General features: G+C 47.4%; 3 protein-coding genes and 3 pseudogenes across 5 annotated transcripts; 4 read left to right on the top strand and 2 right to left on the bottom strand.

Annotated features, from left to right (window-relative positions):
- Positions 1-8,208: 8,208 nt before the first annotated feature.
- LOC100278192 (uncharacterized) lies at positions 8,209-9,047 on the bottom strand. The gene has a single exon (NM_001367309.1). The coding sequence runs from the start codon at positions 8,858-8,860 to the stop codon at positions 8,516-8,518; it is 345 nt and encodes a 114-aa protein (NP_001354238.1). The 5' UTR covers positions 8,861-9,047; the 3' UTR covers positions 8,209-8,515.
- A 31,578-nt stretch (positions 9,048-40,625) lies between these two features.
- On the top strand, positions 40,626-41,744 carry LOC100272575 (uncharacterized). Its single transcript, NM_001147040.1, has 3 exons — positions 40,626-40,741; positions 40,826-41,055; positions 41,130-41,744. The coding sequence occupies exons 1-3, from the start codon at positions 40,672-40,674 to the stop codon at positions 41,667-41,669; spliced, it is 840 nt and encodes a 279-aa protein (NP_001140512.1). The 5' UTR covers positions 40,626-40,671; the 3' UTR covers positions 41,670-41,744.
- A 12,713-nt stretch (positions 41,745-54,457) lies between these two features.
- Positions 54,458-55,351, bottom strand: LOC100278201 (uncharacterized). Its single transcript, NM_001151555.2, has one exon. The coding sequence runs from the start codon at positions 55,317-55,319 to the stop codon at positions 54,603-54,605; it is 717 nt and encodes a 238-aa protein (NP_001145027.2). The 5' UTR covers positions 55,320-55,351; the 3' UTR covers positions 54,458-54,602.
- Positions 55,352-56,518: 1,167 nt separating this feature from the next.
- Positions 56,519-56,783, top strand: LOC114574125 (4-alpha-glucanotransferase pseudogene; annotated as a pseudogene). Its single transcript, NR_161360.1, has 2 exons — positions 56,519-56,602; positions 56,714-56,783. The product of NR_161360.1 is annotated as a 4-alpha-glucanotransferase pseudogene (transcript).
- A 97-nt stretch (positions 56,784-56,880) lies between these two features.
- LOC103647078 (4-alpha-glucanotransferase pseudogene) lies at positions 56,881-57,270 on the top strand (annotated as a pseudogene). The gene is made up of 3 exons (NR_161358.1): positions 56,881-56,943; positions 57,041-57,160; positions 57,256-57,270. The product of NR_161358.1 is annotated as a 4-alpha-glucanotransferase pseudogene (transcript).
- A 52-nt stretch (positions 57,271-57,322) lies between these two features.
- LOC103647079 (4-alpha-glucanotransferase pseudogene) lies at positions 57,323-57,680 on the top strand (annotated as a pseudogene).
- Positions 57,681-71,761: the final 14,081 nt, after the last annotated feature.

The raw sequence follows: 71,761 nt of genomic DNA, 5'->3' as shown, positions 1-71,761 counted from the left end.
GGCCGGATGGTCGCCTAAGACGTTTTTTCCAGCATATGCCTCCTCCACCTGCGCCTCCTATGCTATCTGAGGTGCCTGCTGCTCTACCTCATGTTCCACAACAGCAAAATGCTAGCCCGGTGCGTAACGCCCAACAACAAGCCAACACCACCACCTCCCAGACGTCCTCTGCATTTTCAACTGCTCAGCTCCTATGCCTCTCCGCTGTGCTTGCCCAGCTTACTGGCCCACGCACAACAGAAACACAATCACAACTGCCTCCTCAACAAAACACCACTCCTCAAAGCCATTGCTCCAGCAAACGGCAGCCGACATCACCCACTACTTTCAACGCTACCAGGCACAAAAGAGCTGGTCGCCCACCTCGAAACAATGTTCCCAAGCCGATCCAGCGCAAGAGCAGTCGGCTGGCGGCAAAAGCTAACAGAAATTTCGTGGATATGACTAATAAGGCGGTCAGGTTGAAGGAACTGAGGGATACCCTACAAGGCTGCTCTACAGCGGTGAAGGGGGAAGTCCAGAAAAAAGGTTTGCTGTCGTTCAATGGCGCCGATCTCGATACCAGCTCTTCGCAGGCTTGTTCACGCGGCAGGATTGGGGTGCTCAGCTGCGAATGCTGTTGGGGTGGTGCCGCTCGCCAAGGAATGATAGTCTGCACCTTTGTTGCTCATGGTGCAGTGGGCACGTCGGTCTGCACCTCTCTGTGTGTCCCGTGGGGGTCTGTGTTCGGTTCTTTTGTTTTCAGCCTGCTCTGTGCGTTCATCGGGCTTTGCTTCTTAGTTGTCCCAGTGTCTGTGTGCTTTAGCATGATGGTGTCTATGTGTCCTAAAAATGAGTAGCGTCAAGAGTCTGTCTGTGTTGTCGTGGAATGTTCGTGGTCTTGGCGACTCGGAAAAATGTGAACTTGTTCGTGCAGCTATTGCCTCTTTGTCTCCCACTGTGGCGTGCCTACAGGAAACCAAAGCCCAAGAAATTTCTAAGTTCAAAGCTCGATCCTTTCTTCCACCAAAACTTGTTGTTACATTCCTAGACATCCCTTCTACTGGAACTAGGGGAGGCTTAATCACGGCTTGGGACACTGACGTCCTGGAGCTCAGTTCTTTTGTCACTCGCCAATATGCTTTAACCTATCACTTTCTTTTAGCCAACACAAACTCTGAAATTACCATAACAAATGTGTATGCGCCGTCTGACCATAGGGATACAGCAACTTTTCTTGACATCCTGGGGGAAATCCACTCAAACATTGTGGGACCTTGGTTTATCATTGGAGACTTCAATCTTATCAGGGATGCCTCAGAAAAAAATAGGGGCAGAACCAATCGACATCTCTGTAACCTGTTTAATGATACTATCCATGACCTTGGGCTTATCGAGCTGCCTCTGCTAGACTGCCTCTTCACCTGGACAAACAAACGCCGCACCCCAACCCTGGCACGCCTGGATCGTGCCTTCACAAATGAGAACTTCACCACTTGCTATCCATCGGCCTCTCTTAGCTCTTCAGTCAGAACTACGTCCGACCATAAACCAATTATAGCAAAAATAGCTACTACAATTCCAAAATCTACAACCTTTAGATTTGAAAAAGCTTGGCTAAAAAACCCGAATTTCCTACCGGCCATTCTAAACGCCTGGCAGCCTATCACCCATTCGACTGATGCTGCTGCTTGCCTCGCGAGCTGCCTCAAGAACACCAGAGCTGCAGCGAAGGTTTGGTCTAGGCGTAATAGGGCGCCCCCTTTCTTTGTACAAAACTGCAAATTCATTATTATGATGTTGGACTTCCTGGAAGAGTACAGGACGCTATCTGAAGCTGAAATGCAGGTCAGGGAATTATGCCAAACTCGTCTCCAACAACACATCAGAGCAACGGCTGCATATTGGAAACAGCGAGGGAAATAGAAGGCGATCAGGGAAGGGGATGCAAACACCGCGTTCCACCATGCTCAGGCAACTCAAAGATTGAGGCGGAATCATATTGGCAAGATCACGCACAGGGAGCAGGAACTGTTCAGTCATGAATCAAAGATAGCAGCAGTCACAGACTATTTCTCTGGGATTATGGGGGAAGCAGGAAACTCCACATGGAAATTCAACATAGATGAACTCTACAATTGAAGACAGCTTGCGTCTGAAAGTCTAACAGCCCCCTTTACAGACAGAGAAGCACTACAAGCAATCCGATCAATGAATAAGCTGAGTGCACCAGGGCCAGATGGTTTTGGACCCATCTTCTACTCGTGTGCATGGACGACTGTCAAGACACAAGTTATGGATCTGCTCAATGCCTTTCAGCAGAGGGAAGCTGAACTGGAAAGAATCAATCGAGCATACATGGTTTTACTGCCAAAGAAGCCGGGATGTACAACAGTGGACTCCTTCCGCCCCATCAACCTCCAAAACTGCAGCGTCAAGATTATTACCAAGATTATGACTACAAGATTGCAACAGGACATCTGCTCACTCATAGACTTGGATCAAACTGGTTTCATCCAAGGCCGCTCGATCACTGAAAACTTTGTCTATGCAATGGAGTTAATACAATGTTGCCACAAGAGAAAGACTCCGGCCCTAGTAATCAAGCTAGACTTTGCAAAGGCTTTTGATACCGTTAATTGGGACGGGTTGCTCACAGTCCTGAGAGCAAGGGGTTTCAATCAGAAATGGCAGAGATGGATATTGCAGCTGCTAGCATCTTCCAAAACCTCTGTATTGCTTAATGGAGTACCTGGACCATGGTTCACGTGCAAGAGAGGTCTGAGACAGGGAGATCCGCTGTCACCATACCTCTTCTTACTTGTGGCAGATGTCCTACAGAGCTTGATCAAGCACAGCAGGGGTGTTCGACATCCGCTAATTGATGACCGACCATGCCCAGTGCTACAATACGCGGATGACACCCTAATATTATTGCGTGCAGACCTAGAAGATGTCAAAACACTTAAGAAAAATTTAGATGACTTCTCGGATGCGACTGGGCTGAAGATCAACTTCTCAAAAAGCACCGCAGTTCCGATGAACATTGATGAACAACACCTCCCTCTCATGATTGCCACCCTTGGTTGCAGGCTGGAGGGTTTCCCTCAGACATACCTGGGACTACCACTGTCCCCACACAAGCTTCGTCTATCGTCTTTTGCCCCACATATTGCCAAGGCAGATAAGTACCTAGCAGGATGGCAAGCTGCACTGTTAAACCCGATGGGTCGAGCGGTTCTGATAAATTCGGTTTTGGACAGCCAACTCATATACATCATGTTGGCTGTTTTGGTTCCAAATGGAGTTGTGGCACATATTGATCGCAGGCGTAGATCCTTCTTATGGAATGGAAACGACGAATGCTTAGGGGCAAGCTGCTTAGTGGCGTGGGACACAGTGTGCACGCTAAAGGAGGATGGGGGGCTGGGGATCAAAGACTTGAAGCTGCACAACATCTGTCTTTTGATCAAGTTGATACATAGGTTGCACTCTGCTACAGACTCGTCATGGGCAGTTTGGGTAAAAGAACACATGAACATGGCCACAATGGAGGGGGATCTAGGAGGACCACACTGGGATAGCTTGCGGACACTTCTTCCGATCTATCAAGCGGTCAGTACCTCAACTGTGGGAGATGGATGCAGCACGAACTTCTGGCATGACGCATGGCATGGAGAGGATGATCTAGCTACCAAACTGCCGGCCCTGTTTTCACATTGTGTGAAGCAGCAGGCTAGTGTGGTGGATGTCATGGCCAATGGACTTCATCTTGTGACACGGTTGTCATCACAAGCACAGTTAGAGTTACATCAAGCTCAGAACATCATCAGTGGTACTCAACTTTCTCAGCAACCTGATGAAAGAAAATGCATGTTAACCAGTACACACGGGAAATTCCAGACGTCCGCTTTGTATGAGCTTTTGAAGCGACCGGTCAGGTCAGAGAATGTATTGGCAGCGTTCGTATGGAATAACAAAACACCACCTAGGGTGAAGTTCTTTGCATGGCTAATGACTCAAGGGAGAATACAGAGCAAGAGAAATTTGCTGCGCAAGCGGATTGTGGACGAAGATGTATGTGAAGAATGCAATCAGGAAAGTGAATCGGCGGGCCACATAGTCTTACATTGCCCCTTTGCAAAACGATTCTGGCAGGCAATAGGCTTTCAAGTACCTGCTGATTTGGATGTCCACGAACTGCATCTTATTGTGAGGCCAACGAACATACCGAAAACTGAATTCTCTTCTTTTGTGGTTCTATGTTGTTGGCAACTGTGGAAGCGTAGGAATGCCTTGGTATTCAGGCAGGAAGCAATCCCCTTAAGCCGGATCCTTCGACAATGCAGTGAGGAGGCTAAGAACTGGAGTTACAGACATGGTTCCAAAGAAGCAGGTGTGCAAGCCGCCTGGGTACTGGTGTTCTCAACTGCTAGCATGTAATATGTAATACCTTAGAAAATTCTTCCCCCCCCTCACCCCGGCAAGCCGGGTCTATAAACTTATGTAAAGCCTTTAGGGGCGACAAGAACATATCAATGAAAAATTAGGTGGGGAGCCTCCCCCCCCCCCCCCCCCCCCCCGTTGACAGTCAAAAAAAATCATTGTGTCTCATTGTCCACTTACTTGCATTGTGATTTTGTTCTTCCGAGCTCTCCACTTCACTTTGATATTGCTCTAGTTTCAATACACATATTGTGAGAGCAATTAAGTGAAGAGTTCCTCCTTCTATTCTTAATTGAGACTTGGTTTTTGATTTCACTAACCCCATTTAAATTAGCTAGCGACCTATTTGGCTTCATCCAAAACAGAAGAACATCATCAAATCTGCTGGCCATGAACTGCTATCCAAAAAATCCAAATGCAAATAAAGGAAGAGAAGTGGAGCCAAAGAAGAGAAACCGGAATTATTGAGAGTTATGTGGCAACAAAGGGCTAGCCGATAGCTTGGAGCCTTGGAGAGTTGGAGGACGGGCAGTCAGACAGTCTTGAGTCTTGAGTAGCTGTTTCTATTCTGAGTTGCTCTTGCCCACACGCTGAAACTAGCTCTTCTTGTTTGATGTGACAGTGTAGTAGATTCAGTGTATTCTAGAATGCTCATTTCAATCGCCCAATTATACGTGCAGCAAGAAACTGAAGTAATGACCAGACCAACTGGACAGGCGGCAACACCAGTATAGCATTTTGGTTCCTAATCTTAATTTGGTCTCTCACTACTGTCCCCTGTTAATGAGTCAACATCCATGGCTTGTCATACATAACCTAATCCTACACGAATCCGATAGTATCCCTATCCAAATCGCTTGAGCTAGCATATTATTAAAATCTTGAGTCCTTTAAGTCTATTCACTGATGTGTTGGTTAAATAACCTGTGTATGGTCCAACATCTTCACACGCATAAATAATTAAACAGCAATTGAAAGCAACGTTTATGTCTTAATTGGGTGATTCTTCAAAAGTGCAAATCAGAAACTTTATAGTGGGTTCCTAAAAGTCTTCTCTGAACCTGTGTTCCAGAAAAATGGAAGTTAACCCTAGGTCATATTACTTTCTTTTTGAAAAGCACTAATAAACTGGTGTATACTTACATCAACGAAAACATACAACAACTCTATACTATGCTGTGCGATTCCACACATCACATGTGCAAAAAGGATCGGAGGAGATAAAATTTATCCTGTAAGTGTTATCCTACAATGATCCTCTTTCAGTGGTCACCAATTCTGCAATTCACCACGAAACCACCAGACGTATAGAACATTTTTTTCGATTAGGAAAGAGGGAAGCAGAAAACATGTCCCTTTCATTTTTTTTATTTAAACAAGAGAAAGTACTTCACTAATTAATGGATATTGTTCCAACCAGACCTTTTTATTTCCTTTCCTCAGTCCCCATCCACTATTTTTCTTCCAATGATTAGCATGAAATGACATTGAACAAGAGAGTATAAAGGGGTGTTTGGTTGCTCCTGCTAAAGTTTAGCTCGGGTCACATCAAGCGTTTGATTTTTAAATAGAAGTATGAAATATAGACCCAACCAACTGGACTAGATTCGTCTCGTCTTTTAATCTTCGGCTGACAAATTAGTTTTATAATCCGACTACATTTAATACCCGGAACGGAGGTTCAAACATTCGATGGGATAGGAGCTAAATTTTAGCGGGGTGTAACCAAACACCCCCTAAGTACGTAATTGTCCCCACAAAAGGGGAATTAATGTATATGATTGGATTGGGTTGGTGCATGAACTGAGCAGCCACAGATGGAAGAAAATTATGCCTTCGCATTTTCTATCTATCATGCCTAAAAGAATAAGGAAAGATTTGGATGCATGTACATGTGCATTATTTGTGCCATGTTTGGTTTCAATTAGTCTTAGGACTAAATTTTAGTTCTACAACTAAACTTTAGTCCCTAATTGTTTGGTTCTAGGGACTAAATAGACTCAAATGCACTTGGAATACACTCATGTAGGCTTTTAGTCTCTTTTAGCACATATGTGAAGGACTAAAGACTAAATCATTTTAGTCTATATTTTAGTCCTAGTGTTTGGTAAAAAAGGAGCTAAATGGCACTAAAAACTATAGACTAATCTTTAGTCCCTAGAACCAAACACCCCCTTGGTGCAGCAGTTGTTGAAACCTCGTTATTGCCTGATTTGTAGTAGCTATATAAATCTCGGACCCGTTTCTTTGCGTACAACAAAAATCTTGGGATCTGTTTTACTGCTTGCGCCCTCGCGGTAGTTAAGCACGAACGAGAGATCATGTGGAAAAATATGTTGTTTTCCCACATAATCGTAAAAACATAACATTCAATGTCGTGATTTTATAGAGAATCAAACAAAATGTATAAGATATATCTATGTGTGTCGTAAAATAGTCTTAATTAGATCATAATTTCAAGAAACGAGTATATGATACCGAGTTAATTATAGCATAAAAAATTTGTATATGTTAGCATAAATACCTACTCTGAATAGCGTAAAATCCTCAGTTTTGACTGTAAAAATCCTCAAGTTTGAGCATCAAAAGTGTTAGATATAACATAAATGTTGACTCACTTCCTACCAATAGCCCCCCACGTCCATACTGCCACCATAAAATCAAGAATTTGATTAGGTGAGTTGATTAGGAAAATTGATTTTTTTGAGTCACGAGCACCATAAATCAATGTATTCTCTTTTCACTATGCACTTAAAAAAATGGCATGCAGTAGACTGGTGGATATACTTCAGGTTCGAGCGTAAAAATCTTCAGTTTTAAACGTAAAAATCCTTATCTTGAATGTAAATAACGAGCTAACGTGAGAGACGTTACTAACTCTGATGTGTTGTATTAATGATCGTAAAAATTTTCAAGATTGAGCACAAATATTGTTAGATATAGTGTAAATGTTGATTCACTCCCAACCAAGTGCCTCCACGTCTGATACGGCCACCATAAATCAAGGGATTCTATTTTTATTTGGACACGCTGGAAATATGGCATGTAGGACACTAATGGGTGCACCATTAAATGATGTATTATTTTAATTTTAGGTTACTATTTGGAGTCACGTCTTTGGAGATTGAGGGCGTAGAGGCGTCCTGGGCTCATGGCGGTGGAGGCTGCCTAGGTGATCGTTGGGCTTGGGTGGGCTAGATGGGTTGGTATGGACAATCGCCACATGAGACTAGGAGACTGAGAGTGGCTACGTATGCGGGCCTAAACTAGCCTTTAGGGCCCAGTATGAGCGCGTGTGGCACCTATGGCGACGGTGATACTTGGTCGTAAAATTACGACAGGGCCTCGTCAGCTCTAGCTGTGTGCTCATCCCGGCCCAACTTCCCATCGATCAGTATTTGAACTGAAAATTGCTGCCGTTTTTGTCATTGCATTGATTTCCAGCTAGGCTAGAGGCGCGCACCACCAACCACTGCGGAGTCTCTTTCAGTGATGCGATCGAGTGGACGTGGTTGTGGTGATCATGGCAAGCACAGACCTTGGTGGCGAACCAAGTATCTTCAGTATTGAAAGCCATGAACTAATATACGGTTCTCGGGTCCGATTTTCTTATGAATTCAATCATTCTTTTCTAAAATACAATAAAACTCTCGCCGTCTTAAAGATAGGACTGAGAATTAGTAAACACCAAATATATAAGAAGCAGCTTATATATATATATGGATCCCTTGGGATTGTAACTGTGATGACTGAATCACTGATTAGGACACATAGTATATAGTATACATGCATAAAGGACTTGCTTGATTTCCAGGATCATCTTTACCTCTTCTTTACAAGCACACGTAGGCAGCAAGAAAAGATGAAGAGAATCCCTATCTCAAAACTCCTACCAATACTATCTTTCTCTCTATATATATGTGTATATAATGTTATACCCAGCACACACATGTTTTGCTTACGCTTATTCCCAAAAAGTATCTTGTGTACTCCAGTGTAGTGTAGGCACGACCGTCACTGATCCAGTGACTTCCACAAGCTAGAGCTAGACATCTGAACGACCGATGCCAGGCGCTGTCGTACGTGCATGCTAGAGATCGCTGCCTTCCGGTATGCTCTCGAGCGCCGGCCGCCACCCTCCGCAGCAGACCTCCTCCAGTTCTCGATTGCGCAGCACGAGAGACGACACCACGTCGTCCAGCGACACGCCCTCCCTGTCGAGCATCTTCTTCAGCTCCTGCTTGCTGATCACCAGCTTCACCCTGACGACGGCAGCGGCGCCAGCTGCAGCAGCGTCGGCGTCGACGATGACATCGTCGGCCGCCTTACTCAAGCTGCCCGGCGGGGATGGCATCTTGAGGACCTCGCCGCCGCCGCCGCCCATGCTCATGATCTTGATCTCCTTCCTGTCTTGAATCACCAGGCAGTTTCCCATGATGATGGCAGGCAAGCTAGCTGGTCAAAGAGGTAGCTGCAAAGGAGCTACACACACGCAAGACCTATAGAGAATTGTGGCAAGAGTTCTGAAGCTCTCTCTAGCTGTTCTTGTAAGTTGGAAAGAACAAGATCACAAGTGTTTTTTTCTTTCTTTCACAATTGTGTGTGCACGCTAGTGGTGTAGGGGGTTGCACTTGCACGCAGTGGTGGATTGTTATATAGTATACGCACTAGTATATTTTTTAGTTTAAATGGAATATAATGCTCTATGAAAATCTGACACAAAGGTCCAAGTGCATATTGCATGAATGCCACCGGCCGGCCGACCAGTGGATGTTGCTTCGTGTATGGTAAAGCTAGCTATGATGGCTAGCCCACTCTCTCGAGAACTTTTGTTCCTCGCTGTGTTCTTGACTTGGTGTTGACACGCTTTGTGTCAGGTCGATCGATCAATAAAATGCTGTGTGGCGCGTGTGCCCGGTGCATTCACACACATAAATTGTCTATTTTTTTTATAAAACCTCGCAGAAATTATGTAATTCTTTACAAGAATAGAGGACAGACACGTACGTACCAGGCAAAGTGGCAGAAACACAAGACTGGAATATATATTGATCTTCTCCTTTACTGGCAAAGCTTGGAATGAAGTCAATAGGGCCATAGATAACACATCGATATATATGGGTTTGGTTAAATTCAGTAGTTGCCTATTTTCAAAGTCTAAACCACTACTGATATAATGTAACCCGTTAACCTTTGTATACACTCCTAATCACGCCTTTGCGATGATGAAAATAGTCTAAAATAACCTAGGAACGTACTGTATCTAAAACATACATAACTACTATTTACGAGGAAAAAAATAAAAAGATGTAGTTAATACCTAACCGGCGCCTAGATTTCCTACATTTACCGTTATAAAAATACCCTTAGGTACTCCTGGAATGCTTATCAGGCCCTTCTCAATGAAAGATTTCATATTTATGTTTCCTAAGTGCCACATCATCATGGAACGAATGCAACCATGCATGTATGAGACTTTTCATTGTCAGTGGACAGTTTCATTTGGTGTGGTTTCATCGGCAATATGCAAGACACAACATGTCTAGCTAGGTAACCGTGTATGCCTAGTTTCATTCCCATGAAACTCATTTTATCTCTCTCATAATAAATAGGCTACCATGTCACCAGATTTGATGATGTGTCACTGTATTTAACGAGAATGAAAATGATAATGGCCTAAATTGCCCACATTTATTGTCTGCTAATATAGGAGAAAGTAATTGATGTACGTTTTATATTCATGATATGTCACAGTATAAACTATGTATAATATATTTATTAAGAAGAGATGAGTTCCAGTTTCAACTAACACATCAGTGCTCTTTGGAAAATGCCAACATGGCTACCCCCCACTAAATGTGCTATCTAGAATTTGGAAGGACAGACGTCGGCACTATCAAGAACATGCTAAGGTAAGGGTGATGTCACAAAACATTAGGATGCAGGCGGGCCCCCATCCATGTTTGGTGTCTCTGCTAGCTTTTGGCAAGTGGCGGAGGTAAAGCGTCACTCGCCTCTCGCCAAATCTGTATCTGAAAACGAAATGAAATGCTGGTATGCGTGTGTGCGGGGGACAGACCGAAAACGATTTCAAGGACTAGTTGGATAACCTTATTTGTAAGGATTTTTATTTTTTTAGGAAAATTAGTTTATTTTTTTTTAAAAAAAATAGAAATTACTTAGAAAAATAGAGTTACCAAGCTAGTCTTAAACATGACGTATACAGTACGGTCATTTTCACCGGTGAAATGTTTTTTTAGTTGTCTTTGCTTTCAAAAAATAGTTTTAGCGATAGAGCTAAATGTATTGTTATAAACTTTCGGTAAAACCGCTTTTATGGAAAGATAGTAAAAAGAAAACTGAGAAAAGCTACTGTTTTTAACTTCACCTTGGTTTGTACTATAAAAGAGGTGAGAGCAATTTTTAAAGATGTATTGAAAGAATCTATTAAGTAAAAAAAGGACGAAATCTTTGATATATAGTGGCAACAGCCCACTATGATCGAATCGCACGGAATTGGTGGCTTTAATTTTGCAGTCCCCTGCAAGACCGGGCAGATATAGTTCCCTGCAAGACCGGACATGTTACACGTGACCGGGCAATTATAATTTTTGTGTTACACGTGTTACAAGTTTTTAAGTTTCAATTAATCTCATTAGTAGGGATAAAAGCGAAAATGAATAGGTCCTTTCGGGAACTCGTTATCAAGGTTTTATAACGTCTTTTAGGTAAAAATGGAAATAGAAATGGAAGCGGGGAACATGTCAAATATAAACCAGCTACTTAGAGCATCTTCAACAATGCCTCAAACTAGTGCCTTAAATTAAAATATAGGGCTCTACACAGGAAAAACTACTCCAACAGTGCCTCATTTCATAAAATTTTGTCCAAAAACTATAGGGCACCCTCTCAAGTGACTCAAATATACTACACCGTAGTGGGCTGCCCTATAATCTAGATTTGAGGCTTTACTGTTGGAGCGGGGTGTTTTGTTGGTGCCCTAAATTCTATAAAATATACTCATTTTCAAATTATAGGGCATTTTTATAGGTCACGTTGTTGGAGATGCTCTTAGATTTTGGGGTAAAAATAGGCGGATACGGATGGATAGTAGGTCATTCCGTATCTTAATATATTTTCATCGGATTCCAAATCAGATATGGTCATACCGATACGATTTATTCACACGGATAAGTGACGGATACAAATATTATTTAGTTAGATACTTGATACATGTGAATAATGAAGAAATTGCTTATCCTTAACTCTAATTTAGTTCACGAATAGAACAATCACTACCGGACTCGCCTTCTTTGTCGAGTGTCCCAGACACTCGGCAAACAAACATTTTATCGGCAAGGGTTTTTTTAGTACTTTTTCGGACACTCGGCAAAGACTTTGCTGAGTATCAAAAAGCACTCGACAAAGAAAGAATCGCAAAAAAACCAAAAAAACAGCAAAACATTTTTTAAATTATGGGAACAACTCTTCAACCACTACCTATTACCATACCGATGTCTTATCATTTTTCATCCTTATTTTGAATCAAATTTACATGTTTTGTGAATGAGATTCGAACTTGCAATCTCTCTCTCACATATACCCTACTCTACAACTGCACTACTACATCAATTGTGTCTATATTACGTTTTCATTTCTCATGTACTATAACAAACGAGAGTAATTTGATTATTTGAGGCACTAAATGAATTTATTTGAAAATATGACCAACTATAAATTTGCATAACTTTTCAAGATCTACAAGTTCTATTTTGATAGTTTCTTCATCCGATGCCGTTTACAAAATTTGAATTTCAAATTTAAAAACTTCACACGAATTTTTCTATGATAAAATGATTCGAATCAAAACATTGTCAATTACAAAGTTTCATTACATTTCAAGTCCTACAACTTTTATTTTGGTGGTTTTCCCATCTAAGGTAGTTTGAAAATTTCAAATTTTAAAATTCAAACATAATTTTGCATGACAATATGATTTCAAACGAAAACATTGTCAACTACAAAGTTTCATTGCTTTTCAAGACCTACAACTTTTCTGTTGGTGGGTTTTCCATTCGAGGTCGTTTTTAAAATTCAAAATTTATTTTTTAAAAAAAAATCATATGTAGTTTTCGTTGACAAGATGACTTCAAATGAAAACGTTGCCAACTACAAAATTCTATAACTTCTCAAGATCTACAAAGTTTATTTTAGTTGTTTGGTCATTTATTCATCTCACATGATGGTTCTAACATTATCCACAAATCTTATTCATCTCTCTTGTAGTTTCATAAACTACGAGAGATATAAATTTTATGAACAAATTTACTTTTATTTTTCATACAAAGAAATGATCAAAATATAAATTGTACATCTTGATGAGTTATACAAATTTATAGTTGAAATTTTTTTCATTTGAATTGATTTACTGCTTTAAAATGTGATTTTTAAATTTTCTTTGGCTAGTGTTGAAAAAAAACACTTGGCAAAGAAGCTCCTTGCTGAGTGTCAGCACTCAACAAAGAGTTTTTTTGCCGAGGGTTTTTTTATCGAGGGTTTTTTGCTTGGCATTTGGCAAAGAGCTTCTTTGCCGAGTGCTCGAAAAAACACCCAACAAATCATTTGACACTTGTCAAAGTGCCGAATTCCGATAGTGAATTACACACAAGCATATATATCAAAATAAAAATATAGCAATAAATTTAGATCATATAATAGTCCAACATGATATTTCAAACATATAGACTAGATTCAAATGACACAATAGTCTAATACCAAAAGATAGTTTTCAAATGACATAGGGCTTGTTTGGTTCAGCTTTTTTTTACTAGCTTTTCCGAGAATCTAGTTGTGGGGAGAATCTGGCTGTGTAGAGAATCTGAGTATCATTAGGATTACATGCGGAGAAAAATAAAGTTGTCCATGGGGCTCAGGATCTATAAAGTGACGGATTATTACTATTGTGATGACTCAACCGATTATATGTTTATGTTGATTTTGAATTATTTTTACCTAAACGAATTTTATAGAAGCTGGCTGAAAAGCTGAGTGTTTGGCCGTCTGCAACAGCTTTTGATGGCCAGAAGCTGCGAAAAACCGAAACAAACAGACACATAAGATAGTGTAATAGAGCACAAGATAGTTTATATGTGTTACCATCATAATTAGCATGCACACACATAAACATACATAATAGATTAAGAAAATTATTAGAGGTGCCAATACCTTGTCTTTAGAAAATAAGCAAATTATAATGTTAATAAACAATGAAGTATTGGAGGTATACATGGGATATATAGTTACTTGGTATAAATTTAGATACTATTTCAAGGATTTCGATGTGAATATGTGTTCAAACAAAAATGTGATGTACTACAAAGTTATAAATCTCTTCGAGCTTTACGACCTTCATATAAACTGTATCTTCATCCGAGTTTATATGTAAAAGTTATGAATTTATAACAATATTACGCATAAAAGAAAAATAGGTAACTAAACCCCGGGTAATATGTCCTTAAAATGTTTGAGGGTTTTTGAGCTGAATGCATGCATGTCCTTCCGCTGGCGCGAAGTAAGGGATGCAAAAGCGCGTCATGCATGGTCCATATCTATCTAAGGATGAAAAGTGAACTTTCGGATGATATTTGGTAAGCCCCACTACGATCCCTCCTCCCTTTTGCCATTTCTTTCCATCATTTCTCTCTTTTTATACGCTCTCTAGCTAGTGCGCGCAGTATCGCAAGCACTTGAAATTGTGCAGCAGCGGCAGCGGCAACATAGTATAATATTAATATAGGATGGACTATGTTGTCAGGATGGATAATAAGGTGGGACACACTGAACCTCGTCGCCAGTCGAATTATTATCTACCAGGCGTGTGTTTGGTTTGATGAATGAAGTGATTCATCTTTTTCTCACTCTTCACTTTTTATTTGGTTTATAGAATAGAATGAGTTGATCTATCACCACTTCATTCCTCATAAGCTAATAATTAGTATATACATGATGAGTGGGTTGATTCCAACAAAATTGATGGAATGAACTTGTCGGGTACCGTAATTAGGGTACCCCCAATACTCCTAAACGCGGCTGGAAAACATCTTCAGAACAAACCATAAACAGCTGATAAAGCGCGGTTCAAGTCAGGGCCTCGTCTACCAAGGGACGCAACCTCATCCGAGCCCAGCCTCGGCCTCGGGCGGGAACAGTAGTCCCGGGCGGATTCACGCCTTGCCCGAGTGCCTCCTCAGGCAGTGAGCGCACCCTCGGCTCGCCTGAAGCCCAGCTTGGGCGAACTTTGTCGTGCAGCGACCTCGGCCGGATCGCCCTACCAACCGACCGTATTGCATGCGTATTTAATGCGGAGATCGCCTGACACCTTATCCTGACACGCGTGCCTCAGTCAGCAAGGTCGAAGTGAACGCAGTCACTTCGCCTCTTTACTGACCGATCTGACAGGAAAACAGCATTGTACGCCTCGCTCCGGCTACTGTGCCAACCACCGGGGTAAAACTAACGACAGCAGGTCTCGACCTCCCCCAAGTTCAGCCTCGGGCGCAACAGGGAGCTCCGCCTCGCCCGACCCCTGGCCTCGGGGAAGATCTCTGCCTCGCCCAACCTCGGGCCTCGGCCTCGGCCTTGGGAGGAGTCACATCCTCGCCCGACCTCAACCTCGGCCTCAGGAGAAGTCTCCGCCTCGCCCGACCTCGGCCTCGGACCGACTACGCTACAGGGGATACATCATTACCCTACCCCTAGCTAGATGCCTCAGGCTATGAAGGAACAAGACATGTGTCCCATCTAAGGTTACTCCGGTAACAGGTAATGATGGTTCCCCGCGTGCGCCTATGACGTCAGTTGCTCTCAACCCCCTACGGAAGCAAGGAAACGTCAGCAGGATCCATGCCGCACCGCCAGCTATGCTTCTATAGGGCTCAAGGTACTTCACTGACGGCCACGTTAGCTCGTGTACAGGGCTCAAGGTGCTTCTCCGCCAGCCATGTTAGCACATAGCTACACCCCCATTGTACAGCTGGGCATCTCCTTGTATCTATAAAAGGGGATGTCCAGGGCCTTCCTAAGGCACGTTGACAGACGGGGACGCACGTTGACGACGTTGACACACCCACAGAGACGTTGACATAGAGGGAGGCGGGGCAGACGAGACAGGCAGAGACGGACGCACGCAAGGACTCTCTCTCTCTCTCGCTCTCGCCCTTGCTCTCTCGCGACGCTTGTAACCCCTACTACGAGAACCCCGGTGCAAGATAATATAAGACTCATTCCCCCGCTTGTGTTCCATCTTGCATCAACCCATCTGGGCAGGGGCACGCAGCAACAAATTCACTGGTCGGTTGACGGACCTCACGGGTCCGAAACGCCGACAGTTGGCGTGCCAGGTAGGGGCTCGCTGCGTGTTAACAAATACTTTCCCGTTGAGTTCCAGATGGGTAGCCTTCAGCAGCCTCTTCAGCCGGGGACGGTGCTCCGCTTCGGGAGTCTCGAGTTCATGTTCCGCGACGGCAGCTACGACATGGTACTCCTCCCCTCGCAGCACGACAGCAACAACGATCGTCGGCTCGCCCGGCGGCAGCGAACTCAACAACGACTTCCCCCTTGGTGGAAGAGGAACACCCGGGTTTGCCCCGCCACCCTCCTCGCCGGAGGAGGAGACGGGGCAACCGTGGCCATGCAGGAGGCAGCACCTCGTCGACTGTCGGACCAGAGCGAGTCGACGACGCCGGCACCCCTGCGGGGAACATGTCGGGTGTTTTCCTCACACCTGAGACAACGACGGGTGTCGCTTCCCCGCAACGTGCCAACCCCAAGCGGACTGATGACGCCAGCACCCTCGCGAAGGACTTGCTGGGCGTTAGCCTCGTTCCTGAGATAACGGTGCAGTCCGTCCCTGACGCGACTTCACCACCGTCCATCGACCAAAAGGTACCATCCGTTTTCCACCCTGTTCCCTTTAGATTCAGCTTCGATCCACCAAGCGACCCCGCTTCGGTGAGCGCTTTCGCAAGGGCGTATCCTGACCTTCAAGGGTATCATATGTGGTCATCTTGGGACCGACTGACGGCCGTCTCAACCTCCGGACCCACGGGTTCCGAGGAAGACGATGACCCCGACTTCGGTTGGGATTTCTCCGGACTTTGTGATCCCAGTGCCATGCGAGACTTCATGTTCGCATGTGACTACTGCCTCTCCGGCTGCTCTGACGATGACCACAGCTTTGACAACGAGGGTTACGACCCAAGTTGCGAGTGTTTCCACATCGATCAGGGGGATCACGACGAAGACAACCACCTCGGCATGCCGGAAGATCACAACGCCCCTGTGCCTGCTTCTCGCGTTGAGATCCCGCGGGAGCTAGCTGTGGTCCCAGTCCCTATGGGGGTCAGGACACACAGCTTGAGCAACTCCGCGAGATGCAGGCCAAGCTCGACGAAGAAGCAGGGCGGCTTGTCCAGCTCCGACAAAACATCGAGCAGAAATGGGCAGGCCGAGCACTCGCCGGAGGAGCGCGTCGTCGGGCCTGAGACGTCCAGCGCCGCATCGTCGACGACGCTAGGGCAGGGCTACCCCAGGCCTTCAGCGGGGCCGGCCAGAATCTAGCTGCAGCGGTGATGCTACTCCGAACAATGCCGGAGCCATCCACCACCGAGGGACGGCGTATCCAGGGCGAACTCAAGGATCTCCTAGAAGATGTCGCAGTCCGACGAGCCGAGAGCTCTGCCTCCCGAAGGCAAGGGTGCCCCTCGGAGCATCACGCAATGCCCCCCCCCCCCGACGCATACGGGAGGCCTCGGTCCGCACCGAGCGCACACGGGACGGGGCGCCCGTGGCCCCGAATCGCCTCGGTGACGAGCAGCACCGCCGCGACTGTCGAGCCCGCCTCGAAGAGAGGGTGCGCTGAGGCTACCACCCCAGGCGCGGAGGACGCTACGACAGTGAGGAGGACCGGAGCCTCTCGCCCGAACCACCAGGTCCGAGGGTCTTCAGCCGGGCCATACGACGGGCGTCGTTCCCGGCCCGGTTCCGAGCCCCGACTACCATCACCAAGTATTCAGGGGAGACAAGGCTGGAGTTGTGGCTTGCGGATTACCGACTGGCATGCTAGTTGGGAGGGACGGATGATGACAACCTCATCATCCGCAACCTCCCCCTTTTCATCTCCGACGCTGCCCGGGCATGGCTGGAACATCTGCCTCCTGCGCAGATCTCCAACTGGGACGACCTGGTCAAGGCCTTCGCGGGAAACTTCCAAGGTACGTACGTGCGCCCTGGGAACTCATGGGACCTCCGAAGCTGCCGCCAGCAGCTAGGGGAATCCCTGCGAGAGTACATCCGACGGTTTTCAAAGCAGCGCACTGAGTTGCCCAACATCACCGACTCGGACGTCATCGGGGCGTTCCTCGCCGGCACCACGTGCCGGGACCTGGTAAGCAAACTGGGGCGCAAGACTCCCACCAAGGCGAGCGAATTGATGGACATCGCCACCAAGTTCGCCTCTGGTCAGGAGGCGGTCGAAGCCATCTTCTAGAAGGACAAGCAGCCTCAGGGAAGACAGAAGGAAGACGCCCCCGAGGCGTCCGTCTACCGTGGCTCGAATAAGAAGGCCAAGAAGAAGGTGCAAGAAAAGCGCGACGCCATTGACGCGGATCTCGTCGCTGCTGCCGAGCACAGGAATCCTCGGAAACCTCCCAGAGGGGCCAACACGTTTGACAAGATGCTCAGGGAGTCGTGCCCCTATCGCAGGGGTCCCGTCAAGCACACCCTTGAGGAGTGCGATATGCTCCGGCGTTACTTCAACAAGGCTGGACCCTCGGCAGAAGGTGGCAAGGACCAAGACGACAACAAGAAGGGGGGTAACAAGGAAGATGAGTTCCCGGAGGTCCACAACTGCTTCATGATCTACGGTGGGCAAGTGGCAAACGCCTCGGCTCGGCACCGCAAGCAGGAGCGCCGGGAGGTCTGCTCGGTGAAGGTAACGGCGTCGGTCTACCTAGACTGGTCTGACAAGCCCATCACCTTCGACCAAGGCGACCACCCCGACTGCGTACCGAGCCCAGGAAGGTACCCGCTCGTCGTCGACCCCGTCATCGGCAACGCTAGGCTCACCAAGGTCCTCATGGACGGAGGCAGCAGCCTCAACATCATCTACGCCGAGACCCTAGGGCTCTTGGGGATAGATCTGTCCATGATCCAGGCCGGTGCAGCGCCTTTTCACGGGATCGTCCCCGGTAAGCGCGTCCTTCCCCTTGGGCAACTTGATTTGCCCGTCTGCTTCGGAACTCCCTCCAACTTCCGAAAGGAAACCCTCACGTTCGAGGTGGTCGAGTTCCGAGGGACCTACCACGCGGTGCTGGGGAGACCGTGCTACACCAAGTTTATGGCCATCCCCAACTACACGTACCTCAAGCTCAAGATGCCAGGCCCCAACGGAACCATCACCGTCGGATCCACGTACCGCCACGCTTACGAGTGCGACGTGGAATGCGTGGAGTACGCTGAGGCCATCGCCGAGTCCGAGGCCCTCATCGCCGACCTGGATTGCCTCTCCAAGGAGGCGCCTGATGCGAAGCACCGCGCCGGCAACTTCGAACCGGCCGAGGCGGTCAAGTCTGTCCCTCTCGACCCCAGCAACAACGCCGGCAAGAAGGTTAGGATTGGCTCCGAGCTCGACCCCGAATAGGAAGCAGTGCTCGTCGACTTTCTCCACGCAAACACCGAAATTTTTGCGTGGAGTCCCTCAGACATGCCAGACATACCAAGGGATGTCGCCGAGCACTCGCTGGATATCCGAGCCGGTGCCCGACCCGTGAAGCAGCACCTGCACCGTTTTGATGAAGAAAAGCGCAGGGCCATAGGCAAGGAGGTCCACAAGCTGATGGCTGCAGGGTTCATCAAAGAGGTATTCCATCCAGAATGGTTAGCTAACCCTGTGCTTGTAAAGAAAAAAGGTGGGAAATGGAGGATGTGCGTAGACTACACTGGTTTAAACAAAGCATGTCCAAAGGTTCCCTACCCTCTGCCTCGCATCGATCAAATTGTGGACTCCACTGCTGGGTGCGAAACCCTGTCATTCCTCGACACCTATTCAGGCTATCACCAAGTCAAGATGAAAGAATCCGACCAGCTTGCGACTTCTTTCATCACACCCTTTGGCATGCATTGTTATACTACCATGCCATTTGGCTTGAGGAATGCAGGGGCAACCTACCAAAGGTGCATGAACCATGTGTTCGGAGAGCACATCGACAGAACGGTCAAGGCTTACGTCGATGACATCGTTGTCAAGACAAGAAAAGCCTCTGATCTCCTCTCCAACCTCGAAGTAACTTTCGGGTGCCTGCGTGCAAAAGGTGTAAAACTCAATCCTGAGAAGTGTGTCTTCGAAGTCCCCTGAGGCATGCTCCTAGGGTTCATCGTCTCCGAGCGAGGCATCGAGGCCAACCCAGAGAAAATCGCGTCCATCACCAACATGGGACCCATCAAGGATTTAAAAGGAGTACAAAGGGTCATGGGATGCCTTGTGGCCCTGAGCCGCTTCATCTCGTGCCTTGGCGAGAAAGGATTGCCCTTGTACCGCCTCTTGAGGAAGGCCGAGCGCTTCACTTGGACCCCCGAGGCCGAGGAAGCCCTCGGAAACTTAAAGGCACTCCTTACTAATGCGCCCATCTTGGTGCCCCCCCCCCCCGCTGCGGGAGAAGCCCTCTTGATTTACGTAGCCACAACCACTCAGGTGGTCAGCGCCACGATCGTAGTCGAGAGACAAGAAGAGGGGCATGCACTGCTCGTCTAGAGGCCGGTCTACTTCATCAGTGAGGTGCTATCCAAGACCAAGATCCGCTACCCACAAATCCAGAAGCTACTGTACGCAGTAATTCTGACACGGCGAAAGTTGCGACACTACTTCGAGTCTCATCCAGTGAATGTGGTGTCATGCTTCCGCTTGGGAGAGATCATCCAGTGCCGAGAGGCCTCGGGTAGGATAGCAAAATGGGCAGTGGAGCTCATGGGCGAAACACTTTCATTCGCCCCTCGGAAGGCCATAAAATCCCAAGTCTTGGCGGACTTCCTGGCTGAATGGGTCGACACCCAATTGCCGACAACTCCAATCCAGGCCGAACTTTGGACCATGTACTTCGATGGGTCGCTGATGAAAACGGGAGCAGGTGCTGGCTTGCTCTTCATCTCACCCCTCGGGAAACATGTGCGCTACATGCTGCGCCTCCATTTTCCAGCGTCAAACAATGTGGCCGAGTACAAGGATTTGGTTAATGGGTTGCGCATCACCGTCGAGCTAGGGGTTAGGCGCCTCGACGCTCGAGGCGACTCGCAGCTTGTCATTGACCAAGTCATGAAGAACTCCCACTGCCGCGATCGAAAAATGGAGGCCTATTGCGACGAAGTTTGGCGCTTGGAAGATAGGTTCCACGGGCTAGAACTCAACCATGTTGCTCGACGATACAATGAGACCGCGGATGAACTGGCGGAAATAGCCTTGGGGCGGACGACGGTTCCCCCGGACGTCTTCTCTAGGGACATATATCAACCATCCGTCAAACTCGACGACGCGCTCGAACCCGACAAGACCTCGGCCCAGCCCGAGGTACCCTCGGTCGCCGAGGGTGAGGCCTTGCGCATCGAGGGAGAGCGGAATGGGGTTGCGCCAAACCAAAACTAGCAGACCTCGTACCTGCAATATCTCCTCCGAGGAGAGCTGCACCTCGACAAGGCCGAAGCTTGGGGACTGGCTCGACGCGCCAAGTCGTTCGTTTTACTGGGTGATGAAAAAGAGTTATACCACCGCATCCTTTCAAGCATCCTCCAACGATGCATATCCGTCGCCCAAGGACAAGAGCTGTTACAAGAAATACACTCGGGGGCTTGCGGTCACCATGCAGCACCTCGGACCCTCGTGGGAAACGCTTTCCGACAAGGTTTCTACTGGCCGACCGCGGTGGCCGACGCCACTAGGATTGTACGCTCCTGCCGAGGGTGTCAATTCTACGCGAGACAGACGCACCTGCCCGCTCAGACCCTGCAAACAATACCCATCACTTGGTCGTTTGCCGTATGGGGTCTGGACCTCGTCGGTCCCTTGCAGAAGGCACCCAGAGGCTTCAAGCACCTGCTGGTCGCCATCGACAAATTCTCCAAGTGGATCGAGGTCCGACCCTTAACCAGCATCGGGTCCGAGCAGGCGGTGGCGTTCTTTACAAATATCATCCATTGCTTCAGGGTCCCAAACTCCATCATCACCGACAATGGCACGCAGTTCACTGGGAAGAAGTTCCTGGACTTCTGCGAAGACCACCACATCCGTGTCGACTGGGCCGTCGTAGCTCACCCAATAACAAATGGGCAGGTGGAGCGCGCCAACGGTATGATTTTGCAGGGACTAAAGCCGAGGATCTACAACGACCTCAATAAGTTCGGCAAGCGGTGGATAAAAGAGCTACCCTCGGTGGTTTGGAGTCTGAGGATGAGGTCGAGCCGGGCCACGGGTTTCTCGCCATTCTTTCTAGTCTATGGGGCCGAGGCCATCCTACCCACGGACTTAGAATACGGTTCCCCGTGGTCAAAGGCTTATGACGACCAAAGCAACCAGACCAGCCGAGAAGATTCATTGGACCAGCTGGAAGAGGCTCGGGACGTGGCCTTACTACACTCGGCACGGTATCAGCAGTCTCTGCGATGCTACCACGCCCGAAGGGTTCGGCCCCGAGGCTTCCAAGTGGGAGACTTGGTACTTCGGCTGCGACAAGACGCCCGAGGACACCACAAGCTTACTCCTCCCTAGGAAGGGCCCTTCATCATCGCCAAGATTTTGAAGCCCGGGACATACATGCTGGCCAACGATCAAGGCAAGGTCTACAACAACGCTTGGAACATCCAACAGCTACGTCGCTTTTACCCTTAAAATGTTTCAAGTCGTTCATGTATATCGCTTTCTTTACATGCATAAATAAAGTCTAACCATCAAGGAAGGATCAGCCTTGCCTCGGCAAAGCCCGACCCTCCCTCGGGGGCTAGAAGGAAGGAACCCCCTCTGCGTCAAAATTTTCCTCGAAAAAGTCTTTTACCAGAACAACTTTCGCGCTTTTCGACTGCGTCGATAACAGAGTCTTAAAGACGAGCGAGAGAGACCTTGAACGGCAAGGCCAACTGAGCCGAGGGACTCCTACGCCTCCGGGGTACGGATACCTCTCTCATCACCTTCCGCGAGAGGTAGCTCACGCTCGGATAAGCGATTCTGCTACCGAACAAGTCCTAACGCTCGAAAACTCTTCTACCAAAACGACTTTCGTGCTTTTCGACTATATCGATAACAGAATCCTAAAAACGACGAGAGAACACGTAAGCGGCAAGGCCGACCGAGCCGAGGGACTCCTATGCCTCCGGGATACGGATACCTCACTCATCACCTTCCGCGAAAAGTAACTCACGCTCGGATAAGCGATTCTGCTACCGAACAAGTCCTAACGCACGAAACAAGAGGAAAGAAAAACGCAGCTTTATAATCCGACAATTAAAATGTTTAGGCCTCGGCGGCCGCAAAAAACATACGCATACTTCAAGCAAACTGTTCTTGCAGGCTCAGACATTGGCAGGGGGAGGAGCAGCACGCTCGGCGTCATTTCCACCCTCGGCAGAATCTGGCCCGGCCTCAGACGGCGACACGGGTGGAAGGACCTCCACCTCAAAGGAGGAAGCCAGCGCCGCGCTTAGGCCCTCGACAGCCGCGTCAAGCCTCTGGACCTCGGCTAAGGCAACCTCCTCTTCGTTGGGTAAGCAGTACCCCTCGCTGACCCGCTCCAGATCCACGTCGTAGTGGGAAGAGAGCACGGTGAAGGCCCGCCTAACGCCATGGTGCAGCACCCCGCGGAGTCTGCTGCGCACACGATCGCCCAAGGCCCGCAGATGACTCTGGGGGAGCTACCCGAGGGGACGTCGTCGAGGCCGAAGGCCTGGCAAAAGGCCAAGATAGCCTCGGACATGGCCGCACGATCGGCCTCCTTCTGCTCAGCCGCCTCGGCAAGCGCCTTGCAGTTCTTGACGGACTCATTAAGAGCCGTCTCGAACCCTGCAGACAGCAGGACAACATTTTTCAGACCCAAGGAGAAGAATAGAGACATAAACAAAGTCACAGAGCGGGCAAAACATACCCTCGGCCCGGGCACGCTGCTGTGAGGCCATGGCTCGGGTAGACCGAGTAGACCCGATGACCACAGCCAGGCGCTCCACAAGGGCCCCGGCCCAGGCGGTCGCCTCGGGTCTAGAAAGGGGGAAGCCCCCTCTACGTCAATTTTTTCCTCGAAAAAGTTTTCCGCCAAAACGACTTTCGTGCCTTTCGACTGTGTCGATAGCGGAATCCTAATGACGAGCGAGAGAGACCTTGAGCGGCAAGGCCGACCGAGCCGAGGGACTCCTACGCCTCCGGGATACGGATACTTCACTTGTCACCTTCCATGAAAGGAAGCTCACGCTCGGATAAGTGATTCTGCTACCGACGAACAAGTCCTAATGCTCGAAACAAGAGGAAAGAAACACGGCTTTATACCCAAATGGTCAGGCCTTGGCAGCCACAAAGAACAAATACACGTACTTGGGGTAACAATGGTACCTAGACTTAGACGTCGGCAGCGCCCTCGGCAGTTTTACCGACCTACGGCAGATGTCTAGTACTTGAAGTAGTTACATCCTGCTCTCAAGAAAGTACCATTACAAACGGGACTCCGGCTCCATTCCCGCATGAATGAACAACCTCCACACCAGAAGGCCTGTGGGTCAACAAACTCCAGGTGGCTCGTCGGCGACCACTGCACCAGCAGCGCGACAACGACCTCCGTCTCGGGCGGCTAGACAGCAGCAGCGATGGCCTCAGGGCAAACACTACTGTTGAAAGGCCCTCGTTCACGTCCCCTCACGGGGGACGAGAACCAGCCATTAAAGCCAAAGAGCCGGAGGCCCGGAGCGCAGGTGGCGCTGACGATCTCGTTGGCGGAGGCAACCGCTTCTGCATGGGGAAGCATCACCTATGGCGACCACCACCCCAGCACCAACGACAGCGGCCACCTGCCCATCAACACCGCACCGGCGAACGGCGGCCGCCCCAAAGCGCACCGGCAGGTCCTCACTCCCGTCCTCGCCGAGGCTAACCCAGAACACAAGTACTGCCCTCGCGGCGTACGACGTGTTGTGCGACCCCCCGGTGCAGCCGACGGCACAAGGAGGACCTAGACGTGGTCGGCCCGCGCGCGGCGCGACCGACACCCGTGTGGCGGACAGGCAGCCACACTCTGCCCCAGCGGTAGGAGGTGGCACCTGAAGTAGCGCCAGAGCCGCTCAGGCCGGGGAGCCGGACACGCGGCAGCTGCCAGCGCCACGGACGGTGAACGCCCTTCTCCCCCGATCACTGAGGGAAGGAGCGGGCCGCTGCCCACGCGAGAGCAGGCCCCGACTCGGGGCACCCTCCTCCCCAGCACGGATGATGAACATCCTTGAAGCTGAGGGCAGGGGGGAGGCCACGGCCCGGCTCGCTCTTCCCCACCACGAGGCCTACGGTCATCACCCTGGGTGACCGCCAGCGGGGGATTGCAGCCGGGCTGTATCATGAAAATCCTTGAAGCCGAGCGGTGACTGAAGAGCGCCAACCCCCACAGGGTCACGCTCCTCAAACAGCAGCAAAAGAAGGCAACGCAGGTGCACCCCATCTGGGGGCTCGGAAGGTGGAAGGGCACGATGAATGCGAGGAGTGTGAAGGCATGGCTACTGCCCAGGGGATCGACCCCTTTTTAAAGGCAGATCTCCTCACTCGCACCCCCAAGCATCACGAGCAAAGTCTCCACCGACGCGCTCCAGGGTTCTCACCCTACGACACGGGGGCTGGGTCCCACATGTCATACGAGCTGACCCGAAACACGAAGAAGGCAAACCGCCGCACGTGAAGCATGTAACCGCCCCGCGGTTATAAGCATTCCCTCATCCTCGCCAGAACCAGCGGTCGGAAGGCCGGGCCGCCACGTAGGAAGCATGCGACCGCACCACGGTTGTGCACCCTTGCGGCTTCATCGCATCCAGTGGTCCAGCATGGAGGCCTGAGCCCGCATGTCATGTAACCGGCGCGCCGGTTACTACGTGCAAGGAAACCGCACCGCCACTTGCGCCAATGCCACGTCTTCTCGACTGCAGAACCAGTGCCGCGACTCGAGGCAGCCCTGCGCGTGACCCAATAGTGCCAATTGAGTGCAATGATCACGAGTCAGTCATCCGCGGGGATAGGCGCGACGGTTGATATGGCCAAAAGCGGACCAGTAGTAACTGCGGCAACAGACGTGTGGAAGCAGCGGTCCAATCACCTGCAGGCTCGCACCCTCTCCTGAAGCGGCGGAGGAGCCCTCTCCCATGGCATAAAGACGACGCACCCGTGTTCCGTTCCTCGAACGGCTCACGCACGCGCAATAGACGCCCCGCGAATCGCCCGTCCCGTCGCATTAACTCCTTGGCAGGGCAAGCGACACCTCCGGCAGGAGAAGCGGGCGCCGCTTCACCTCCGTCATGATGGCCGCGTCAAAAAAGGTGCGCCACATTATTTAAATTCATATCCTTTTCCTTTTCCTCTCTCTCTCTTGCCACAGGGACTGGGAAAGGGGATATTCCGAAAAGGATCCTTCTCAGCGAAGGAAACGGGCCCTGAGCCCTCCTACTGATCAGGGGTTCGAAGGTTGCGCCCTCCGGGGTTCGGCAACCACCCCAGAGCACTCGGGCTCCGAGCCCTTTACTAATCAGGGGTTCGAAGGCTGGCCCCTCGGAAGGGTTCGACAGCCACCCTAGAGCACGCAGGGTCAGGGATGACCCTGGGTACGTCCGTTACATGGCCGAGGCTCGGGCTACGCTCCCGAGGTACCCTAGGACATTTCCGAGACCAATGGGAATGATTTTGTAATGGAATCCCACCGGAGGGAGGCACCGAGCCCTCGGACCCTATAGAATGGGTCCGGGTCCAGCAAATCACCCGTAGGTACTTTTGGAGCGCGCCTTCGGGCCACTAGCCGACCCTTATCGAACGGGGCTCGGGCGTCCACTCGGATCACCCGTTAGCAGCTCACTAGAAACACCGTGTTCGGTGCCCTCCGAGGGTAACATGGCGCTTTCCCCCCCCCCCTTCCTCCTTGTGGAAAGGCGACGAAGGGGCATACAATAAAAGTCGAGACGGTCCTTGATCGTCCTCTCGCTCCGTGCAGAGGCTCGGGGGCTGCTCTCGCACCAGGCTACGGTCGAACCATTGACCACGTCAACAAACCAGCGTGAAAACTCGGAGCCTGACCGTGCACCCGGGCTACGGCCAGGCCGCATGAGGGAACAACAAGGCCGACCGAGGCATCACAAAAAGAATTAAGACCTCAGAGGAGTCAAACCACTCCTCCGAGGCCTCGAGGGCTACACCCGACGGGTGCGCTCGCGCGCACCCATCGGAACCAAACATAATCGGAAGAGGCCAGTCCCCTTGCAAAAATACGGCAGAACCTCCAAGCGTATGCCCACACTCCCATAGAGGCTCGGGGGCTACTGTCGGGTACCGTAATTAGGGGTACCCCCAATACTCCTAAACGCGGCTGGAAAACATCTTCAGAACAAACCATAAACAGCTGATAAAGCGTGGTTCAAGTCAGGGCCTCGTCTACCAAGGGACACAACCTCATCCGAGCCCAGCCTCGGCCTCGGGCAAGAACAGTAGTCCCGGGCGGATTCACGCCTCGCCCGAGGGCCTCCTCAGGCAGCGAGCGCACCCTCGGCTCGCCTGAAGCCCAGCTTGGGCGAACTTTGTCGTGCAGCGACCTCGGCCGGATCGCCCTACCAACCGACCGTATCGCATGCGCATTTAATGCGCCGATCGCCTGACACCTTATCCTGACACGCGTGCCTCAGTCGGCAAGGTCGAAGTGACCGCAGTCACTTCGCCCCTTTACTGACCGATCTGATAGGAAAACAGCACTGTACGCCTCGCTCCGGCTACTGTGCCAACCACCGGGGTAAAACTAACGACAGCAGGTCTCGACCTCCCCCAAGTTTAGCCTCGGGCACAACAGGGAGCTCCGCCTCACCCGACCCCTGGCCTCGGCCCCGACCTCGGGGAAGGTCTCCGCCTTGCCCAACCTCGGGCCTCGGCCTCGGCCTCGGGAGGAGTCACATCCTCGCCCGACCTCAACCTCGGCCCCAGGAGAAGTCTCCGCCTCGCCCAACCTTGGCCTCGGGCCGACTACGCTACAGGGGATACATCATTACCTTACCCCTAGCTAGCTGCCTCAGGCTACGAAGGAACAAGTGAAAGGGAAATGTGCCCTTGGGCCATTTCTAAGTATTTTGGTGATTGAGTGCCAACACAAGTGCTTAAATGTGAATCTATGCCCATGGATGAACAAAGTGCAAATCAAGAGTAAAGGTATGTTTCTAAGCCTTAGTACATTGGTTTTGTGTACTAATATACCTGTCTAAGTGTTAGAAACAGAAAGAAGAAGAAAAGAGAAGAGTTGGCTGTGTACAGCCAAAAGGCTGTTTCGGTCTGGGGCACCGGACTGTCCGGTGGTGCACCGGACAGTGTCCGGTGCGCCAGGCTGGCTCGAGCGAACTGGCCGCTCTCGGGAATTCGCCGACGACGTACGGCTAAAATTCACCGGACTGTCCGGTGTGCACCGGACTGTCCGGTGAGCCAACGGTCGGCCGGGCCAACGGTCGGCCGCGGAATCTGTGCGCGACACGTGGCCGGGCCAACGGTCGGAAGGGGGCACCGGACTGTCCGGTGTGCACCGGACATGTCCGGTGCGCCAACGGCTCCCAGATCTGCAACGGTCGGCTGCGCCATTTTAGGAAGGAGATCGGGCACCGGACAGTGTCCGGTGTGCACCGGACTGTCCGGTGCGCCCGATGACAGAAGGCAAGATCAGCCTTCCAGAATTGCTCTCAACGGCTCCTAGCTGCCTTGGGGCTATAAAAGGGACCCCTAGGCGCATGGAGGAGAACACGAAGCAACCTTAGAGCATTCTTGATCATCCACACTCAGTCTTTGCGCATTTGTTTGTCATTCTCAGTGATTCGAGCTCCGTTCTAGTGAGAACTTTGAGATAGTCTTTTGAGCTCGATTCTTGGCCGTGTGTGTGCGCATTTTGCTGTGAATTTGTGTGTGTTGCTTCTCTCCCTTACTCTGTGCTTCTTTGTGAACTTCAAGTGTAAGGGCGAGAGACTCCAAGTTGTGGAGATTCCTTGCAAACGTGATAAGAAAAGAAAAGCATAACACTGTGGTATTCAAGTTGATCATTGGATCACTTGAGAGGAGTTGAGTGCAACTCTCATCCGTTGGGACGCCACAACGTGGAGTAGGCAAGTTTTGTACTTGGCCGAACCACGGGATAAACCACTGTGTCTTACCTGTGTTGAACTCCTTGTGGTTATCGTATTGTGCAAAATCTTCTCTTTAGCCACTTGGCATTAACTGTGCTAACGCTTAATCAAAGTTTTGTGGCTTAAGTTTTTTAAGTGCTACAGGATCACCTATTCACCCCCCCTCTAGGTGCTCTCAATTGGTATCAGAGCCGTTCTCTTCAAGAAAGGGACTAACTGCCCGAAGAGATGGATCCTAAAGGCAAGGGGATGGTGATCAACGACAAGGAGGAGTCCTTCGTCAACGAGCCCAATGATGACAAGCCCACCGACTCAGGCTCGGGCCACAAAAGAAAAGACGGGAGGAAGAAGAAGACAAGGCGCATCAAGGAAATTGTCTACTACGACAGCGACGAATCTTCCTCCTCCCAAAAGGACGACGACGACTACGATAGACGAAAGACGGTTAACTCAAACTTTTCTTTCGATTATTCGCGCATCCCGCATAGTTCACATGCTCAATTGCTCCCCATTCCACTTGGCAAGCCCCCTCACTTTGATGGAGAGGATTACGGATTTTGGAGCCACAAAATGCGTACTCACCTGTTTTCTCTCCATCCAAGCATTTGGGAGATTGTGGAAAGTGGAATGAAATTTGATAGCTCAGATAGCCCTGTGTTTATTAATGAACAGATTCATAAAAATGCACAAGCTACTACTGTGTTGCTAGCTTCTTTGTGCAGGGACGAGTATCACAAGGTGAGCGGCTTGGACAATGCCAAGCAGATCTGGGACACCCTCAAGATCTCTCATGAGGGAAACGACGTCACCTTGCTCACCAAAATGGAGTTGGTGGAAGGCGAGCTTGGACGGTTCGCGATGATAAGGGGCGAGGAGCCGACACAAACATACAACCGGCTCAAGACCCTTATCAACAAAATAAGGAGCTACGGGAGCACGCGATGGACGGACCACGACGTCGTCCGCCTAATGCTAAGGTCCTTTACCGTTCTTGATCCTCATTTGGTGAATAATATTCGTGAGAATCCCAGGTACACCAAAATGTCGCCCGAAGAAGTCCTTGGAAAATTCGTAAGTGGGCGAATGATGATCAAGGAGGCAAGGTACGTGGACGACGCCTTGAATGGACCGATCAACGAGCCGCAACCTCTTGCTCTCAAAGCAACAAGAAGCAAGGAGGCGCTACCTAGCAAGGTGGCACAGTTTGAGGCGGCCGGACTTAATGATGAAGAGATGGCTCTCATCATCAAAAGATTCAAGACGGTGCTTAAAGGTTGCAAGGGACAACCAAGCAAGACCAAAGCCAAAGGGAAGCGCTCATGCTTCAAATGCGGTAAGCTTGGTCATTTTATTGCTAACTATCCCGACAATGATAGTGATCAGGATCAAGGGAACAAGAGGGAGAAAAAGAAGAACTATAAGAAGGCAAAGGGCGAGGCTCATCTTGGCAAGGAGTGGGATTCGGACTGTTCTTCGTCCGACTCCGACAATGAAGGACTCGCCGCCACCGCCTTCAACAAGTCATCCCTCTTCCCCAACGAGCGTCACACTTGCCTCATGGCAAGGGAGAAGAAAGTAAGCACTCATAACACTAGTACTTATGCTTCTTCAAGTGAGGATGAGTCTAGTGATGATGATGAGATAGATTACTCATGCTTATTCAAGGGATTAGATAGAACCAAGGTAGACAAAATTAATGAATTAATTGATGCCTTGAATGATAGGAATATACTCTTAGAAAAGCAAGAGGATTTGTTGTATGAAGAGCATGATAAATTTGTAGAAGCTCAGAAATCTCTTGCTCTAGAAATTAAGAGGAATGAAATGCTTTCCAGTGAATTATCTTCTTGTCATGAAACTATTGCTAAGTTAAAAGGTTTTAATGATGATTTAAATGCTAAACTAGAAGTAGCCTGTAAATCTAATTCTTGTGTAGAGATTGTTGAAACTTGCAATAGGTGTAAAGATTTTGACATTGATGCTTGTAGTGAACACCTAGTTTCAATTTCCAAACTTAATGATGAATTGGCTAGTCTTAATGCCCAACTTAAGACTAGCAAAAGTGATTTCGATAAGCTGAAATTTGCAAGGGATGCCTACACAATTGGTAGACACCCCTCAATTAAGGATGGTCTTGGCTTCAAGAGGGAAGTCAAGAACTTAACAAGCCATAAGGCTTCCATCTCCACAAAGGAGAAAGGGAAGGCCCCTATGGCAAGTAATGCTAAAAAGAACCATGCCTTCATGTACCATGATAGAAAATTTTCTAGAAATGTTCATGATGATAGGAGTTGTAATGCTTATAATGCTTTTGACTCTCATGCCATGTTTGCTTCCAGTTCTTCCTATATGCATGGTAGAAATGTGTTTAGAAGAAATGTTGTTCATCATATGCCTAGGAGAAGTGTTGTTAATGTTCCTAGGAAAGTTAATGAACCTTCTACAATATATCATGCTTTAAATGCTTCGTTTGCTATTTGTAGAAAGGATAGGAAGATAGTTGCTAGAAAATTAGGGGCAAGATGCAAGGGAGACAAAACTTGCATTTGGGTCCCTAAGGATATTTGTGCTAACCTTGCAGGACCCAACATGAGTTGGGTACCTAAGACCCAAGCCTAAATTTGCCTTGCAGGTTTATGCATCCGGGGGTTCAAGCTGGATTATCGACAGCGGATGCACAAACCATATGACGGGGGAGAAGAAGATGTTCACCTCCTACGTCAAGAATAAGGATTCCCAAGATTCAATTATATTCGGTGATGGGAATCAAGGCAAGGTAAAAGGGTTAGGTAAAATTGCAATTTCTAATGAGCACTCTATCTCCAATGTGTTTTTAGTTGAGTCTCTTGGTTACAATTTGCTATCTATTAGTCAACTATGCAATATGGGATATAATTGTCTTTTTACAAATGTAGATGTGTCTATCTTTAGAAGAAGTGATGGTTCACTAGCCTTTAAGGGTGTATTAGACGGCAAGCTTTACTTAGTTGATTTTGCAAAAGAAGAGGCCGGTCTAGATGCATGCTTAATTGCTAAGACTAGCATGGGCTGGCTGTGGCATCGCCGCTTAGCACATGTGGGGATGAAGAACCTTCACAAGCTTCTAAAGGGAGAACACATGATAGGTTTGACTAACGTACAATTCGAAAAAGATAGACCTTGTGCAGCTTGTCAGGCAGGTAAACAGGTGGGAGGAGCGCATCACAGCAAGAATGTGATGACCACATCAAGACCCTGGAGCTGCTACATATGGACCTCTTCGGACCCGTCGCCTATCTAAGCATAGGAGGAAGTAAGTATGGTTTAGTTATTGTTGATGACTTTTCCCGCTTCACTTGGGTGTTCTTTTTGCAGGATAAGTCTGAAACCCAAGGGACCCTCAAGCGCTTCCTCAGGAGAGCTCAAAATGAGTTTGAGCTCAAGGTGAAGAAGATAAGGAGCGACAACGGGTCCGAGTTCAAGAACCTTCAAGTGGAGGAGTTCCTTGAGGAGGAAGGGATCAAGCACGAGTTCTCCGCTCCCTACACACCACAGCAAAATGGTGTGGTAGAGAGGAAGAACAGGACGCTAATCGATATGGCGAGGACGATGCTTGGAGAATTCAAGACCCCCGAGCGTTTTTGGTCGGAAGCCGTGAACACGGCTTGCCACGCTATCAACAGGGTCTACCTTCATCGCCTCCTCAAGAAGACTTCGTATGAGCTACTAACCGGTAACAAACCCAATGTATCTTACTTTCGTGTATTTGGGAGCAGGTGCTATATTCTAGTGAAGAAGGGTAGAAATTCTAAATTTGCTCCCAAAGCTGTAGAAGGGTTTCTGTTAGGTTATGACTCAAATACAAAGGCGTATAGAGTCTTCAACAAATCATCGGGTTTGGTTGAAATCTCTAGCGACGTTGTATTTGATGAGACTAATGGCTCTCCAAGAGAGCAAGTTGTTAATTATGATGATGTAGATGAAGAAGATGTTCCGACGGCCGCTATACGAACCATGGCGATTGGAGAAGTGCGGCCACAGGAACAAGATGAACGAGATCAACCTTCTTCCTCAACAACGGTGCATCCCCCAACTCAAGACGATGAACAGGTTCATCAAAAGGAGGCGTGTGATCAAGGGGGAGCACAAGATGATCACGTGATGGAGGAAGAAGCGCAACCGGCACCTCCAACCCAAGTTCGAGCGGTGATTCAAAGGGATCATCCCGTCGACCAAATTTTGGGTGACATTAGCAAGGGAGTAACTACTCGATCTCGATTAGTTAATTTTTGTGAGCATTACTCCTTTGTCTCTTCTATTGAGCCTTTCAGGGTAGAGGAGGCCTTGCTAGATCCGGATTGGGTATTGGCCATGCAGGAGGAACTCAACAACTTCAAGCGCAATGAAGTTTGGACACTGGTGCCTCGTCCCAAGCAAAATGTTGTGGGAACCAAGTGGGTGTTCCACAACAAACAGGACGAGCACGGGGTGGTGACGAGGAACAAGGCTCGACTTGTGGCAAAAGGTTATGCCCAAGTCGCAGGTTTGGACTTTGAGGAGACTTTCGCTCCTGTGGCTAGGCTAGAATCAATTCGTATCTTGCTAGCATATGCCGCTCACCATTCTTTCAGGTTGTACCAAATGGATGTGAAGAGCGCGTTCCTCAACGGGCCGATCAAGGAGGAGGTGTACGTAGAGCAACCCCCTGGCTTCGAGGATGAACGGTACCCCGACCATGTGTGTAAGCTCTCTAAGGCGCTCTATGGACTTAAGCAAGCCCCAAGAGCATGGTATGAATGCCTTAGAGACTTTTTAATTGCTAATGCTTTCAAGGTTGGGAAAGCCGATCCAACTCTTTTTACTAAGACTTGCAATGGTGATCTTTTTGTGTGCCAAATTTATGTCGATGACATAATATTTGGTTCTACTAATCAAAAGTCTTGTGAAGAGTTTAGCAGGGTGATGACGCAGAAATTTGAGATGTCGATGATGGGCGAGTTGAACTACTTCCTTGGGTTCCAAGTGAAGCAACTCAAGGACGGCACCTTCATCTCCCAAACAAAGTACACGCAAGACTTGCTGAAGCGGTTTGGGATGAAGGACGCAAAGCCCGCAAAGACTCCGATGGAAACCGACGGACACACCGACCTCAACAAAGGAGGTAAGTCCGTTGATCAAAAAGCATACCGGTCAATGATAGGGTCTTTACTTTATTTATGTGCTAGTAGACCGGATATTATGCTTAGCGTATGCATGTGTGCTAGATTTCAATCTGATCCTAAGGAGTGTCACTTAGTGGCGGTGAAGCGAATTCTTAGATATTTGGTTGCTACGCCTTGCTTCGGGCTCTGGTATCCAAAGGGGTCTACCTTTGACTTGGTTGGATACTCAGATTCCGACTATGCTGGATGTAAGGTCGATAGGAAGAGTACATCAGGGACGTGCCAATTCTTAGGAAGGTCCCTGGTGTCGTGGAACTCTAAGAAACAAACCTCCGTTGCCCTATCCACCGCTGAGGCCGAGTATGTTGCCACAGGGCAGTGTTGCGCACAACTACTTTGGATGAGGCAAACCCTTCGGGACTTTGGCTACAATCTGAGCAAAGTCCCACTCCTATGTGACAATGAGAGTGCTATCCGCATGGCGAAAAATCCTGTTGAGCACAGCCGCACAAAGCACATAGACATCCGGCATCACTTTTTGAGAGACCACCAACAAAAGGGAGATATCGAAGTGTTTCATGTTAGCACCGAGAACCAGCTAGCCGATATCTTTACCAAGCCTCTAGATGAGAAGACCTTTTGCAGGTTGCGTAGTGAGCTAAATGTCTTAGATTCGCGGAACCTGGATTGATTTATAGCATACATGTGTTTATGCCTTTAATCATGTTCATTCTGCATTGTGTTGCTTATTATGGTGCTCAAGTTGTACAAGCACTCCCCGGACCTCACAAGTCCTTGTGCCAGTAATGCACATATTTAGGGGGAGATGTGTTACAACTTGACCCTTTGAGACTAACCGTTTGTTTGAGTTTGATTGTTTTAGTCTCAAAGAAGGTTTGAAAGGGAAAGGTGGACTTGGACCGTGAAAGACTTCCACTGCACTCCGATGAGGGGGTAACTTATTCCAAGTTCATCTTTAAACTCTTATTGCCTATTTGCTCTTAATTGAAGATTTTGGTGAGGCAATGGGGTTAAAGGGCCAAGATTGATCCCGTTTTGGTGCTTGATGCCAAAGGGGGAGAAAATAAAGGCCAAAGCAATAAATGGATCAGCTACCACTTGAGAAACTTTGAAAACAGTAGGATAGAGCTTTTGGTTTGTCAAAACTCTTGCATTGTCTCTTTTGTCAAAAGTTGGCCTCTTGTGGGGAGAAGTGTTGATTATGGGAAAAAGGGGGAGTTTTTGGAATCTTGAATCAATTTTCTTTGGAAAACCTCTCTTTATGTCTCTACAAGTGGATTTGACTTAGAGATAGGATTTTGAGTTTGATTTGCAAAAACAAACCAAGTGGTGGCAAAGGATGATCCATATATGCCAAATTGAATCAAAATAAATTTGAGTTTTTATTTGAAGTGATATTGCACTTGTTCTAGTTGCTTTATGTTGTGTTGGCATAAATCACCAAAAAGGGGGAGATTGAAAGGGAAATGTGCCCTTGGGCCATTTCTAAGTATTTTGGTGATTGAGTGCCAACACAAGTGCTTAAATGTGAATCTATGCCCATGGATGAACAAAGTGCAAATCAAGAGTAAAGGTATGTTTCTAAGCCTTAGTACATTGGTTTTGTGTACTAATATACCTGTCTAAGTGTTAGAAACAGAAAGAAGAAGAAAAGAGAAGAGTTGGCTGTGTACAGCCAAAAGGCTGTTTCGGTCTGGGGCACCGGACTGTCCGGTGGTGCACCGGACAGTGTCCGGTGCGCCAGGCTGGCTCGAGCGAACTGGCCGCTCTCGGGAATTCGCCGACGACGTACGGCTAAAATTCACCGGACTGTCCGGTGTGCACCGGACTGTCCGGTGTGCACCGGACTGTCCGGTGAGCCAACGGTCGGCCGGGCCAACGGTCGGCCGCGGAATCTGTGCGCGACACGTGGCCGGGCCAACGGTCGGAAGGGGGCACCGGACTGTCCGGTGTGCACCGGACATGTCCGGTGTGCACCGGACATGTCCGGTGCGCCAACGGCTCCCAGATCTGCAACGGTCGGCTGCGCCATTTTAGGAAGGAGATCGGGCACCGGACAGTGTCCGGTGTGCACCGGACTGTCCGGTGCGCCCGATGACAGAAGGCAAGATCAGCCTTCCAGAATTGCTCTCAACGGCTCCTAGCTGCCTTGGGGCTATAAAAGGGACCCCTAGGCGCATGGAGGAGAACACGAAGCAACCTTAGAGCATTCTTGATCATCCACACTCAGTCTTTGCGCATTTGTTTGTCATTCTCAGTGATTCGAGCTCCGTTCTAGTGAGAACTTTGAGATAGTCTTTTGAGCTCGATTCTTGGCCGTGTGTGTGTGCATTTTGCTGTGAATTTGTGTGTGTTGCTTCTCTCCCTTACTCTGTGCTTCTTTGTGAACTTCAAGTGTAAGGGCGAGAGACTCCAAGTTGTGGAGATTCCTTGCAAACGTGATAAGAAAAGAAAAGCATAACACTGTGGTATTCAAGTTGATCATTGGATCACTTGAGAGGAGTTGAGTGCAACTCTCGTCCGTTGGGACGCCACAACGTGGAGTAGGCAAGTTTTGTACTTGGCCGAACCACGGGATAAACCACTGTGTCTTACCTGTGTTGAACTCCTTGTGGTTATCGTATTGTGCAAAATCTTCTCTTTAGCCACTTGGCATTAACTGTGCTAACGCTTAATCAAAGTTTTGTGGCTTAAGTTTTTTAAGTGCTACAGGATCACCTATTCACCCCCCCCCCCTCTAGGTGCTCTCAACAAGACCGGTGTCCCATCTAAGGTTACTCTGGTAACAGGTAATGATGGTTCCCCGCGTGCGCCCATGACGTCGGTTTCTCTCAACCCCCTACGGAAGCAAGGAAACGTCAGCAGGATCCATGCCGCACCGCTAGCTATGCTTCTACAGGGCTCAAGGCACTTCTCCGACGGCCACATTAGCTCGTGTACAGGGTTCAAGGCACTTCTCCGCCAGCCACGTTAGCACATAGCTACACCCCCATTGTACAGCTGGGCATCTCCTTGTATCTATAAAAGGGGATGTCCAGGGCCTTCCTAAGGCACGTTGACAGATGGGGACGCACGTTGACGACGTTGACACACCCACAGAGACGTTGACATAGAGGGAGGTGGGGCAGATGAGACAGGCAGAGACGGACGCACACAGGGACTCTCTCTCTCTCTCTCGCTCTCGCCCTTGCTCTCTCGCGACGCTTGTAACCCCTACTACGAGCACCCCGGTGCAAGATAATATAAGCCTCATTCCCCCGCTTGTGTTCCATCTTGCATCAACCCATCTGGGCAGGGGCACGCAACAACAAATTCACTGGTCGGTTGACGGACCTCGCGGGTCCGAAACGCCGACAAAACTTATGATGTATCACCTCATGAAGCATAGAGTGACTCCACAAACCAAACACACCATAGAAGATTTATTCAAGACCTCTAAGGTGGTGGAAGCAACTCAGTTTTTAAGAAACCAGTTTTTTATTTTTTAGTTAAGAGAGACTAGCTGGTTGATTTTTAAGAAACTGTGAATCCAATTTCTATAAACTGATACATAAACTGGTATGTTTGGAACTAACTCAGATTCCATAAATCAGTTTCTTTAAAACATGTTGGTTCCAAACAGGCCCTAAGTCGAGCAAGATTCATGGATTCCGAATACATGGTGGCCTATATATAATGAGTTGTGTTTGTTGCTATCTCTACCACGAAAGTGTTATGCAACTTAGGTCCCAATCTCACCACTAGTCTAGCAAGTTAAACTACAAAAGAAAACACACAATTTAAGGATAAAGTATTGGATCTTAATTGATATAGAGATGCAAGCTCACATCAATAATTCCAATACTTTTTACTAAGGTCTCAAGAATATCATGCTTCCTCCTAGTCCTCCTCTGAGTCCCTCGCAAGGATGCCCTCACAAATGCCAAGCTTTCGGTTGGATAACTCTGTGGATAGCCCCCGAGTCTTCTCCACACACAAGTGTGCCTCCAAGATGGCCGCTCTCGGATCACTCCTTGTCGTCTTTACTATCGAGCTTCCAATCAAACCGTCATAGATCACGTTCCCTCTAGTACACTGTGATGGTCACACCAAAACGTGGTTGGTATAGTCTCACAAGACTACAAGCCCCTTTGATTATAATAATAGTGTGCGCAAGCACCAAGTGGTAAGAAGTATGCAAACTTCACTAAACACTAGGACTAAACTTAGAGCAAGCGCATAAGCGATGATATAACTACCCTAACACTTTACAAAGAATCTACATTATGCAAAGCATCTTACACTAATCACCATATATATCACTAAGCATTATGCAAATGGGGAGTACTAGAATTGAGCACCATGCACCTCCTTTGGTATGATCCTCACGTCTCCCTCATTTCAAATGACCTACCAAGGGGATATATATAGCCCCTAATCCTAAAGTAGTTGTTGGGTTGCATAGTAGCTTTCTACGTAGGCGTCGAATATGTCTTGTGCATCCTTGATTTGTTTGAATCTATCCTCTCCCATACCCCTTTTGTCTCTACTTCATTGCCTTGATTTGGTTTATTGTGATTTCTTTGATCTAATTTTCTGTGTATTGGCTTAATCTACAAGTGCGATGACATGTGAGGATAGTATCTAGCCAATAGATTTGGTACATTCTTCACGAGCACAAAGATCTGATTTTTAGAGAAATTTTTTATAAACTCTCCTTTTTTGAAGATGAATTTCAATGTCTGCTTTGGTTATGAGTGTGTTGATTTGATGTTTTGATGTTTTGAGAAAAGGATTACAACACCCTCAACAACATCTCTACAAAAGTTTTAGTCCAGTCGAAGTGATTTGATCCAATTATTTTTTTTCCTTTTAGAGAGAAATTTCCAGGCTGCATGGAGCAGAAGAAGCGGCCAGCTGAGGCCTTGTTCGTTTGTACCGGATTGGTGGGTCGGAACGATTACTAACCGGATTGCTTCTCTAATTTATATAAATTTTGATTAGCTGGAACGATTCCGGGTGCAATCCGACAGAAACGAACAAGACCTGAGGCGGGTTCCAAACCATCAAGGTTGGCTCCACAATCGGCCAAAGGCCGATATGGCAATCCCTAGGGCATTAGAACCAGCAAGGCCGTTTTGCAAACTGAGCATGCCTGTTTTGCTGGTCGTTCCGATGGGTTTTCGGATTCTTTTTGCCGTTTGCTGCTCGATTCATTCGTTGCGGTGTTTTTGTGGTTGTTCTGTTGTGTTCTCTAGGATCTCTTAAATACATCTACGCACCAATTGGCTTGTGTGTTTTTGTCTTGATGTTTTTGGAATCTATGAGCGCTTGGTGGTTGAATGGGACAAAGACTAAGATTTCATTGGAGAAATTTCTATTTGATGTTTTTTTCAGTTCATTAGATATTAGATAAAAAAAATTTAAAAAACTTTGACTGTATGAGGGTCCGCTGCAGCTCTGAAAACAACTCCATTTTCTAAGAAAAAGAAACATCGCGCCTTGCAAAAATCAAGTATAAACTTACGGTATATAATTAGCCACTAATGCATGCATGGTTGGGCAAAAACACGCAAAGGAGACTTGCTGGAACTAGTGATGAGGCGTGCTAAAAGCATGCAATACACACTTGCTAGTGTCGTAGTAGTAGCATAGACGACGTTGCAACCACGCACTGACGGCTCTCGCCCAGCTTCCCTGTCCGTTGAACGCCTTTTAACTGTGTGGAAAACTGACCCCTCTTCTTGGTTCCGATTCTTCGCACGCATGGACCATGGGGAGAATTTACTACGACCACCGGGGCGGGCCGGGCCGGGAGAGCGCGCTGGGCTAGCCGGCGGCGGCGGCGTGCGTGGCCGCTCAGGAGTGGGCGCGCCGCCGCGCTAGCTAGTGGGGCGGCACCGCCGCAAAGACCGTGCCTCGTGGCCGTCGCCGTCGAGACCGCGACGGAGGACGTACGCACGCGGTCGATCGTGCCAATACACGGCGGCCGCCCGGCTGTGGCTGTGGCTCTGGGCGGCCACCGCCATATCTCGCGTCGCGCGGGCGCACGCGTTGACACGACGAACACTGTGGAGTGTGGACCGTGGGCTGCTTATCTGCAAACCTTGGGCCAAGTGGGTGATGGCCCATGCATTATTGCCGGTCGGCAAGGGTACCACACCCGGTTCCGGCCCGTGCAGGGGCGAGTCTAGACCGGGAAGTATCGGTAAGGACACTGGCCTTTTCTTCTTTTTTTAGGAGGATGCAAGTTGTTCCAGCTTCAACTTGACCAGTGACAGGGCATCGGTCCAAAATTATTGCAAATAAGAGATACAGATAGATATAGGATAGCCGCAGCTGTAACACGCATGCAGTCGCAATGGCTCTTGAAACATTATGACAAGGAGTATAGTTTGATATATAGAAAAGAAGAAGCTAAAATTGGCATGCTTCAAGTTCAAGCAGTTCTAATTCCCAAGCGCTCAAAACGGTGTCCCTCAAGCGAGCAGCGACTCCTGTCCGCTCGAACTCGCCTCTTTTCCGCTGCAACGCTTCTACACAGCCATATCTACATATATATGCACGACGGAAATCCAGGCCGGCCGGTCGTCTGACTCCCATCGCCTTTGAAAGAAGCTAGCATCAGGTTCGACGTACAAGGGGCACAAATAATCTATCTACCAGTGCGTGTGCTCATCCGTGCACGCCGGCAATGGTGTCCTCCGCCCGTGCGCTCATCGGCCTCCTCGTCGCCGCGGCCTCCCTCGCCGTCGCGCTCTCGGGTACGTATATATATAGCACGCACGTGCAGTGCATGGCTGCATGCGTTGCCGGCCGGATTAGTAAAATGCATGCATGAACGGCAGATGGCGGCGGGATGGCGGCGCCGGTGTACGGGTACGCGGCGGGGAGCCCCAACGGGCCGGAGAACTGGGGGAAGCTGAGCCCCGCGTACAAGCTGTGCGGGGAGGGGAAGCAGCAGTCGCCGATCGACATCGTCACCAAGCAGGCCGTCCCCGCCGCCACCCTCGACACCCTCAACCGCACCTACGGCGCCACCAACGCCACGCTCATCAACGACGGCCACGACATCACGGTACGTAGCTAGTAGGTTCCGAACTTGCGATGAGAGAGAGCATCTATATATGTGCATGTGCAATGTATATGCAGCTGGCGCTCGAGGGCAAGGTTGGGACGGTGACGGTGAACGGCAAGGCGTACAGCTTCGAGAAGCTGCACTGGCACTCGCCCTCCGACCACACCATCAACGGCCAGAGGTTCCCGCTGGAGCTGCACCTGGTCCACAGGAGCGCCGACGGCGCGCTGGCGGTCATCGGGATCCTCTACCAGCTGGGCGCCCCGGACTCCTTCTACTACCAGCTGAAGCGGCAGCTGGGCGAGATGGCCCAGGACCGGTGCGACTTCGCCGAGGAGGAGGAGTCGCGGGTGGAGGCCGGCCTCATCCACCTGCGCTCGCTGCAGAAGCGCACCGGCAGCTACTTCCGCTACACGGGCTCCCTCACCGTGCCGCCATGCACCGAGAACGTCGTCTGGAGCGTCCTCGGCAAGGTGCGCCAGATCAGCCAGGACCAGCTGCAGCTGCTCAAGGCGCCGCTGCCCGGGAGCGACGCGCGCCCCACGCAGCCGCTCAACGGCAGGACCGTCCAGTTCTACAACCCGCCCAACAGCACCATCTCCTTCCAGATCTAACACTAAAAAGTACTTTGGAATCTTTAATATAGTGTAACTCTGTTTATGATAAATCAATATTCTATCATTTGTATTCGTTCCAACGTATTCGATCGAGTCAGTCATGCGTGCCTAATAGGCCAGGATTTAACACACCGTAGACCCGATAAAATGGGTCCGATTTAACCCCTAAGATACCTAACCCGTTATTCAACCACGTCTCACCGAATAACCAGAGGTCATTATCTCCTAGATGGACTGTGAGAAAACACTTAAGGCCAATATAACATGAAGCCTAGTTTGAAGGAGAGCGAGCAACCAAGTAAGCTATAAAAAAAAGCATGTATCCTGATAAAAAAGTACAGTATATATGGGTCATATATCCACTTTAATTTTATTTTTTATTGGTAGGGTATATTTTAATTTAAATTTTATTTTTATGGAGGAGGTGCATCATACTGGCTTGCCACTAGACCCTCGAGTGAGGACAGACGCTGCCGAGCTGCAAAGTGATGTTGGAGTGGGGCACATGCAGTGGCCCGACATGCAGCGATGAATAGGGATGACAAGCAAAGGTTGGGGTGTGGTAGATGCATGGTTGTGGCAGTGTGCATGTATAGATGGCCAAAAAGCACGAGGCCCGTGAGCCCGGCACGAAGCCCGCTTTTTGGGCCCGGTCCGAGCCCGGCACGGTAGAATAAGCGGGCGGGCTTGGACAGGAAACTAGGCACGGCGAGCTAGCCCGGCACGGCCCGTTTACCTCTAAGCCCGTTAAGCCCGTTTTTTTACACTAAAACATGCTTACTGGCCCGTTTAGCCCGCTTTTCGGCCCATTTTTTCGTGCTAAACGGGCCAGCCCGGCCCGTTTAGGCCCGCTGCGGGCCGGGCTTGGACAGAAAATTAAGCCCGCTGGCTCAGCAGGCCCGGCCCGGTTTTTGGCCGGGCTTCACCGGGCCCGGGCCGGCCCGGGCCTGGCGGCCCGTTTGGCCATCTCTATGTGCATGAGAAGGATGCATGTAGGCGGCGACACGGAGCGTGGGTCGTTGTCGTGCGCACGAGCCGCCAGGGCAAGCGGTCACGAAAGCATTCAAAAGATCCAACAACAATTTTTTAAAGCCTAGTATATAGATTATGTGTTGTTGAGCAATTGATTTTCATCCCTTCGGAGTAGAGATGACAATGGGGACCGGATCCCCGATTTCCCCGCAGGGAATTCCTCTATTAGGGGATGGAGAGGGGGAGTTTCTTCCCCACGAAAATGTAAACAGAGCAAATTCTTCCCCGACGGGTAAACGGGGGTGGGGAAACATTCTCCATTCCCGTTTCCTACGAGACCCGTTAAACTTACACGTGACAACGTTTTCTTATAATAATTAATAATAAAATAAATAATTACCTTGTCAAGAGATCTCTCATTCTACAAATGTGTTTATTTTGATATACACATAATGATTTCTTACATCTGACAATACATATAGCGATGATGTTTTGCATTAATAACATATGAAGTACATCCTAATTATAATTTAAGTGGGGATAGGGATCCTTGATGGGGATTTAGCCTCGCGGGGAACATGGATGGGGAAAAATATCCTCCACAAACATTTGTGAGGATCCCCGTGGGGAGATTTTATCATTGCGGGGATAGGGATGGAGAGCTAAAACCCGACGGGAAATTCCCCATTGCCATCTCTACTTCGGAGGCATCAAAAGTCAAGATTTTTGTCTAACCTTTCTCAAGAATATTTGAAGATGTGATTAAAGGAGTGGAGAAAGCATGAAGAAAATACAAGATGAATTATATGATGTATGAATACATGACACATAATAAGACCTTACAAAATATCGCTTACTTCTTCCTGCTCTTTTTTATTATTGAATTAAAGATTACATTTATACCTTTGGCTGTGCGAGGTTTACAAGAAGGAAGAAGTACAGCTTCGAAGAGGGAGCTGCCAGCCTTATATCCGACATAGAAGATCCCCCAAAATGCATGTCACTATTCCTCTATTTATAGGCACGAGGTACAGCTTCAGTAAAATTACAATCGTGACCTCAAGCCTATACATTTGAACTATTAAATGTAATGAGGGTAGTGCTATCTTTACCCCTTGCTATCCTGGTGAGCAAACTCTTGAAGACTTCTCGCAACTTCATTCAGTTTCATCAATTGCACATATGCATCACTATCCAGAAGCTTGTGCCTCCGTACTAGAGTCTATATTTGTTTCATCCGAAGGTGCTTTCGGTATGGGTTTATTTCATCCGAAGGTGCATTCGATATGGTGCATGTAACATTTGAAATATGCTAGAAAATAATTGTCAACTTAGTGTTTTGACTACCTTCCAAAGAAGGCATCCAATAGGTGTGTTATATGTTGTGCTTGTTTATAGGAGTACATTGTCTCTCTTTATATAGTCTAGAGGGCAATTGTATAAATTCGGTCTTAGTCGACTAAGACAAAAATATTTTAATACCTATTTGAACATGAGTCTTATTTTAGAAAAAAAAATATTAAATATTTTGCCTCTCTGATTCTAAACATAGGACAATAAATGCTGGACCTATATTCTCGTTTTGCACACTATTCCTAACCTTTAGTTTCAAAATAACATGATTTATTTCTAATAACATAGAAAAGGACTCAACTATTAAAGCTGCAAATATGATTGGTGTACTGTCACAACGCACAGACATTTTACTAATAATGTTTAAAGGGTGGATTTTTACACCTGCACCCATTAGGAACCCATTGGGTGATCAATAATTGGAAATAATTAAATAAAAGCACTACAAATAGTAAGAAAAACACATATAGTTATTTAAAAGTACACCACATATATGTTATTTAGAAGCACACAATATGTATTGCAATATAAATTCACATTTTAAAGAAGTGAAGATGAGTAGATGACTGTCACACCCGGGCTTTAAGGAACAAAGCCGGGTGCATCTCATACATGCGCTAAGAAGACAACATATATAATAACAGAGTGTATAGAGATAAATGTCACAATAACATCATAGTATTTATTACATAGCGGAAGTCTTATTACAAAATAAAAGATAAATATGAAACGAACTAAGGATCATCCTTGGCGCCAATAAGTCAACTGGGAAACGCCACCTAGATCAGATCAAATTCCTCGTTGTGTGGCTCCTCATGAACCACCTGTTCTTCTCCTGTGGGGGTGGTGTGAGACAGCAAGGGTGAGCTCACACATGATCATAGCTCAACAAGTTGTGGGGAAACCAGTGTGCATGAACTCACCAAAGGTGAGAGTTCATGTGATGTGTAAGGCTAATCAACAACAGAGGTTAAAGCTGAGCATTGCTTTTAATTAGTTGGTCAAAGTTTTATTGGCAGTTACTAGATGTAAGTAAATACCAAACCTTAATAAAAGTAATATAACAAAATTAATAAATAATCCCATGCAATGCAAATGACAAATTGAATTTAAGTTCCATAAATTAATCATACGAGAGTCTTGAGCTTCTCATGACCGTGAGCTCGGCTAGTATATCAGTTTTACACTCTGCAGAGGTTGTACCCTGTACCCACAAGTCATGTTACCCATCTGCCAAGGGATCACGACTCCCATACACCTCTACCAAGGAAGCGAGGCAGGACAACACTACGAGGCCTTTACAAAGTTCCACTAGCTTCCGTAAACCCGCTACAGTTTATGGGAAGAGCACTTGCAAAAATCCCCCGTCTGACCGCCATCGCAGCAAAATCAACCCGAGAACCTCCTTGCATGCAACTCCCCTACCGCCCTTGTCCCTTTTGGGTAAGGTAGTCTTCCACTAGCTTTCCTAATTAGTCAGCCAAGGGCGTCCCATTCCATCCTTGTGGTGGCACGTGTTTCTCAAGTTAAGCTCCATGTTTCAATTAACATTAATGATCTTGACATGAACATAAATAGAATAACAAAATAATTGGAACATGGATATAATGAAATATTATCCCAAAACCATGTAAAGCAATATCAAAACTACCCAAGTGATCGATTCAGAGATAACAAGGTAAACTAGATAAACAGACTAGGGTGACATATTGGGTCCCATCAAAATTAAGCCTATGCATGAATAAGTGATATTTAAAGAACATTATTGGGTAAAAAGTGGTCAAGGGCACAACTTGCCTTCAATGAGCTCCTGCTTAGCTACTTCTATCTGCTGGGCACCGGGATCCTCAGCCACATGCTCTTCTAGTCGCCACAATACAAACAAGCACAGTATATAGAGAAAATTAACATCACACCAAACATATAAACAAAATACATAATAATAATCTACGCTTTAAAATAAGATCCTAGGAACATGAATCATTAATTTTGGCATTATAGATTTTAAATTATGAATTTCCAAAGGTTTTATGTATTTGATACAAGATTAATTAGGAGATACAATTTAATATGTTTTCATGTCAAAACAGAGACACTATTTGATAGAAAATAATATTACAAAATTATAGGAAGTGAAATGGATTAATTTGGAGTTTATATGAATTTTCTATGATTTATACAAGTTCTAGCATTTATTTATACATTAAAAATCCACTTATAATTTAATTTCTCTGGTTTTATATTACTCTGGACTAGGCCTCATTTTCTAGAAAGCACAGGGGTCTCTGCGCATTAATTCCTGGACTCAATGAATAGTGAATGTGGGCGACGGGTTTATTCTAAAATAACAGACGGACTCATGTGCAAAACTGATCCGCGAAGAGGCATCGTGGGTCCAGGGCCGTCGGATCCAAAATTCACGCGACAGATTAGATCTACATCCCCGCGCCATCCTTCTAATCACAACCATCGGATCTAGGTCACACGTTCGGGATTTAATGAATCAGAAAACCCGTCCCGACCGCATGATCATTGATCAATGCGCCAGATCAACAGCAACGAAGGGGGTATCTTGAATCTAATCGTGGTCGTCCATGCAACGATCTACGGCTCCGGTTAGCCCCCCTGCCCACAGGCCATCACGACGGCGCCGCCGCCTAATGTGCACGGCCAGGGCTCGCCGGAGCACTCGCAAACTCCAAACCAGGGACCCAGTTCGATCCCCTACTTGATGCAAAGCTACGAGGAAGAGGTAGTGAACTCAAGACAAGCCTCACCAATGGTGGCGCAGCAGAAACTCAGGGTCACGACGGACGACGGTCCCGCGATGGAGATACGAATTCCGGTGAGGAATTCCGTGGGACCAGAGCCACAATTCGTCTGCGAGGCACGCGCTACAATTCACCCTTCCAGGTGCTCCACCAAGGCACCCACTAAACCACACTCGACGATGAGGAGCCACTCCAACCTCGCAGTGCCCTCCATCACTCTCTCTCTCTCCCTCTCTTAACCTCTTCTCGGACCTATCGAACGGTGGCTAGGCTGTTCTCAGTGGCATGGGACGCGCGAGCGCGGCAAGGGGCCCCATCCCGACTTATATGTGCAAGCGGATAGGCTAACCAGTCAGCAGGGCGAGGGGATCATGGCGGAGGTGGCGCGGGTGCGGCGGCATTCTGTTACGCCCGCACGCAAGATTCGCGGAGAAGAAGACCTCCGCTGGGGTGGTCCACCAGTCAATGACTAGCGGAAAGCGCCCGGGAGACTGAGAAGTGGACCGGGGTCGTGGTTAGTGTGACAGGGCGGTCCCGCGGTTTAGTGACCACTGGTGCGTCAATTCCAGCCGCAGGAGGTGGGTCGCGCGGGGGCGATGGTCTCTGTGGAATGGGTCGAGCCATGGAAATAACGGCCCAGCAAGCGAGTTTGAGATTTTCCTTTTTCTTATTTCTTTTTATTTTGCCAATTTCAAGTTTTCTAATAAATTTGAATTAGTGATTTGAACTTCATACCTTCATGTGGCTAATTAAACCTTATTATGAATAATACTATCTCCTTTTGAGATAATTATCACTTATTTATTGGCATAATCATTGGATATCCTCCATTCTTTAACTCTACTATTCCCATTTTATTTGATGCCCTAATTTGATTCGAAACTAGACTTGCCTCCTTTATAAATTTTGTGTTTGATGCACAAACAAACAAAAGATGTCCAACATGATGCATAGGTTACTTACGTGTCATTTATTAATTAATTCACTTTTAATTGTGGGTGTTCACATGTACTAATAAATAGGGGCAAATCATATAAGGCAATTTTTTTACTCTTTACAACTTGGGTATTACAAATCCTACCCCCCTTAACAAGAATCTCGTCCTCGAGATTTAGGAAGAACTAGAGAAAAGATGGGGAAAATCTATGCGAAGCTCTTCTTCTCTCTCCAAGTAGCTTCATCTTCTCCATTATGACTCCATTGTACTTTGCACATCTTTATCACCTTATTTCTTGTAACTCGAGTCAAAGTGTCAAGAATCTTAATAGGATACTCCGTGTAAGTCAAATCTCCCTGAACACTGAGCTCCTTCATTGGTAATTGTTCTCAGGGACACGAAGACACTTCTTTAGTTGAGACACATGGAATACATTATGCACATCAGATAGATTATCCGGTAGCTCGAGCTGGTATGCCATATCCCCAACTCGCCTAAAGATTCTGAATGGTCCAATAAAGCGAGGGGACAATGTGCCCTTAACCTTGAATCTCCTCATTCCACGAAGTGGTGACACCTTGAGGTACACATGATCTCCTTCCTCAAATTCCAGTGGACTCCTATTATCAGCATAGCTCTTTTGCCTTGTTTGAGCTACCCTCAAATTCTCTCGAATTATGCAGACTTGTTCTTCTGCCTCTTGAATCAGTTCAGGCCCAAAGAACTGTCTTTCTCCAGTCTGATCCCAATATAGAGGAGTCCTGCATTTCGTGCCATATAAAGCCTCGAATGGTGACATCTTCAGACTGGTCTGGTAACTATTATTATATGAGAACTTAGCATATGGTAGACTTTTATCCCAACTGCCTCCATGCTGAAGGGTAGAAGCTCTCAACATATCTTCCAATACTTGATTAGTCCTTTCAGTCTGTCCATCAGTCTGAGGGTGATAAGTCGTACTAAAATTCAACTTTGTATTCATATTCTCATGAAAGCTTCTCCAGAATCTTGAGGTAAACTGTGAACCTTGATCAGACACGATCTTCTTTGGTACTCCATGTAAACACACAATTCGAGCCATATACAGCTCTGCTAGCTGAGAGCCTTTATAAGTAGTCTTGACAGGAATGAAGTGGGCTACTTTAGTCAGTCTATCCACAATCACCCATATAGAGTCATATCCTTTCTGGGTGCGAGGCAATCCAGTAATGAAATCCATACCAATCTCTTCCCACTTCCACTTGGGTATCTTTAGTGGATGCAGTAGTCCAGTTGGCCTCTGGTGTTCAGCCTTAACTCTTTGACACACATCTCTCTTCAATCCATACCACCAGTATTTCTGCTTCAAATCCTGATACATCTTGGTGCTACCAGGATGAATAGAATAATCTAAATCATGGGCCTCCTTCAATATAGTCTCACGAAGGCTATCAATATCAGGAACACATATCCTGTCCTTGAACCATACGGTGCCTTGCTCATCCTTCGTGAACTCTGAACCTCTACCTTCAGTAATAAGATCCTTGATCTCTTGTATTTTAGCATCGCTAGTCTGTCCTTTGCGGATTTCTTGCTCCAAGGTAGGTTCCACATCAATAGTAACTCCTTCAATGTGAGTAACTATCCCCAGGTTAAGTCTCCTGAAATCCTCAACAATCTCATCGGGTAGCTGGGCAACAATAGCTGAATGAACATGCTCCTTTTGACTCAAGGCATATGCAACCAAATTCACCTTGCCTAGGTGATAGTGAATTTCCAAATCATAATCCTTAATAAGCTCCAACCATCGGCGTTGCCTAAGATTGAGATCCTTCTGAGTGAATATGTACTACAAACTCTTATGATCCGTGTACACTTGGCACTTGGTTCCCATGATATAATGCTTCCATATCTTTAGAGCATGCACTACGGCTGCCAGTTCTAAGTCTTGAGTGGGGTAGTTCAACTCATGTTTCTGCAACTAACGAGACGCGTAGGCAATCACGTGTCCTTCTCGCATAAGTACACATCCCATGCCTTGGTCGCATGCATCACAATATATGTCAAATCCCTTCTGTAGATCTAGCATAACCAATACTAGGGGTGACATCAATCTCAACTTCAGTTGGTTAAAACTATCTTGGAACTTCTCGTCCCACTTAAACTCTCTTCCCTTCTCCAGAAGTGAGGTCATAGGCTTAGCAATCTATAACATCCTTCAATAAATCTCTAATAATATCCTACAAGTCCCAAGAAACTCTGGACCTCAGTAACTGTAGTGGGTATGCTCCACGCCACTATCTCCTTGACTTTAGCAGGATCCACTGATATCCCTCCATTAGAAATGATATGTCCAAGGAATGGCACCTTGTCAATCCATAACTCGCATTTGCTATACTTGGAATAAAGTTGATTATCTCGTAGCTTCTGTAGCACCAATCTCAGATGTTCCTCATGATCACTGTCACTCTTGGAATAATTAAGAATATCGTCGATGAAAACCACGACGAATTTGTCTAGATCATGATCACCTTATTCTTTAGATTCATAAAATAGGTTGGTGCATTAGTTAGTCCAAATGACATAAAGTGAACTCATATAAACCATATCAGGTTGAGAAAGTCATCTTGGGAATATCCGATGGCCTAATCTTCACTTGGTGATAACCCGATCGGAGATCAATCTTCGAGAATACCCTAGCACCTCTCATCTGATCAAATAAATCCTCAATGCGGGGTAACGGGTACTTGTTCTTCACGGTAACATCATTAAGGGACCTATAATCCACACACATCAGTTGTGATCCGTCCTTTTGTACAAACAGAATCGGCGCTCCCCAAGGTGAAGAACTCAGTCGAATGTACCCAGCCTCTTGCAACTCTGTTAACTGCTTCTTAAGTTCTATTAACTCTTCTACAGACATTCGAAAAATCCCTAACCACACGGATGTTGTCACCAACAAACTTCCCATCTACCAACTTCAAATCTTTCTCCTTTGGAACTGGTGATTCTATGGTTCCTTTAGCACAGTGTGTAAACTGCCTTTGCCTTTCTTAACCATGACATACCAAGGATCACGTCTATACTGCTCTCTTCTAACACGATAGGGGTAGCCCATCTGTGTTAGAAACACAGGGTAAGAAAGAAAGGATTGTGGACAAGGCATGTAATTACGAAGCATGTTACTTTTGGGGATTTATTAGCTAAGTGTATTGCATACTAAAGTTAATTCATTACCTTATGGTGGTACATGCTAAGATGGACATCTATACTATTTCAATCAATCAAAGAAGCAAATCAGGCATTGATCATCAGAACAATCAACCAACATTTTTTAAAATAGAGAAATAGTTTTAATTTTGTCTTAGGTTTCCTATCTCTTAAAAAGATCATAAGTGTAGGATTCCAAGGTGTGGAATCCATCATGGCTCAGAGCATTTTTTTAAATAGAGAAATAATTTTAATTTTGTCTTAGGTTTTATGTATTTGATACAAGATTAATTAGGAGATACATTTTAATATGTTTTTCATGTCAAAACAGAGACACTATTTGATAGAGAATAATATTACAAAATTATAGGAAGTGAAATGGATTAATTTGGAGTTTATTTGAATTTTCTATGATTTATACAAGTTCTAGCATTTATTTATACATTAAAAATTCACTTATAATTTAATTTCTCTGGTTGTATATTACTCTGGACTAGGCCTCATTTTCTGGAAAGCACAGGGGTCTCTGCGCATTAATTCCTAGACTCAATGAATAGTGAATGTGGACGGCGGGTTTATTCTAAAATAACAGAGTGACTCATGTGCAAAACTGATCCGCGAAGAGGCATCGTGGGTCCAGGGCCGTCGGATCCAAAATTCACGCGACAGATTAGATCTACATCCCTGCGCCTGCCTTCTAATCACAACCGTCGGATCTAGGTCACACGTTCAGGATTTAATGAATCGGAAAACCCGTCCCGATCGCACGATCACTGATCAATGCGCCAGATCAACATCGACGAAGGGGGTATCTTGAATCTAATCGCGATCGTCCACGCAACGATCTACGGCTCCGGTTAGCCCCCCTGCCCACAGGCCATCCCGACGGCGGCACCGCCCAACGCGCACGGCTAAGGCTCGCCGGAGCACTCGCAAACTCCAAACCAGTGACCAAGTTCGATCCCCTACTTGATGCAAAGCAACGAGGAAGAGGTAGTGAACTCAAGAGAAGCCTCACCAACGGTGGCGCAACAGAAACTCAGGGTCACGGCGGAGGACGGTCCCGCGATGGAGATACAAATTCTGGTGAGGAATTCCCTGGGACCAGAGCCACAATTCATCCAGGAGGCACGCGCTACAATTCACCCTTCTAGGCGCTCCACCAAGGCACCCACTGGACCACGCTCGACGATGAGGAGTCGCTGCGACCTCGCAGTGCCCTCTCTCCCTCTCTCTCTCTCCCTCTCTCAACCTCTTCTCGGAACTATGGAACAGTGGCTGGGCTGTTCTCAATGGCATGGGACGCGCGAGCGCGGCCAAGGGGCCCCATCCCGACTTATATGTGCAAGTGGATAGGCTAACCAGTCAGCGGGGCGAGGGGATCGTGGCGGAGGTGGTGAGGGTGCGGCGGCGTTCTGTTACGCCCGCACGCAAGATTCGCGGAGAAGAAGACCTCCGCCGGGGTGGTCCACCAGTCAATGACTAGCGGAAAGCGTCCGGGAGACTGAGAAGTGGACCGAGGTCGTGGTTAGTGTGATAGGGCGGTCCCGCGGTTTAGTGACCACCGGTGCGTCAATTCTAGCAGTAGGAGGTGGGCCGCGCGGGGGCGATGGACTCTGTGGAATGGGTCGAGCCATGGAAATAACGGCCCAGCACGCGAGTTTGAGATTTTCCTTTTTCTTATTTCTTTTTATTTTGCCAATTTCAAGTTTTCTAATAAATTTGAATTAGTGATTTGAACTTCATACCTTCATGCGGCTAATTAAACCTTATTATGAATAATACTATCTCCTTTTGAGATAATTATCACTTATTTATTAGCATAATCATTGGATATCCTACATTCTTTAACTCTACTATTCCCATTTTATTTGATGCCCTAATTTGAATTCGAAACTAGACTTGCCTCCTTTATAATTTTTGTGTTTGATGCACAAACAAACAAAAGAAGTCCAGCATGATGCATAGGTTACTTACTTACGTGTCATTTATTAATTATTTCACTTTTAATTGTGGGTGTTCACATGTACTAATAAATAGGGGCAAATCATATAAGGCAATTTTTTTACTCTTTACAACTTGGGTATTACAATGACCTAGGATTTTATTGGGCTAGACTAAAATCGTGTGCGAACAAGGACTCAAAATTCGTATTCTAAGACTCATCGGGCACACATGGGTGAAAAGTCACACCTAAACACAACCCAACATCCCATCATTTTAGGAGGTCGGGTCGGGTGTAAACCCATGAGTGGAATTTGACACCTAGATTCACAACTGATGGATGTGAAACTCGTGGGCACCCATACCAATGCAAATAAAATAACATGACTGAAATCATAGTGAACTATCTTAAACTAGGATAAAAAGAGTAAAATCAGGGTTGACAGTAAAAGGAGTATAATGTCTTGAACTGGTTGTAATGATTGAAATCAGAGTGAGGCGTCTTAATTAAAACCGGTTGAAAGGAATGGAACCAAAGTTGAATGGTGCGGATCCAAAAAGAAACTACTCCGCTTCGATATCTGATTAGCGAAGCTGCGATAAACAGTTTTGGTTAGTGAAGATGACAAATAGTATATAGGAAGGAAAACAAGATATGTTGATAAACGATGACCAATAAAAAATAGGAACCCTAAGAAACATGTCTTAGGGCCTGTTTGTTTACCCCTATAGATTATATAATCTGGATTATTTTTGGAGGATTATATAATTTGGATTATATAATCCGGATTATTTTGGATTGAGTAGTCCTGTTTGTTTACCTAGATTATTTGAGTTGTTAATATGATTCTTTTGTATGAGGAAGACAAGAATGCCCTCTATATTTGTACTAGGTTGAAACTCATGTATGAAAAAAAAATTCAATTGACATTGGCAAATATTGCATTAGCAATATTATCACGGAAGGCATTCATGTCACCTTCTTCATCCCCAAATTGACTAGTACTAGGCGCAAAACCGATTCGGTGGATTATAATGGCAATGGTGGGTAATTTCTAGGAAACTTGAAAGGGTAGTGGGGAAGTGGGAAAAAAATAATCTGAAATAAGCATCTCCCCACTTGCTTATGGATTATCATAATCCAAGGGGTTAGATTATATAATCTGGGCAAATAAGCTGGACTGTTTGTTTGCCTCTTAGGATTATTTAATCTAGATTATATAATCTGGAGGATAAACAAACAGGCCCTTACTCCGAAGACATGTTGCTTGATAGTGCAAAAGTAGTAGATGTAGATTGATGACCACAATAGCCACTCGCCAAGATAAAGGAATCCTAAGAAACAACGAATGCTTGATTTCCACTACTAGTAGAAGGTATATGTTGAAAGTTGAAACTCGTTACAGAAATCAAAGTGGCATGCAAGAAATTGTTATTCCCATGGCCATGGGCATTGAATGGACTCCTACGACTACGATGTTGTCTCTGGTATGAGCGTCGTCGATGTGGAGAAGATAAGGGCGTTATTCAGAGGCGAAATTAATCACGGATCTCGCCATGAATGGAAACACCAAAGCTACCTACTTCCTTGGTATATAGCTGGAGAGAAGATAAAAACAGAGCAACCAAAAAAGCTTGACAAGCCAAAATCTCAATTTCTAATCTAATTTCAACAAGTGTGTACAAAGAGCAACAAAGCAAACCGAAACCCACGCACCCAAACCGCCTACTACACGGGGGCCTGCCTACCCACCTGCGCACGCGCTACAACGGCCCAGACGTCGCGACGCGTCCGTCGCCGTCCACCTCGGCCGCCCACTCCGCAGCCCGCCGCCCGGACGCGAACCGCCGCATGCCGCCCAGCCCCGGCGCCGGCTCAGCCTCCGCCTCCTGCGCCGACTCCCTCTTCTCCCTCCGCCTGGACGCCTCGGCCAGGGGCGGCGGCGGAGGAGGAGGAGACTGGTCGACGCACTCGACGCTGTTCCTGGACCTGCTCCGCCGCATCAAGAACGCTAGGCCTCCGCAGCACCCGCCCGCGGCGCCGCGAGGCCGCGGCGGGCGGCCCAGGCGCCCGCGCTCGCGGTCCGAGAGCACCTTGCCGATGCAGGACACCTTAGGCGAGCTGGGCTCCGGGACGGCGGCCCTGGGCGCGCGCCCGCCGCCGCCGGTCTTGGCCTTCTTGGGGAAGATGGCAGGCGGGTGGTGCCGCCGCGCGCCGCCCTGGCCGAGCTTGCCGGAGAGGCCGATGATGGGCGCCGCCGTCGGCTTGAGGTTGCCAGAGAACCGCTGCGAGGAGCCGTTGGCCTGGCCGCCTCCGCCTCCGCCTCCGCCGGGGTGGTTCTTGAGGAGGCACTTGGGGTTGGTGTTCTCCTTGAGCGAGTCGTCGCGGTCGTAGACGCCGCTGATCTCGGACCACGCGATCTCGTCGCCGATACGCAGGCGCGAGGACTCCGCCGGGTCGCCGACGCGCGAGGCGGCCATGAGATGATGAGATGGGAGGAGGAGAGGAGAGGAGAGGAGAGGAGAGAGGCGTGGCGTGGCGTGGCGTGAAAATAGCTCCGGCGTGGCGTGCGCGTGGGGTTTTAAAGGAGTTCTTTGCTGACTCGTTGAGATTGATGTGATTGGGGCGGCTGCGAATTTTTCTCTGTTCGGTTCCGTGGGCCTGGTCTACAAACGAGTAGTACTCCTGCATACAACGGGTCTCCAGCCTGCACCCCCACCAGTCACCACACCACACCACCACCAATAAAAAACAAATAAACCTTTGACTTTTCTATTCAGTAAATATATTTGATTATCACAGAGCCATTGGATATATCTCTACTAACTATTAAGGGGGCAGTGTAGACTGCCCCCGCCGCATCCCCTCCCGCCCGCGGATAACGCGACCGTCGTTGTGATTCCCCTCGCCCCCCACCGCCGCGATTCCCCAACCGCCCGCGGATCACGCGCACGACCGCCCCCTCCCGACGCGATTCCCCAACCGCCCGCGATGAATCCCCGCTACGCCCGCTCTCAACAACCTCCGCCTCCATCGCCGTGCGTCTCGGTCATGGAAACAAACCGCAGCGCCCGACTCCAGGCGCGGTTCGCCCTCCGCACAAGCCCTCGACGCGTCGACGACAGTGACGATGACAGTGAACGGATCTGCAGGGGCCGCGGTGGAGAGGAAGGAGAAGGTGGAGGAGGATAAGGACAACGAGGGGCTGCCGGTGAAGGAGGAGCAGGAGAGGGGCTGGAGGTCCTCTACGACTACGGCTTTGGCTCCGTGACCGTCAAGGACTACTTCGCGGCGGCCAAGGTCCTGTGCCGGGACGACGGTGGGCCGCCACGCTGATTCTCTCCCGTCGAGTGCGGCCACCCGGTCGTGGATCAAGCGTCGCTGCTGCTCTTCTTGCCAGGTGCGTGCGTCGCTTCAGCTGGCCAAAATCAGTCATCTTAATGCTTGTCTCTGAAGGGCAGCACGTAGCTGGAGGTGCTGGGCAAACGGAGCAGGAGAGAATCAGTATGCATCAATGCATCATACACAGCCAAATTGTGTACTAATACTTCATCTGTATTTACCAGGATGCACCATGGAGGGGTGCAGGTGTTGCTGTACCCATGTTTTCAATCAGATCATATCAGGACCTTGGCGTTGGAGAATTTCTAGATCTTAAACTTCTTGTTGACTGGGCAGTCAATTTGGGCTTCCATCTTGTTCAGCTCCTTCCAATCAACGATACTTCAGTTCATGGGATGAGGTGGGATTCTTATCCGTACAGGTATGACTAATATTCGATACCAAAGGTTTCCTGCTCATAATGGTTGTTTTTCTTGAAATTAGTAAGGACGTTATCTAAACAGTAGCAGTGCCCCTCATGTGTGAATTACAGCTCCCTCTCTGTGTTTGCTTTGCATCCCTTGTACCTGAGGGTACAAGCACTTTCAGATGCAATTCCTGTGTTAAGGTATACCTTTGTTATGCTTTCAAATTTATTCATTGTATGTCTTGGCTGTGTTATTTTTATTCCACTAAATGTTTGTTACTCACCTCGTTTGGTACCCAATTTAAAATTTACTACAGGAAGAAATTCAGCAGGCAAAGAAGCAATTGGATAAAAAGGTTATTGCATTTGCATGTTGTCTTTGACTGTTGTAGATCTCTGAGTAAATCTTTAATGTTTGGTTATTTCTTAACTTGGAAATGACATGTAAATTAGGATGTCGACTACGAGGCAGCATTGTCCACAAAATTGTCGATTGCTAGAAAAATATTCAATTTAGAAAAGGAAAAAGTGCTAAACTCCAGTTCTTTCCAGCAGTTCTTATCTGAAAACGAGGTACATTCACTGCCATTTCGTTTCTCATGTGTAATCATGGTACTTGATTTCCTATTCCAAACTGTATGTGATAAGCTTTCACACTGCTCCAATAGGAATGGTTGAAACCATATGCGGCATTTTGCTTTTTGCGGGACTTCTGATCACAGTCAATGGGATCGTTTTTTCTCAGTTTTCCAAGGATAAGGTATTCAGAATATTATTCTGCATTTGGTATTTGTATCTTTTCTCCCACTATAGCTTGCTAAGAACATGTTGTTCTATTTTTTTTATGAGAGCACATGTTTATGAGCACTAAGATGGTTTCCCTTTGTAATGTGTTTTAGCTTGACAAACTTATTTCTGAAGGTACTTTACACCATGATGTTATACGTTTTCATTACTATGTTCAGTACCATCTATATATACAAGTAAGTATTTCCTGTTGTTGTATTGTCGTTCTGAACTGCTCATAGTACTACTCTCATGTATTTATTTTTGACATTATTTTTTTAGTTATCTGAGGCAGCAACATATGCAAGAAAGAAAAATGTTATCCTGAAAGGTGATTTACCTATTGGTGTTGATAGGAATAGTGTCGATACTTGGGTATACCCAACCTTGTTTCGCATGAATACCACTACTGGAGCGCCTCTTGATTATTTTGACAAGAATGGACAAAATTGGGGTTTTCCTACATATAACTGGGAGGAGATGTCAAAGGATAATTATGGGTGGTGGCGAGCTCGTCTGACACAGGTTATTTAACATAACAGTCGTATTTCTGACTGGTCATCTTTTCCTTTTATTATTCATATCCTACTAGCATCGCCTCCGCCATGCATCGCAGTCCACGCGCTCCATCTGCGTCGGCTCTCCAGCTTTCCACGCCGCCAACAACCAATGTCGCGTCTGCTGCCCCTGCTGCCCCCGTGTCGCGTCTGTGTCCACGATGTCTGAAGTCTTCGCGCCCCTACCCCCTCAACCTCCATGAACGCCGTCGCGCCAGCGCCCCCCTCCCTTGCCCCACGAGTTCTGGTAAGCCAAACAAGTGGCAGTTAATACCTCGGTCCTCGTGGCGACAGCGGAAACTCCTCGCTCCCCAGCCGGCAAACGCCAGCCCCCGCGACGGCGCGATCCCTGGCGTAGCCTGTCCGCCGGCGCACTCATCGGTCCCTGCTGTCCACGCTTACGCTCCCGGTCCCCACGCGCGGTCCCGGCCCACGCGGTCGCGCTGTCAAACTGATTTCCTTATGGCACCCTGATAAAAAGCGTGCTAATTTTTAGAAAATAAATGTTAACATGTTAACTGGTCTGATAGGTCCTAGGATGATTTTAGGTGTAAGGAACTAATCAAAACACCAAGAGAAATAAATACGTGGATGGCAGCTCTTGTTTTAATCTTGTAACAGTGTTTTTGCTAGACTCAACTATTTTTTATTAGGTGTGTTCCTTGGCAAAAAAAACAAGCTTACCTTGTGTTGCTTATTACTTAACTTATCTTCATATTTCGGTCTTTGCAGGGTGGTGCAGTTTCACTAAAAGAAGCTACAGTTCCTACCCCACGGTTGATCAGCTCCCAAGAACTTGAGTAATTTTTTCCTTACTTCTGAAAGCTTCCTTGTCCTACATCCATTAAGCTTCTATTTTATTTTAACCAGTCTTGACACAGTTTCCAAACTGTTATTTGTCATGCAGGTTCTTCAGGCCTCACATTGAAATAAAGCGCGATCGTCAGACTAGCGAAGTTTTTGAAGTACTTGATGGTTTGATGTTCAAGGATGGATTTCTGTATAAAAAGGTTGCACTTAGTTCTTTGATTTATTGGGGGATACAACCGACAGAAACAAAGCTTTTGAAATTCTCTTCTAGGATACAACATATATTCTAGGATAAACAGTAAGTGTTTCTTGTTTTCTTCTGTAATATTTTCTGCATGTAAGTACATCGTTCTGATTTCCTTCATAATACAGCTGAAGGGCCTTACAGGAGCACCAGAGAACAACTTTTCTCTATTGGGCAGATGTTGCGCATTAGAAAGGGTCCTTTGAAGGGCTACCTTTGTCGAGTAGTTAGGATATTTCGGAATGATGTGACTGTTAAGCTAGACTCTCTACTAAAAATTGTTACAGGTTGGTTAGCTTACCTATTGTTGGACTTGTTTGTACAATGACTGACTTCTCCATGTGTGCAGTACAAGCTGATCTTCTTTCAGTCCCAGCTAATAGGGGGTAAGCAATTGAAGCATGTTTTAGTTTTCTTTCCTTTGCCGCTTATGTTGTAAATCCGGTAATGCAATTGCACCATCATTAGGCCAAAGTATGGTATCACTTCCAGTCTTCCATATTAGCTTCTCACTATGTTACATGGCCCACCAGAGATAACTTGTCTGGTGCTCCAACTAGGGTGACTACTCTTGTTTTATGATAATCCTGCAACAATAACATATTTGTTACAAATTTGAATGTATGAATACAACAAATACTGCAATGAATATCTTCTCAGTAACCATCGAAGGACAAAGCATTAATGCGAGTGGGGCTGACCGAAGAAAAATTGCAAGAGCAGATTGTGCGAGTTCGTTGCTAAATTGCAACAGCCATACTGGTCTGAAGGACAAAGCATTAATGGGAGCGGTTAATTTGTTGTTTTGTTGGAGATTTGAGGTCACTAATGTTATTAGACTTGTGACCAGTATGACGTCTCCAACATGGTACTGTCGGGTTTTGTCTGTGTATAATTGAAGCAGTAAGCCTAAAATAGGTTTCAGTTGCTTGGATTTGGATGGTAATGGTTGTGAACAATGTCGAACCTTCGGATTGCAGTAAATGAACATCGTTTGATCGGAGAGCTCATGTTGAGATTCATTTCTTCCTTATCTGCAAGTATCAGTTTATCACCAAGTCATCTTGAGTTAATATGGTGTAATCTTGTTCTTGCTTCAAGGTTCCTTGAGACAAAATGACATTTTGCTTCATTATTTCATTTTAAAATTTAGAATATGTTAGTACGACATAGAAAAGATCATACTACTTTTAATCGACTGAAGCATTCATCAACTGAAGATGGTTCTAAAAGCACGTTATAATATTTACTACACACTTCTAACCACAGAAACTCAACAACGATTAAAAGGGGTGCAGTAAATGCTCGGAGAATTTGAGAAAAATAAATTGTTTGGTGGACCATTTAACCTTCTAAAAATTGATAGAAATTGATTTGCTTGCAGTAGGGGGTTACAAGCGTCCGCGAGGGAGGGAGGGAGAGAGAGAGAGAGAGAGAGAGCCTGTCCGTTAGCCCGTCCTCCCGCGCGGCCACCTCCTCGTACGAGGGCCCTGGACCTTCCTTTTATAGATGTAAGGAGAGGGTCCAGGTGTACAATGGGGGGTGTAGCAGTATGCTAACGTGTCCGACAGAGAGGAGCCAGAGCCCTATGTACATGCCGACGTGGCTGTCGGAGAGGTGTTAGTGCCCTGTGCATGTGATGTCGTGGCCGTCGGAGGAGCGCTTGAGCCATATAGAAGCACATCTGTCGGGGCTGCCGGGTCCTTGCTGATGTCTCCTTGCTTTCGTAAGGGGCTGAGAACCGCTGTCGTCATGGGAGCACGCGGGGTGCCATCATTACTTGTTTACCGGGGCGAGCCAGATGGGACGCCGGTCTTGTTCCCCGAAGCCTGAGCTAGCTAGGGGTAGGGTAATGATGTACCCCCTGTAACGTGGTCGGTCCGAGCCCAAGGTCAGGCGAGGCGGTGACTCCTCCGAGGTCGAGGTTGAGTCCGAGCCCCAAGGTCGGGCGAGGCGGAGACCGTCTTCCGAGGTTGAGGTTGAGTCCGAGCCCTAGGGTCGGGCGAGGCGGAGACCGTCTTCCGAGGTCGAGGCGGGGGCCGAGCCCTGGGGTCGAGCGAGGCGGACACCGTCTTCCGAGGTCGAGGCGGGGGCCGAGCCCTGGGGTCGGGCGAGGCGGAGTTCCTATGGCGCCTAAGGCTGGACTCGGCTGCTGTCAGCCTCACCCTGGCGGGTGGCACAGCAGGCGATCCTTGCATTGAATGCTCCTCGATACGGTCGGTTGGCGAGGCGATCTGGCCAAGGTTGCTTCACTGCGAAGCCTGCCCGAGCTGGGCCTCGGGCGAGTTGAAGGTGCGCCTGTTGCTTGAGGAGGCCCTCGGACGAGGCGTAAATCCGCCTGGGTCTACTGTTCCTGCCCGAGGCTGGGCTCGGGCGAGGCGAGATCGTGTCCATTGAGTGGACGGAGCCTTGACCTAAATTGCGTCCATCAGGCTTTTGCAGCTTGTGCTGATGGTGATTACCAGCCGAGTTTAGAAGTCTTGGGGTACCCCTAATTATGGTCTCTGACACTAGCGTACTCCCGTTGCAACGCACGGGCACATACCTAGTTACTATAAAACCCCGGAAGGACGTAAACCACAATCCACGTTATCTATATATATCTATAGCTTATTTATAGAAGGAAATCGTATATATTGGTGCAACCCTACAAAGAAGGCGCAAGAATAGAAATAGAATAATTTTAAAAAAATACTTTTTAAATAACTCTTTCACACAAAGATAGGGGTGAAAGTGGAATGACTTTTTAAGATATATATTTTTAATATATTCACTTTCGCTCCTTCTTGATATTTATGCTTAATACCCAACCTATTCTTGCTACTTATCAATTAATGGGACATAAAGGAGAAATATATTACAAGTCCAAACACCAGTGATCCTGAAAGACATTTTAGCTCACTCTCATGCACATCATGGGTGTCGTGGGAGTTTTAGCCTAGAGTCTTAATCTACCTTTATGCATGTCTACTAGATGAACTCTAGTGCAAGAGTTTGAAAAATGTCTAACGTGTAAACCCCTTAAACTTTACTCAACCCCTCCCTTTTGTAGCGCAAGGAAAGAAGAGAGGTTACATAAACCTCGGATTCTACCTGCTAAGGCCCAACTACCTCATTCTTATCCTATTTTGGGAGTCGTACTGAGGCACATGCTCTCGATTATGGTAGTGCCTGTGGGGGGATAGATATCCCCCGGATCCTCATGGACACTAAAATGTATCACGGGCCGCCTGACGAGCCTCCCACTGGGTCGTTCTACGGAATGGGCCGGCAGGAAGTAGCTGGGTTAGGCAAGCCCGATCCAAGACGACAAAGACCGACGTCTGAGTTAGGCGCTACTGAAGCACTGATATCTCAGGTGATGCAGTTGCAAGCACCCGGGGAGCTATGCATTCGGTGATAACTCGGGCGACAAGGCGATCAAGACTCCGGATAAATTGGACTACAAGTTGCAACAAAGAAGGAGATAAGTAAAGTAGATAATGATCACAACTTGTAAAGGAATAACTCTCTGGTCGTGTATATAAGGCCAAGGGGGAACCCCTACAAAATCATCTCATCTTACACCATTTCACCCCTGTCCTCATCAACAACAACTGAGCCATCTCAAAGCTCAATTGTAATCCTCATACTCCAGAAATCAATACCTAGCCACAACAGGACGTAGGATGTTACACAATTCAAAGCGGCCTGAACCTGTATAAATCTACGAGCAATACTGACGTGCCTCTGCACGTACCATTGAGTCACAATCAACGACGTCGTCCTACCCAAAAGCACCAAGTGGGTAACTCTGTGGTGCGCGGTCGGGTCACAAACATCGATAGTGCCAGACATGTCCTTCCCCCAAACGATTGTCATATCTATCGCAAGGGCCAGTATGATATGTCACATCTATGGGCAACAAGGCCTGAGTTGTTCAATATGATGTATTTGGTAGCTGGTCTAGCCTTTTGCACTTGATAATATTTCATAGTACACTTTGCGTGCGCTCGTGTGGCAAAAAGATCAATGCACATACCATATGGTGGTATCAAGTATCTTATAGTCTAAGTCATGACAATAACACACTTGTCAAGCCAATAATGTCGCATATCACATATTTAATGTGTTGTACCTAAGACTTATTTGTTAAGCTAACATATGGACTTGTATTCAATCCTTTAGATGTGGGGTCCCTCTCCCTGGTAATATTATCCTCGATGGACCCAGTCACATCCTTTTGTCTTGCAATAGGGTTATACTGAATCATGGTGAATCCCTTGTTCCCATGGGGATTTGTGCCATATACAGTTCAGGACCCAACCACTTTTGTGATGGGAGGCCAAGTGAAGGGAAATTGGGTTAACCATTTCCTACAATTTTTTTTGGTGGTTGAATGACCAACACAAACATATGGACTAACTAGTTTGCTCTAGAATTTATGTATTACAGGTGCATAAGGTTCAACACAAACCAATAAAAAGAATCAAGTTAGGGACACAAATTCAACGGAGCAAAAGGACTTGAGTGCGCTGAAGAATGGCGCACCGGATTTTCCGGTGCACCAGGACCGTACAAGTGCCAACCAGCCACTCTCGGGAAAATGCAGGCACGCTCCGCTATAATTCACCGGACTGTCCGGCATGCCACCGGACTGTCCGGTGTGCCACCGAAGCATCGACTAACTTGCGTCAACGGTCGACTCTGACAGGTGAGCAGTGTCACGGCAGAAGTCAGAGCAGCGAAGTCAGAGGGCACCGGACTATCCGGTGTCGCAAGAGGATAAAGCTCCAATAGTCGCCCAAGCTCCGAACCCTAACGAGTGGGTGATGTGGTGGCGCACCGGACAGCGCACAGTACCTGTCCGGTGGCGCACCGGACTGCCCGGTGCGCCCATCGCCATCAGCCTCCCCAACGGCTATGGAAGTGGTTGGAGGCTATAATACCCCCAACCACCTCATTCATATCCATCCAAGCATTCCAAACATTGCATTCAATACAATAGAAAAAGACTCCACTCCAAGACACATCAAATAGATTGGATCCTCTCCAAGCCTCCAAATCAACTCAATTCCATTAGGGATTTGAGAGAGGGTTTTCTTGTGTTCTTTGTTGCTCTTGTTGTTTGGCTTGGCCTTTTTCTTTTCTATTCCTATTCTCAAGTGCTTTGTAAGCGAAGGAAGAGACACCAAGTGTGTGGTGGTCCTTGTGGGGTCTTAGACTCTCAGTGACCCATGAGATTAAGGAAGAAGGCTCACTCGGTCTATGTGACCGTTTGAGAGAGGGAAATGGTTGAAATAGACTCAGTCTTTGTGACCTCCTCAACGGGGACTAGGTTCTTTGGAACTGAACCTCGGTAAAACAAATCATTGTGTTTATTCACTTGATTCTCGTTTGATTTGTTTTCCCTCTCTTCCAGACTTGACTTTAGTTCTAACGCTAACCCCGACTTGTAGTGTGTGTTTAAAGTTGTAAATTTTAAATTACGCCTATTCACCCCCCTCTAGGCGACTTTCAATTGGTATCAGAGCCAGTGCTTCATTAAGAGTCTAACAAACTCGAAGTGATGTCTGGAGATCACGCCAAGAGGGAGATCGTGACCGGCGACAAGCCCGCAAGCTCGGGGAGAACCCTTTCAAGGGAGTCCGGCAACAAGCACAAGGAGGAATCCTCTTCCTCCATCAAGTCACATCGGAGAGGTGACAAGAAGAAGAAGATGAAGAAGGTGGTCTACTACGAGGCCGACTCTTCGTCACCCTCCACATCAAGCTCTGACTCGTCCGTCGCTTCTAAGCGCCATGAGCGCAAGAAGTATAGTAAGATGCCCCTACGCTATCCTCGTATTTCAAAGCGCGCTCCATTACTTTCCGTTCTCCTAGGAAAACCACCATATTTTGATGGTGAAGATTATTGTATGTGGAGTGACAAAATGAGGCACCATCTAACCTCACTCCACAAAAGTATTTGGGATATTGTTGAGTATGGAGCATAGGTACCTAAGGTGGGGGACAAAGACTACGACTCGGACGAGACCGCCCAAATTAGGCACTTTAACTCCCAAACCATGTCTATACTCCTCGCCTCCTTGTGTCGAGAGGAGTATAACAAGGTGCAAGGGTTAAAGAGCGCCAAAGAAATTTGGGACGTGCTCAAGACCGCGCACGAAGGGAACGAGGTGACCAAGATCACCAAGCGCGAAACGATCGAGGGAGAACTCGGAAGATTCGTCCTCAACAAAGGAGAAGAGCCGCAAGCAATGTATAACCAGCTAAAGACAATGGTGAACCAAGTGCGCAACCTCGGGAGCACCAAGTGGGATGACCATGAAATGTTCAAGGTTATTCTTAGATCCCTTGTCTTTCGCAATCCTACTCAAGTGCAATTAATTCGTGGAGATCCTAGATATAAACTAATGTCTCCCGAGGAAGTGATAGGCAAGTTTGTGAGCTTTGAGCTAATGATCAAAGACTTCAAACATATTGTCAACTTGGAGCAAGGTGCCACCTCCACACCCGAGGTGCAACCCGTCGCATTCAAAGCGACGGAAGAGAAGTGAAAGGGAATTAGGCTTACACCTACTTCCTAATTGATTTTGGTGGTTGAATTGCCCAACACAAATAATTGAACTAACTAGTTTGCTCTAGAATATACGTTCTACAGGTGCCAAAGGTTCATCTACAAACATACTAAATCGACTGTCCGGAATACCGTAGATTATTCCGGACAGGAGAAGCTTTTTGGAAAAACAGGCCAAGCGCGGACCGTCCGGGCCCTTGCGGCGGACCGTCCGCACCACCAGGATGACCCTCGGACAGAACCAATGCAAAAATCTGAGTCTGCACTATGGACCGTCCGGAGGAGAAGAGCGGACCGTCTGTGACCTCGCGCGGACCGTCCGGCCTCAGGCGCGGACCGTCCGGTAGGTGAGGAACCGAAAAACCCGAAGGTGACGGGTTCGGTAAAATGAATTTTAGCGTCCGCGCGGACCGTCCGGGGTACACGACCGGACCGTCCGCGCCAGGCTTTATCTGACATCTGACGACGCATTAAATGCAATATAGTCGTTGATATAGCCGTTACTGCTGACCGTTGCATTTTCAGCCGTTGATCTACAGGCGCGGACCGTCCGGACCAGGCGGGCGGACCGTCCGCGGTCGGCAGAATGGAGCAACGGCTAGGAAGTGGTTGGGGGCTATAAATACCACCCCAACCACCTCCATTCACCACACCCAAGCATTCCAACCTTCAACATTCAATACAAGAGCTAGCAATTCACTCCAAGACACATTCAAAGCCTCCATCTCTCCAAGTTTCACAATTGAGAAAAGAGATCATTAGTGATTAGTGACTTGAGAGAGAAAGTGATTCGTGTGTTATTTGTCGCTCTTGTCGCTTGGCTTTTTGCAATCGTGCTTTCCTTCTTTGATACTTCATTTCGATCAAACTCACTTGTAATTGAGGCAAGAGACACCAATCTTGTGGTGGTCCTTGTGGGAACTTTGTGTTCCAAGTAATTGAGAAGAAAACCTCACTCGGTCCGAGGGACCGTTTGAGAGAGGGTAAGGGTTGAAAGAGACCCGGCCTTTGTGGCCTCCTCAACGGGGAGTAGGTTTGCAAGAACCGAACCTCGGTAAAACAAATCCACGTGTCTCACTCTTTATTCACTTGCGATTTGTTTTGCACCCTCTCTCGTGGACTCTATTATATTTCTAACGCTAACCCGGCTTGTAGTTGTGATTAAATTTGAGAATTTCAGTTTCGCCCTATTCACCCCCCCTCTAGGCGACTTTCAATTGGTATCAGAGCCCGGTGCTTCATTAGAGCCTAACCGCTCGAAGTGATGTCGGGAGATCACGCCAAGAAGGAGATGGAGACCGGCGAAAAGCCCACTACAAGCCACGGGAGCACTTTATCGGAAGAGTCCCGCACCAAGAGGAAGGAGAAGAAGAAGATCTCCTCCAACAAAGGGAAGGAGAAGAAATCTTCTTCTCACCACAAAGAGAAGAAGGAAAAATCTTCTTCCCACAAGCCGCGTCGGAGTGGGGACAAGCAAAAGAGGATGAGGAAGGTGGTCTACTACGAGACCGACACTTCATCAACATCAACCTCCGACTCCGATGCACCCTCCGTAACTTCTAAACGCCAAGAGCGTAAGAAGTTTAGTAAGATCCCCCTACACTATCCTCGCATTTCTAAACATGCACCTTTACTTTCCGTCCCATTAGGCAAACCACCAACTTTTGATGGTGAAGATTATGCTAGGTGGAGTGATTTAATGCGATTTCATCTAACCTCACTCCACAAAAGTATATGGGATGTTGTTGAGTTTGGTGCACAGGTACCATCCGTAGGGGACAAGAATTATGATGAGGATGAGGTGGCCCAAATCGAGCACTTCAACTCTCAAGCGACAACAATACTCCTCGCCTCTTTAAGTAGAGAGGAGTATAACAAAGTTCAAGGGTTGAAGAGCGCCAAGGAGGTTTGGGATGTGCTCAAAACCGCGCACGAAGGAGATGAGCTCACCAAGATCACCAAGCGGGAAACGATCGAGGGGGAGCTCGGTCGGTTCCGGCTTCGCAAAGGGGAGGAGCCACAACACATGTACAACCGGCTCAAGACTTTGGTGAACCAAGTGCGCAACCTCGGGAGCGTCAAGTGGGACGACCACGAAATGGTTAAGGTTATTCTAAGATCTCTCATTTTCCTTAACCCCACTCAAGTTCAATTAATTCGTGGTAATCCTAGATATACTAAAATGACCCCCGAGGAAGTAATCGGGCATTTTGTAAGTTTTGAGTGCATGATCGAAGACTCGAGGAAGATCAACGAGCTTGATGATCCATCTACATCCGAAGCTCAACCCGTCGCATTCAAGGCGACGGAAGAAAAGAAGGAGGAGTCTACACCAAGTAGACAACCAATCGACGCCTCCAAGCTTGACAATGAGGAGATGGCGCTCGTCATCAAGAGCTTCCGCCAAATCCTCAAACAAAGGAGGGGGAAAGACTACAAGTCCCGCTCCAAGAAGGTTTGCTACAAATGTGGTAAGCCCGGTCATTTTATTGCTAAATGTCCTATATCAAGTGACAGTGACCGAGGCGACGACAAGAAGGGGAGAAGAAAGGAGAAAGAGAAGTACTACAAGAAGAAGGGCGGCGATGCCCATGTTTGTCGGGAGTGGGATTCCGACGAAAGCTCAAGCGACTCCTCCGACGACGAGGACGCCGCCAACATCGCCGTCACCAAGGGACTTCTCTTCCCCAACGTCGGCCACAAGTGCCTCATGGCAAAGGACGGCAAACGGAAGAAGGTTAAATCTAACTCCTCCACTAAATATGAGTCTTCTAGTGATGATAATAATAGTGATGAGGAGGATAATTTGCGTGTTCTCTTTGCCAATCTTAACATGGAGCAAAAAGAAAAATTAAATGAATTGATTAGTGCTATTCATGAAAAGGATGACCTTTTGGACTCCCAAGAGGATTGTCTAATTAAAGAAAACAAGAAACATGTTAAGGTTAAAAAGGCTTATGCTCTAGAAGTAGAAAAATGTGAAAAATTATCTAGTGAGCTAAGCACTTGCCGTGAGATGATTGACAACCTTAGGAATGAAAATGCTAGTTTAAATGCTAAGGTTGATTCTCATGTTTGCATTGTTTCAACTTCCAATCCTAAAGATAATAATGATGATTTGCTTGCTAGGATTGAAGAATTGAATATTTCTCTTGCTAGCCTTAGAGTAGAAAATAAAAATTTAATTGCTAAGGCTAAAGATTATGATGTTTGCAAAGTTACAGTTTCCGATCTTAGAGATAAAAATGATATTCTTCATGCTAAGATTGTTGAACTTAATTCTTGCAAACCCTCTACATCTATTGTTGAGCATGTATCTATTTGTACTAGATGTAGAGATGTTGATGTTAATGCTATTCATGATCATATGGCTTTAATTAAACAACAAAATGATCATATAGCAAAACTAGATGCTAAAATTGCCGAGCACAACTTAGAAAATGAGAAATTTAAATTTGCTCGTAGCATGCTTTATAATGGGAGACGCCCGGGCATCAAGGATGGCATTGGCTTCCAAAGGGGAGACAATGTCAAAATTAGTGCCCCTCCTAAAAGATTGTCTAATTTTGTTAAGGGCAAGGCTCCCATGCCTCAGGATAACGAGGGTTACATTTTATACCCTGCCGGTTATCCCGAGAGCAAAATTAGGAGAATTCATTCTAGGAAGTCTCACTCTGGCCCTAATCATGCTTTTATGTATAAGGGTGAGACATCTAGCTCTAGGCAACCAACCCATGCTAAGTTGCCTAGAAAGAAAACTCCTAGTGCATCAAATGATCATAACATTTCATTTAAAACTTTTGATGCATCTTATGTTTTGACTAACAAATCCGGCAAGATAGTTGCCAAATATGTTGGGGGCAAGCACAAGGGCTCCAAGACTTGTGTTTGGGTACCCAAAGTTCTTGTGTCTAATGCCAAAGGACCCAAAACCATTTGGGTACCTAAAGTCAAGAACTAAACTTGTTTTGTAGGTTTATGCATCCGGGGGCTCAAGTTGGATACTCGACAGCGGGTGCACAAACCACATGACAGGGGAGAAGAAGATGTTCTCCTCCTTCGAGAAAAACCAAGATCCCCAACGAGCTATCACATTCGGGGATGGAAAACAAGGTTTGGTCAAAGGTCTTGTTAAAATTGCTATATCTCCTGACCATTCCATTTCCAATGTTTTTCTTGTAGATTCTTTAGATTACAATTTGCTTTCCGTATCCCAATTATGTCAAATGGGCTACAACTGTCTCTTTACTGATGTAGGTGTCACTGTCTTTAGAAGAAGTGATGATTCAATAGCATTTAAGGGTGTGTTAGAGGGTCAGCTATACTTGGTAGATTTTGATAGAGCTGAACTCGACACTTGCTTAATTGCTAAGACTAACATGGGTTGGCTTTGGCACCGCCGACTAGCCCATGTTGGGATGAAGAATCTTCATAAGCTTCTAAAGGGAGAGCACATTTTAGGATTAACAAATGTTCATTTTGAGAAAGACAGGATTTGTAGCGCATGCCAAGCAGGGAAGCAAGTTGGTGTTCATCATCCGCATAAGAACATCATGACAAGTGACAGGCCACTGGAGCTCCTACACATGGATTTATTCGGCCCGATCGCTTACATAAGCATCGGCGGGAGTAAGTACTGTCTAGTTATTGTGGATGATTATTCTCGCTTCACTTGGGTATTCTTTTTACAGGAAAAATCTCAAACCCAAGAGACCTTAAAGGGATTTTCGAGACGGGCTCAAAATGAGTTCGGCTTAAGGATCAAGAAAATTAGAAGCGACAACGGAACGGAGTTCAAGAACTCTCAAATTGAAGGCTTCCTTGAGGAGGAGGGCATCAAGCATGAGTTCTCTTCTCCCTACACCCCACAACAAAATGGTGTAGTGGAGAGGAAGAATCGAACTCTATTGGACATGGCAAGAACCATGCTTGATGAGTACAAGACACCAGATCGGTTTTGGGCCGAGGCGGTTAACACCGCTTGCTACGCCATCAACCGGTTATATCTACACCGAATCCTCAAGAAGACATCATATGAACTCCTAACCGGTAAAAAGCCCAATATTTCATATTTTAGAGTTTTTGGTAGCAAATGCTTTATTCTTGTTAAGAGAGGTAGAAAATCTAAATTTGCTCCTAAAACTGTAGAAGGTTTTTTTACTAGGATATGACTCAAACACAAGGGCATATAGAGTCTTTAACAAGTCCTCAGGACTTGTTGAAGTTTCTTGTGACGTTGTGTTTGATGAGACTAACGGCTCTCAAGTAGAGCATGTTGATCTTGATGAGATAGGTGAAGAACAGGCTCCATGCATAGCGCTAAGGAACATGTCCATTGGGGATGTGTGTCCTAAGGAATCCGAAGAGCCTCCACATGCACAAGATCAACCATCCTCCTCCACACAAGCATCTCCACCAACTCAAAATGAGGACGAGGCTCAAGTTGATGAAGGAGAAGATCAAAGAGATGAGCCACCTCAAGATAATGGCAATGATCAAGGGGGAGATGCAAATGATCAAGACAAGGAGGATGAACAACCAAGGCCGCCACACCCAAGAGTCCACCAAGCAATCCAACGAGATCACCCCGTCGACACCATCCTCGGCGACATTCATAAGGGGGTAACCACTCGATCTCGGGTTGCACATTTCTGTGAGCATTACTCTTTTGTTTCCTCTATTGAGCCACACAGGATAGAGGAAGCACTTCAAGATTCAGATTGGGTGATGGCGATGCAAGAAGAGCTCAACAACTTCACGAGGAACGAGGTATGGCATTTAGTTCCACGTCCTAACCAAAATGTTGTAGGAACCAAGTGGGTCTTCCGCAACAAACAAGACGAGCATGGTGTGGTGACTAGGAACAAAGCTCGACTTGTGGCCAAGGGATACTCCCAAGTCGAAGGTTTGGATTTCGGTGAAACCTATGCACCCGTAGCTAGGCTTGAGTCAATTCGCATATTATTAGCCTATGCTACTTACCATGGCTTCAAGCTTTACCAAATGGACGTTAAGAGTGCCTTCTTCAATGGACCAATCAAGGAAGAGGTCTATGTTGAGCAACCTCCCGGCTTTGAAGACAGTGAGTACCCTAATCATGTCTATAGGCTCTCTAAGGCGCTTTATGGGCTCAAGCAAGCCCCAAGAGCATGGTATGAATGCCTTAGAGATTTCCTTATTGCAAATGGCTTCAAAGTCGGCAAGGCCGATCCTACTTTA

This window comes from Zea mays, chromosome 2 (genome assembly GCF_902167145.1).
Source record: "Zea mays cultivar B73 chromosome 2, Zm-B73-REFERENCE-NAM-5.0, whole genome shotgun sequence".
Taxonomy (NCBI): Eukaryota; Viridiplantae; Streptophyta; class Magnoliopsida; order Poales; family Poaceae; genus Zea; species Zea mays.
This window is presented reverse-complemented; position numbering and strand designations above follow the sequence as displayed.

Excerpts from the sequence above, each read along its gene's own strand:
- LOC100278192 (NM_001367309.1), bottom strand. The coding sequence starts at position 8,860 with ATGGGAAACTGCCTGGTGATTCAAGACAGGAAGGAGATCAAGATCATG.
- LOC100272575 (NM_001147040.1), top strand. The coding sequence starts at position 40,672 with ATGGTGTCCTCCGCCCGTGCGCTCATCGGCCTCCTCGTCGCCGCGGCC. Across the intron at positions 40,742-40,825 it reads CCTCGCCGTCGCGCTCTCGG|ATGGCGGCGGGATGGCGGCG; the intron begins GTACGTATATAT and ends CATGAACGGCAG. Across the intron at positions 41,056-41,129 it reads ACGACGGCCACGACATCACG|CTGGCGCTCGAGGGCAAGGT; the intron begins GTACGTAGCTAG and ends ATGTATATGCAG.
- LOC100278201 (NM_001151555.2), bottom strand. The coding sequence starts at position 55,319 with ATGGCCGCCTCGCGCGTCGGCGACCCGGCGGAGTCCTCGCGCCTGCGT.